General features: G+C 38.5%; 3 protein-coding genes across 3 annotated transcripts; 1 reads left to right on the top strand and 2 right to left on the bottom strand.

Moving 5' to 3' along the window:
- Positions 1-2,114: 2,114 nt before the first annotated feature.
- LOC110869749 lies at positions 2,115-6,955 on the bottom strand. The gene is made up of 3 exons (XM_022118974.1): positions 6,621-6,955; positions 5,674-6,107; positions 2,115-2,239 (listed from the first exon to the last, which is right to left on the bottom strand). Exons 1-3 carry the CDS (start codon positions 6,953-6,955, stop codon positions 2,115-2,117), a joined length of 894 nt encoding a protein of 297 aa, XP_021974666.1.
- Positions 6,956-40,044: 33,089 nt separating this feature from the next.
- LOC110872428 lies at positions 40,045-43,648 on the top strand. Its single transcript, XM_022121220.2, has 8 exons — positions 40,045-40,255; positions 40,335-40,408; positions 40,553-40,594; positions 40,895-40,936; positions 42,179-42,262; positions 42,366-42,453; positions 42,731-42,828; positions 43,516-43,648. The coding sequence occupies exons 1-8, from the start codon at positions 40,102-40,104 to the stop codon at positions 43,534-43,536; spliced, it is 603 nt and encodes a 200-aa protein (XP_021976912.1). The 5' UTR covers positions 40,045-40,101; the 3' UTR covers positions 43,537-43,648.
- Positions 43,649-44,281: 633 nt separating this feature from the next.
- On the bottom strand, positions 44,282-46,698 carry LOC110872430. The gene is made up of 5 exons (XM_022121221.2): positions 46,604-46,698; positions 45,392-45,695; positions 45,030-45,123; positions 44,773-44,839; positions 44,282-44,629 (listed from the first exon to the last, which is right to left on the bottom strand). Exons 2-5 carry the CDS (start codon positions 45,564-45,566, stop codon positions 44,576-44,578), a joined length of 390 nt encoding a protein of 129 aa, XP_021976913.1. The 5' UTR covers positions 45,567-45,695; positions 46,604-46,698; the 3' UTR covers positions 44,282-44,575.
- Between the last annotated feature and the right edge of the window lie 25,391 nt (positions 46,699-72,089).

Below are 72,089 nucleotides of genomic sequence, written 5' to 3'. Positions count from 1 at the left end.
TAAGGTTCGACCCGTTTCGGCCAATTTATGGAAACTTGTTACATAAACCGAACCGAACGCGAAATAAGCGTAACGGGTATCCGTAAAAGCCATATACAGGTTTCCTAGGTTAATATGCTTCAAATATGTTGTAACATCAGTAGGATGTCTTTCATTATGCCCGAGACGAATTTAAACACAAACTATGCCCCGTAGGGGTAGTTTGGTCATTTTAAAGGTTGTAAAAGAGTTTAGATGTTTAACTGAGTTACAGGTCTGATGTAAACAGTAAACATACTCAATTTAATATGTTATATCAGTATACTAAAGCATGTATGTGAAACTTATCATTTTTAACCAAACTAGGCCCCGTAGGGGTATTTTGGTAATTTCACATAAGCCGAAAAGTTCAAAACTGAAGTCTGAGTTTATCAACCTTTGCTTACTGTTAAAATATTATAATTTGCCTCTTATATCAGTAGGTATCAACCCGGGTATGTCCAATATGATTTTAGAACATACTATGCGTTAAAAACGCTAATTAAGGCGATTAAGGCCATTTCCGGGTTCGATACTTAAATCTGATATTTTTATTTTTCCAGAAGGCTTAAAATAATTTATTTATCATATGTGATCAGTAGCAAAAGGTTTGGAGTCGTTTAGATATGTAAAACTCATTTTATGGCCCGTAAGGCAAAACCGACAATTACCGGATTAAGCCTGCGTCTATGAGTTATGCTCAGCCTAAAATTGATTAAAAATCCTTAAAATTCCCAAAATAATATATTACATCACTGGGTATTAAGTTTGATACCAAAAAGTAGGCTTAACTAGGCTATACGCTAATTACGCCGTTTTATTAACATAAAGCATTAGTTTTGCGATAATGAGCATAACTCTTAATCTACAAGTCAAACTGACGTCAAACTTTGCATACATGTATATATATCAGTAACTAAGGTTTCTACACTTTTACATTTTCATAATTCACGTTTTAAGGTAATAAGGGCATAACGGTCAACATATGAGCAATTAACGGAAACATGCATATTAATTGGATAACTAATGAACCAAGGTGTATAATTACAGAGGGTTGTTCTAACATGTAACCTAGTCCAATTAAATCTCTGAGGCATTTCTAAAACATGCCTAAACGGGTCAGAACTGAAAGTCAAAGTGAAAGTCAAACTATGTGACTTTCGGTTCCGAACCGGGTCTAAACAGGAATTTGTCGGGTTGAACATGTTTAGACATGTTCTTACACTTATTACTAAGTTATAACAATGATCCAACAGGTTGTATATGATCTACAATGTTAATTATGCATAAATGGCATTTTAGACTTCCTGTTGACTTTTTAAGTAAAGGTTTGACCCGACTTTTGACCTGGTTAGAGTGATGATCAGGGGAAACCCTTTTGAGGTTTTATTACCCACATAAATACCATCTTATATCTCCTTTTAATTCGAGATATTACTGAGCCATTATTAACTAATCTCGAAGTCAAACCGTAGTTATGACGGTTTGACTTTTAGCTAAAATACTAAGCTAAACTTAATTAGAAGGGGTCAAGCATACTTACTAGTGTTTAATGGTTGATTAGGAAGCTTGGGGTCTGCTTGGAAGCTCCACACTTGATCAGAATTGTGTTGAGGCAAAGGGTGATCAAAGTGTTGCACCTTGGGAGCTTTATATAGTGATCCAAGACACCACAACATGTTGACAAATGAGTCTAGGACTAACCACAACATTCCCACAGGTGTCCTACATGCTTAGGGGTTGTTTAGGGGCCAAGGGAAATGAGGAAAAATCGGATAAAATTCAAAATTCGCGTTTAAACAGCAAAACAACAAATTTCTGTCGCTGGCACCCCCCTTACGGACCGTAAGGGGTGGCTTACGGTCCGTAAGCCTATGGTCAGAAGCCCAAACTTTTGTTCTTTGGTGTTTTGAAAGGGCACTTGCTTGTTTCGAATTTGGAACATGTTTTTACCAGGTTGGGGCCTCTATAATGTGTCTCAATAGTTACATACACTACCCTTATACTATGCTTTGCTTGGATCCATCTTAAAAGTACCGAAAATTAAGGGTTACCGTAGGAATTTTATTGTAGGAATCCACCAATTGATTCGTGAATCATTCATTGCTATAATTCACTGAACTTGAACATGCACAAGGTGTTTTTAATATGATTTGAGTCTTGGGATTCATAATGAGGTCGTTCAGAGGTGCAAAAGTTAACATGACGACACTCTCAAATCCTGTCAATCGTTTTTAATAAATCCGAGTTTATAACGCTTTTCGTCTTGCTTGGCACGTGTCGTTATTTTATTTAACACGAATTTTCGAGGTGTTACATCCTCACCCCCTTAAAATAAATCTCGACCCGAGATTTACTGAAATAAATAAGGGTACTTTTCTTTCATGGTGGATTCAACTTCCCACGTATATTCGGGACCTCTACGGGCATCCCATTTGACCTTTACAATAGGTACATGCTTCCTACGAAGCTTCTTAACCTGTCGATCTTCAATCGACAATGGTGTTTCCATAAATTTCAAGCTCTCGTCAATGTGCACATCTGTGTGTGGTATAACCAGTGATTCGTCAGCGAAACACTTTTTCAGATTGCAGATGTGGAACACATTGTGAATTCCACTGAGCTCTTCAGGTAAGTTTAGCTTATAGGCAACTGACCCGACACGTTCGATAACCTCGAAAGGTCCTATGTATCTCGGGCTTAGCTTGCCTTTCTTACCAAACCGCATCACTCCCTTCCAGGGTGACACTTTAAGTAGGACTTTGTCACCTACTTCGAAGTGAAATTCCTTACGCTTTGGATCAGCGTAACTCTTCTGCCTATCCCGGGCAGCTTTGAGACGGTCACGGATCTGGACAATCTTATCTGTTGTTTCGAACACTATCTCTGGTCCCGATAACTGGACATCTCCAACTTCCGCCCAACATACTGGCGATCTACACTTTCTACCATATAATGCCTCAAAAGGCGCAGCCTTAATGCTGGTGTGGTAGCTATTGTTGTAGGAGAATTCGATCAATGGTAAGTTCTTATCCCAACTACCACCCAAATCGATTGCACATGCACGTAGCATATCTTCCAATGTTTGAATAGTACGCTCACTCTGACCGTCAGTCTGGGGATGATAAGCCGTACTAAAATTTAAACGTGTGCCCAAAGATTGTTGGAAACTTTTCCAAAAATGCGATGTGTATCTAGTATCTCTGTCGGAGATAATAGATACAGGTACGCCATGCAGGGCTACAATCTTATCAACGTACAGTTGGGCTAACATATCGGAGCTATAAGTCTCCTTGATGGGTAAGAAATGTGCTGACTTAGTCAGTCTATCAACTATAACCCATATCGCATCATTTCCTTTCCTTGTCTTGGGTAACTTGGTGATAAAATCCATAGTTACGCACTCCCACTTCCACTCGGGAAGTTCAGGCTGTTGTAGCAAGCCTGATGGCTTTTGATGCTCAGCTTTGACTTGCGCACAAGTCAAGCATTTGGCTACATAGGCGGCTACAGACTTTTTCAAACCTATCCACCAATAATTTGCCTTCAGATCTTGGTACATCTTATCAGCTCCAGGATGAACGGAGTATTTAGAACTGTGGGCTTCCTGGAGGATAACCTCACGAAGTCCCCCATAAATTGGAACCCATATTCGTCCATTCAATCTTAAAATTCCGTCATTGCTAAGAGTTAACTGCTCCTCAGTTACTCCTAACTTTTCATTAGGATAGTTAGCTTCCAACACAGCTTCCTTCTGTGCAGCTAACAATCTTTCCATCAAATTATTCTTTATCTCCATGCGCTTGGCATTGATTCGGATAGGTTTCATCCTTTCCTTTCGACTCAAGGCATCAGCGACTACATTCGCCTTGCCGGGATGGTACTTGATTTCACAATCATAGTCATTCAAGGTCTCCATCCAACGGCGTTGCCTCATGTTTAATTCTTTCTGATTAAACAGGTGTTGGAGGCTCTTGTGATCAGAATAGATCACAAACTTGATTCCATAAAGATAATGCCTCCACAGTTTTAGTGCGAACACAACGGCACCCAATTCCAAGTCATGGGTGGTGTAATTCTTTTCGTGCACCTTTAACTGTCGTGATGCATAGGCAATAACCTTGCCCTTCTGCATAAGCACACACCCCATGCCGGTGTGTGAAGCATCGCAGTAAACTACGAATTCTTCGGTGCCTTCAGGTAGTGTAAGCACAGGAGCGTTGCTCAACTTTTGTTTCAAAACATCGAAGGACTCTTACTGCTTAGGGCCCCAAACGAACTTTACTTTCTTCTTGGTCAAGGAAGTTAGAGGTGCAGCAATCCTTGAAAAATTTTCAATGAAACGCCTGTAATATCCTGCCACTCCCAGGAAGCTACGAATCTCCGTAGGCGTCTTTGGCTCTTGCCAATTCATAACAGCTTCTACTTTAGCGGGATCCACTTGGATACCACGCTCACTGACCACATGTCCAAGAAATTGGACCTCTCGAAGCCAAAATTCACATTTGGAGAATTTGGCATAGAGCTTCTCTTGGTGTAAAAGTTTGAGAATACAACGAAGGTGTTTCTCATGGTCAGCTTGGTTCTTAGAATAAATAAGAATGTCGTCGATGAAAACGATGACAAATTTATCCAAGTATGGCTTGCAGACGCGATTCATGAGATCCATGAACGCGGCTGGTGCATTAGTGAGCCCAAAAGGCATCACCAGGAACTCGTAGTGACCGTAACGAGTCCTAAATGCAATCTTGTGAACGTCTTCATCTTTTACCTTCAACTGATGGTAGCCTGACCTCAAATCAATCTTCGAAAAGTAACTTGCCCCTTGAAGCTGATCGAACAAATCGTCGATTCTGGGCAAAGGATACCTATTCTTGATCGTGACTTTATTAAGCTCGCGATAGTCGATGCACAGACGCATCGACCCATCCTTCTTCTTGACAAACAAGATTGGCGCTCCCCAAGGAGATGAACTAGGTCTAATGAAGCCTTTAGCCAGCAATTCATCTAGCTGCGTCCGCAACTCCTTCATTTCTGTGGGTGCCAATCTGTATGGTGCTCTTGCAACAGGTGCCGCTCCGGGAATGATGTCGATCCTGAATTCGACTTGTCTATCTGGTGGTAGACCAGGTAGATCTTTAGGAAACACTTCTGGGTATTCAGAAATGACAGGGATGTCTTCTATCTTTGGTTTAGGCTCATCAATAATCACTTGCGCCATGTAAATGACACACCCCTTCCTCAAACACTTGGAAGCCTTGAGCATAGTCGCTTGCTCAGGTAGTCCATACTGGGTATCTCCCCGAATGGTTAGTGATTCACCAGACGGAGTCTTTATCAATATTTGTTTCATGTTACAGACGATTTGGGCCTGGTTATGAGATAACCAGTCCATACCCAGAACTATGTCAAAACCAGCCAACTTAAAAGGAAGTAGAGACAGAGGAAAAGAATGGTTCTTAATGGTTATAACACATCCATCTAACACAGTAGAGACGGTTTCTAGGGTACCATCTGCTAACTCTACCTCATAGTTTGCGTCTAAGGTTTTGACGGGTAAATTCAACACTTTACAAAACTTATGATCTACGAAAGACTTATCTGCGCCTGAATCAAAAAGTATTCTTGCAAAGACATCATTTACAAGGAAAGTACCTGTTATGACATTATCGTCCTGCACAGCCTCTTTCGCGTCCATTCTGAAGACTCTGGCATTAGTCTTCTTAGCCTCCTCAGGCTTCTTGTTGTACTTTGGGCAGTTGGTCTTGATGTGCCCCTTTTCATTGCAACGGTAGCACGTTGCGTCTTTTATCTTTTTGCAATCCAGGGTTTTGTGATCCGTGGACTTGAAAATTCCACAAGCAAAGGGTTTTGACTGAGTCTGAGAGTTTGACTCCAGTCTGCACCTTCCATAGTGCTGCTTCTTGCAAATTTTACACTTGGGCTTTTCACCAGAATTATGCCCATCCTTCCTCGACTCCGATCCTTTCTTGCTGTCACCGCTCCCACGGTGCTTCTTGTTCGACTTCCGCGAACCATCATCTTCACGCTTCCTTTTCTCGGCCTCCTTATTCCTCAGCGATCTCTGCCTGACCGCATCCAGAGTGAGGGATAAGGAAATGTCAGCTACAGACCTGAAGGTAGCTGGCCGAGAAGCCTTTACGCTTGCCTTGATTTCCGGGGCTAAACCCCCGATAAAGCGAGCGATTCTTTTTGGCTCCGGGGTTACCAGGTAAGGAACCAACCGGGATAGCGTATTGAAGCTTGTCAGGTAAGCTTGACAGTCTAGGTTCGTCATCACCAACGATAGAAAGTCAGATTCTATCTTCTCCACCTCATGTTAAGGGCAGTAGTTATCCTTGATTAGGGCGACAAATTGATCCCACGACATATTATACAATGGGATTTTTCCGGTGGCCTCAATCAGAGATCTCCACCATGCTAACGCTTCACCCTTGAAGGATTGTGATACAAACTTAACTACATCCCTTTCAGCGCACCCGCTGATATCTACCACCGTGTCCATCTCTTCCAGCCAAGTCATACAGTCGACGGCCCCCTTTTCCCCAGTAAAATCCCTGGGCTTGCAAGACACGAAGTACTTATAGGTGCAACCTTTGTTACGGGGTTCTTGATGCAGTACTAATTGTTGAGATGGGACACTTTGATGGTTGGTGGACTGACGGTCATCACCATCTTTCTTGGGTTCATTCTTTTTGGGAGGAGGCTTGCTATGAGCCTCAGAATGTGTCTTGGGCTTTGAATGTGGTGCAGAGTGGGTCCTACTTCGAGTACCACTGTATTCTTCATATTGCCTTTCCAAAGCCTCTGTAACAGCGCCGTCTATGATCGCTTTTAATTCAGCACCAGTTAACGTAATCTGGTCGTTCTCATTTTGCTCCACTGGATGGCTATTTATTTCATTTGAGTCAGCCATTTGAATTGAACTGCTGTAGAAAACAAGGACAATATTTTATTTGGGAGTTTTTAAGGAATTACCCCTTAGGGTAACTCGTTAACCATGGTAATCAGAGACCATACTTGGTTAACTTATTAATCGTATTAATTTAGGATTTCAATTAAAATTTATCCTAATTATAAACAATAACAATATATATTAGCACATAAGGCTTAGTCACATGGACAATTTGAATTATAAGCTATGATTTCAGAGAATCAAGACTTTTAAGGTTTGAACCAAGTTCATTACCCTTATCAGACAGGGAGTCATAGCTACCTCTGCCTTATGGCTCATATGAAAGTGAGCTGGGCCCGTAGGCATCATATTACCACGTATGGTAAAATATGACCATCTTAGTTGATGATCTCAACCCATGATTCAGAGATCATATAATTGGGTTTGGAATCTTCTAGAGAATCCTTATACTTATAAGAATGACATGTGACTTTAACAAATCACTTCTGCCAGGAGTGTTAACATGTTTTAAGATGTTAACAGGGATTTGAATCTTTTAAACAGGTCTTACCATCTTGGCCCGGGCTTATATTTGACACGAGGCTAGGTTTCACACTTTAAGACTCTTAATTACATAATTATATAGGCAGATTAATTTAAAAGGAATGATCTTAATTTATTTCATCTATAAATTATTTATGCACAAAATGGCAACATGAAATTTATAAAACAAACATTCCATTAATTTTACATAGGTTACATGTTGCCCTAAACGGGTCTTTTCAAACAACCATTACCCACGTAGGGGTTTTAAACAGGTACTTGCCCACGCAGGGGCTTTAAGTAAACAAACTAGTCCACGCAGGGACCTTAAACATCATACCCACGCAGGGGTTTAATTAGCACACGTACCCACGCAGGGGTTTAAAAACGTACCCATGCAGGGGTTTATTAACAAAACATACCCACGCAGGGGTTTATTAACAAGCTTGCCCACGCAGGGGTTTATACTACAAGACTGGCCCACGCAGGGGCTCAACAATACTTGGAAGGATTCAGTGGTCCTTCTTGCTCTTTCCTTTGATCAAGCTTGTCAATCCTTGGAAGAATGTTTGTCGCTCCCTTCGCTCCCTGTGAAATTCTCGCTCTACATAGTCCAACCTTTGAAGAATTTCTTCACGCTCAGGCGGAGAGAACCTTGGTGGTTGCGATTGTGTTCGTATAATAGGTCTTGCAGGTATCGGGTATCCATGAGTTGGGTACCCTACTCCCCATGGGTCTCTATATGGTCCTTGGGTGTTATAGTTAGCCGCCACCACGTACGGATCGGCTTCGGCGTAGTTGTAGTTGGTGTGCACTGGCTGCTCAAACGGGTTATACGCCATGGAACCCGTGTATGCCGGAATTGGGTTATCAAAACCCAAAGGCGGTGGTTGTGGTGCAACTGGGTGTGAAGGCCCACCCATTTGTGGATCTTCTTGATGTGGCGGGTAGTGGCTGCCACTTGATTTGACCGGAGAACTAAAATGAAAGTCTCCTGTTCGTACTGATATGCGCGCTCCGGTTCTCCTACGCCTTGGTGGTTGCGGGGGTGCCGGTTGAACTGGTGGTGGAGGAGGTGGTGGCGTGACTGCCACGAACCTTGGATCCTCAGAGGGATCTTGTTGCTGTTGTTGCTGCTGCTGAGGTGACGCATGGCGAGGAGGCGTAAAGTACCATTCGTGCGTGGTAAACATTGCTTGAAAGCTATCTGGACCAACATAGGGTGATCCGTGGAAGGAAGACCCATCCGAGATCTCTATCGGGTGGTTTGGTGTGCCACTGGCAGGCTCGACAGGGTCCGTATCCTCGTCCATGTCGTCCGCATGATCTCCAGAGAAATGATCTTCTGGACCTAATGGGTTAAAATTCCCTGGTTCTTGCAGGAAGTTTGCCGGGTTAAACCGGCCCCTAAAAACTGGTGTAGGGTCACCGAAGGAGTTGTGCGATAAGGATCGCTGTAATGGTATGTATGAAGGTTGAGGGTTGTGGGGCTCATAATCTGGTTGTGGCCCATAAGGGTTAGGAGGTGTTGAACTGTGTGAGACCGATCGTCTAGCCGGCTCGAAGAGGTTCCTCCGATTCTGCTGGGGATCGTCACTCTCCGTGGTAGATGGAGCTCGCGCGTTCGAAGGTCCAGCTTCATTATTATTGGGGGTGGTGATTGGCCCCTTGCCTCTTCCTCTTCTCCTGAAGAATCTTGGCGGCATTTTGTTAATTCCTGTCAATATGGCATGAGATAACAAAACAAAACATAGGAAAAATAAAGGATAATACAAATAAAGTGGGATTTGTCCTATGTTGTAGGTCTAGACTCGAAGTTTAGAATTGTGCAATTGTGTAACTGAGATTAAACACAAAAAGGGCTAGTGTTTAATTCACTCAGTGTTGGCTCTGATACCAACATGTCTGTCACGACCCCCGACCCCATCTGGCCGGAATCGGTGCCGCGAGCAGTCTAGTGTTACCGGTGATTATTTTGAAAAACATTGCAGCGGAAATTTCATCAGGACCGTGAGTTAGGAAAATATCAGAGTTGAGAAACACCGGATTTTATTTAAATAGATGAAATAAATTCCATGTTTTATAAAGGTAGCTTTTAATAAAATAATATTTCTTAAGTGATTTAATTAATAAAATAAGCCACTTCTTGAAGTCTTTTAGTGCCGGATCCAATCCTTACTCCAATCTACTGTAATTACCTGAAACGCGTTTTAAAAAGGTTTTGTCAGCGGAGAAATACTGAGTGAATCATTCTATTTACTAAAACGACACTTTTGTTATAATTCACAGTATTAAGAGTTTTTACATATGTTTATTATCAACCAACTTTCAAGAATAGGTATTTGTCACACGACCAGCTCTGTGACTGTGGTCATATCACCATTGGCTGTCCCAATGAGTGACGTATATCACTTATTTTTAGGCTCGCCCACCTAATGTGATTTAAAACAATAGTAATGTGCACAATACCCCACATACCGGCTGTAATTTGGTGATTACATAAACTTAATCACTGTAATTATAATTCTGAAAATAATTAGGAGTATTGTAAAACATTTGATAAAAAGATAATGACTCACTTTATAATCATGCAGATTCATACAGCCAAAGTTTAGTCTATAGATAAGCCTTGATATATTGCAGATTTATACAGGCAGAGCCTAGCCTATTGATTTAGCCTTGTAACCTAGTGCATACGAACTAGGTAGGTAACTTAATAAAACAATTACGATAACTCACGAGATCAAATTCTCACAACGAATGACAAAGTGCGATACTTAAACATCCATCGAATTAATGACGAACGACAAAGTATAACCCTAATGTGGGCGGCACTTAAACATCCATTGGATATATTGATCGGTCGGAAAATGAATCGCAATAGCGATCGAGTTAATACCCTGTATCGTAGCAGCACCCCCTCTACTAATTAGTGATTTTGTGAGTGTTTTGACTATAACTCGACGTGCAGATTGAATTTGATCGTCGTAATAAAACCAGAAATCAAGTGCCACTGCCCTCTATTTATACACGAATTTGATCTGGCTTACGGACCGTAAGCCTTATACCTTACGGTCCGTAAGGGACACGAAAGGGTTATAGGCTGGCCATGTGTGTTTCTAGCCCAGCTGAGTCGATGGAATAATTAAATTTGATTTTGCCAACGAGTTATATGGATGACCATCAAGTAGGGAATACCCCCCTTGAGTTTTAGGGGCCCTGATCCTGATTCTGATTGCTATGAAAATTTTAGGAGTTGTGTAGGATTAGTTGGGTGTTTCAACTATGGTTCCCTATTGGGTAAATAAAATAATAGGCATGACTTTTGATGAAAGTTGTTTACAAAATAGAAATAATAAATAATAAATAATAGTTTTGGGGTAAATCACAAAAAGAGAATAAAATGATGAGAAAAGAGAATGGACCCACTTTGTAACTTTAGGGTTCAACTTGAAAACCTCCTGGTATAAATTTTGGGTATAACTTTTGGGCTATTAAAAATATATAATGCACTCGTGTTAAGTATAGTACCCCTAATTCAACCTTGTCCCGAAGTCCCGAGATAGAATCCAAACAAACTTAGTCGGGCAGAGCCTTGACATGCGTTATGGGATTCAGATCAATCGGAAAGGGTAGCGGTGATCGGGAGTTACAATACTTAAAACGAGGCATAGCTTTATTATTTATTATAGTATAAATAATAATAAATATATATATATATATATATATATATCAAGATGTAGACGAGAGAAGAAGTGAAGTGAATAGGTTTCAATTGAAAATAGTTTGGCTTATTTATAGCTGAGTTGTTCATTGCTGTTCACGAAAAGGAGTTCATCCTAATCTTAAAGGACACGTGCATGTTATATCTTGATTTCATATGAGAAATCAATTCTCATGATACACGTAGATACCAACATCAAATGTGGTTATTTATGATTTTAATATTTATATATATTCTAATTAATTTAACTGCTTTATTTATTTAGCGTGTATAACGTTCTATAAAATAATAAATATGTCTTTAGAATGAGAATATTTTTTATCTACATTTGGGTCTAAGTTTTATTAAAAATAGAGTAGGTTCAAGTAATGTTATTTTTAGTTATTAGACGGTCATCAAGCCCGTCTAGGTACTTCATTTTCCTAACATTTGACTTACCTGTAATCTACCCGTCTAATAATATAAGTTTTATAAACTTTTATTTTTATTAGAAATATCACCCATATACAGGCCAATAATATTTCAACCAACTTTATAAAATAGTGTTTAAAATTATTTGGGTTGAATATTTATATTTAAAAATAAACTAGTTACTAGTTGCTAGTGATTAATAAAGTTAACCAAACCTTATAATTTATATGATAAAACTTGGTATGTTACATCCTCCCCACCTTGTTTTAAATCTCGTCCTCGAGATTTGGGTTACGATATTCCTTTTAGATTTATGTCATATTTTAGTAAATAAAAACAATTTTTAATATTAATGACACATAATTTAAAGTATCAAAGTTTGTGAAATACGAGTTGTACCATAAGTAGGATTTAATGGTTTAACTGAATTAGTTCAAGAAATCGATGATAAACGAATGAGATGAAATGATATAATTTTCCAAAGTGACTAGGTTCAAGCCAAAAGATATATGAAAAAAAATGAATGTGAAAGATTTTTAGAATCTATAAAATTATTTGTCAAAAGAAAGCTTTACTTTGATTGGCAACTGAGGAAGACTTAGAATTGACGGGTTCCAAATGAAATAAAAGTATGAAAAATGATTTGTCAAATATTGAATTTATGATATGAGATAATCAATGCACTGAAGTGAGTAAATTGCAAAGATACACGAAAAGAAAATAGAGTTAGTGTATTATTGTTTAGAGTTCCAAGTTGTTTTGGTATGACTAACCATTATAGTATATTTGTAAAGTAAATATATATTATTTGTGTTCTTGTTTGAACCGTACCATACATATCAAATATAAATATTATATAATATATATTATTTGTTATACACATTTTTACTATATGTAAATGGTTACCACTTTGAAATATTATTTTAGTATTTTATTATACTATGTAAAATAACTTATATTTATTATGTAATATAGATTACAAAATACTATAGTGAAGTTATTATATTTACAAAATATTTTAGTATTATGATTTTGTAAAAGAATCACTATTATTTATAACGTTTAAATGAAAGTTGTGAATAAAAGGGGTAAAAGTATTTATAAAATATTTTATATAACACTGGGTTAATTCCATGTGATTACTTATTTTGAAACCATATAGCGTTGTAAAATGTAGTTACAAATGTTGTGGTGACTCTTCTTTATGTATTACAATGTTCTTTTAACCCAATGTAGTCACTGACTACTATATTATTCTTATATGGTTATTTTCTTGCTATAGTGTTATAGTACATAGTTACCACAAAATATGTGATACGTAATTATTTATATAATTTTGTTCGTTCCTCTAATTCTTGTATTGTTTTATGAAAATATGTTTTCTCTTTACAGTACAAAGTATATATACATATATATATATATATTTGTATATAATTAAAATTTACTAAATAAGTATGATGACTTACTTTATATATATTAAATAGTTATTATCATGGTTGGATATTGGTTAGTGCTGCCTTGTTTAAGCATAGGTGGCCAGTCCATGCCTAACTAAGGCTAGGCTATTCAATACATGCCCCTGATAATAACTCTAGTATTTAAAAATAATACTAGCACTTCTGTTATTTATTACTAATAATAAAAATAAATAACTTAAATATAAACTTAAATGAGAGTATATCTCAATATAATTTATATATATATATAATATAAATTCTTTACCTCAATGGTTTAATAAAATTCATTAACTCAATATCAAAGAGTCACTGTTTTATAATAATGCTATTAATAGTGCAAAAAGTGAAATGATATTTGAGTTTTAATAAATCGGAATGAAGCCCTCCAGTGGACTTCATGAAGCAAATGAATCATACTCGCAACAAACAGAGCATGCGTAACGTGTGGATTTACCAAGAATTGAAATAGATCAATATTTGCTGCTATGAAAGAAATCCTCATGATATGATGATTATTAGAGGAAGTAGAATTTGCGAAAGTCAACTTATTTATATGTAGAAGTCAGAATTTCAACGAAAAGAAATATAAACTTTATCTGGAATGTTTATTAAGTGACATTACCAGAAAATGTTGAATAAAATGAAAATGAAATAGGGGATTTGCAAAGGTATATGACTTCTTTTGTAGTGCTAATAATTATGACTCTGATTAGACTGTGCACCGATAATTGTGAAATATTGTTCCAACGTACCTTAGCGATATTCAGATCGTTTGTAGGATTGTGTGGCAAAGTACTTCTTATTGATTAGTAGTTCTTCTACTGACGGAATTAGTATTGGTGTTATTGTGCCCAATTTATATTTTCCGAAGGTCTTGCCTTAGAAAGTCGTGTGTGTTAAACTTCAACGTCTGTGGACATATAATTTTAAGTTTCATATGTTTTCTTGCGTACCAACAAAATTTTACATGCTTCTTATTTGAGTTTATAATTATGGCGTTAATAATTTATGGTAACGCATTGGTAATTATATTTTTGATGGTGTCCCAACCTAATGGGTTTCCATTGTTTATATTGTTACACGAACTACGAGACAAATGATCAAACGAAATAATGTTTGATATCGGAAAAGAAATCTAGACACATATTCTTGTGTTTTACTCCTAATAGACTTTTGGAATTTCTTATAGATATACATATCTATATAATTTCACATGCTGTAATATACATACCTTCTATAAGATCAATGTATTTAGCAGATTCATATTTCCAAAAACAAGTCAAATATCTGGTCATGATTTTATTTAGGGAAATCTTGTCACTGATTTGACATTTTATTTACCCCGTCTTATCCGATTCGTGCCGGAGAGGTAACTTCAGTATATCCAGACAAGCTGGAGAGTTTGATACTCTATACCCAGTTTTGCCGGAGAAAATTTTCTATTTCCCATAAATAGTATCTTTTTTTAAGATTTTTAAAAGTGCCTCTTTTATTAGGACTTTTATCCAGAATCGAGGAAATTTGTATTTCCCTAACATCTCTTTATTCTAGACCAAGTAATATCAATAAACAAGAATAAATAGTAATTAAATGCTATTGCCTGCTAATCGTCATTCTTATGGCATACCAATATTCATTACATTATACTTATATAAGTAATTTTATCTTGAAGCTTATATTAAGGCAAAATTCTTAAGTTCAAGTCTAAATATCATCCGGAGTGCTATCAGATAACCTTAAGTTTCTAATTCTCCGTTTCACTTAGGTATTATTATTACACCTAATTGCGTAAACCAGTGGCTTAGCTTATACTAAGGCATCTTTTCTTATGTTCAAGTCTAAATGCTATCAGATGTGCTACCAGTTAATAGCAATCTCCTAACTCTTTTACTTAAGCTTAAGTATTGTTATCACAACACTTATAGGCTTAAAGTAGTGGCTTAGCTCTGATACCACCTTTTACTGTCACGACCCCCGACCCCATCTGGCCGGAATCGGTGCCGCGAGCAGTCCAGTGGTACCGGTGATTATTTTGAAAAACATTGCAGCGGAAATTTCATCAGGACCGTGAGTTAGGAAAATATCAGAGTTGAGAAACACCGGATTTTATTTAAATAGATGAAATAAATTCCATGTTTTATAAAGGTAGCTTTTAATAAAATAATATTTCTTAAGTGATTTAATTAATAAAATAAGCCACTTCTTGAAGTCTTTTAGTGCCGGATCCAATCCTTACTCCAATCTACTGTAATACCTGAAACGCGTTTTAAAAAGGTTTTGTCAGCGGGGAAATACTGGGTGAATCATTCTATTTACTAAAACGACACTTTTGTTATAATTCACAGTATTAAGAGTTTTTACATATGTTTATTATCAACCAACTTTCAAGAATAGGTATTTGTCACACGACCAGCTCTGTGACTGTGGTCATATCACCATTGGCTGTCCCAATGAGTGACGTATATCACTTATTTTTAGGCTCGCCCACCTAATGTGATTTAAAACAATAGTAATGTGCACAATACCCCACATACCGGCTGTAATTTGGTGATTACATAAACTTAATCACTGTAATTATAATTCTGAAAATAATTAGGAGTATTGTAAAACATTTGATAAAAAGAGAATGACTCACTTTATAATCATGCAGATTCATACAGCCAAAGTTTAGTCTATAGATAGGCCTTGATATATTGCAGATTTATACAGACAGAGCCTAGCCTATTGATTTAGCCTTGTAACCTAGTGCATACGAACTAGGTAGGTAACTTAATACAACAATTACGATAACTCACGAGATCAAATTCTCACAACGAATGACAAAGTGCGATACTTAAACATCCATCGAATTAACGACGAACGACAAAGTATAACCCTAATGTGGGCGGCACTTAAACATCCATTGGATATATTGATCGGTCGGAAAATGAATCGTAATAGCGATCGAGTTAATACCCTGTATCGTAGCAGCACCCCCTCTACTAATTAGTGATTTTGTGAGTGTTTTGACTATAACTCGACGTGCAGATTGAATTTGATCGTCGTAATAAAACCAGAAATCAAGTGCCACTGCCCTCTATTTATACACGAATTTGATCTGGCTTACGGACCGTAAGCCTTATACCTTACGGTCCGTAAGGGACACGAAAGGGTTATAGGCTGGCCACGTGTGTTTCTAGCCCAGCTGAGTCGATGGAATAATTAAATTTGATTTTGCCAACGAGTTATATGGATAACCGTCAAGTAGGGAATACCCCCCTTGAGTTTTAGGGACCCTGATCCTGATTCTGATTGCTATGAAAATTTTAGGAGTTATGCAGGATTAGTTGGGTGTTTCAACTATGGTTCCCTATTGGGTAAATAAAATAATAGGCATGACTTTTGATGAAAGTTGTTTACAAAATAGAAATAATAAATAATAAATAATAGTTTTGGGGTAAATCACAAAAAGAGAATAAAATGATGAGAAAAGAGAATGGACCCACTTTGTAACTTTAGGGTTCAACTAGAAAACCTCCTGGTATAACTTTTGGGCTATTAAAAATATATAATGCACTCGTGTTAAGTATAGTACCCCTAATTCAACCTTGTCCCGAAGTCCCGAGATAGAATCCAAACGAACTTAGTCGGGCAGAGCCTTGACATGCGTTATGGGATTCAGATCAATCGGAAAGGATAGCGGTGATCGAGAGTTACAATACTTAAAACGAGGCATAGCTTTATTATTTATTATAGTGTAAATAATAATAAATATATATATATCAAGATGTAGACGAGAGAAGAAGTGAAGTGAACAGGTTTCAATTGAAAATAGTTTGGCTTATTTATAGCTGAGTTGTTCATTGCTGTTCACGAAAAGGAATTCATCCTAATCTTAAAGGACACGTGCGTGTTATATCTTGATTTCATATATGAGAAATCAATTCTCATGATACACGTAGATACCAACATCAAATGTGGTTATTTATGATTTTAATATTTATATATATTCTAATTAATTTAATTGCTTTATTTATTTAGCGTGTATAACGTTCTATAAAATAATAAATATGTCTTTAGAATGAGAATATTTTTTGTCTACATTTGGGTCTAAGTTTTATTAAAAATAGAGTAGGTTCAAGTAATGTTATTTTTAGTTATTAGACGGTCATCAAGCCCGTCTAGGTACTTTATTTTCCTAACATTTGACTTACCTGTAATCTACCCGTCTAATAATATAAGTTTTATAAACTTTTATTTTTATTAGAAATATCACCCATATACAGACCAATAATATTTCAACCAACTTTATAAAATAGTGTTTAAAATTATTTGGGTTGAATATTTATATTTAAAAATAAACTAGTTACTAGTTGCTAGTGATTAATAAAGTTAACCAAACTTTATAATTTATATGATAAAACTTGGTATGTTACACTGTCACACCCCAATTTCCACGTGTCACCGGTGGGGGAGTATCGTGACGTGGTTGGCAACGTAATAGTCAAACAACACAACATAATAATGCACAGCGGAAGCAATTTAAAATGTGATACAACCGAATTTATTTGTTGTAATTAAAGTCACAATATCTGGATGTTTATCCACAGTAGGATCGAAACAAAATCATATCTATGGTTCAACAGACTTCAGGCATCTTAAGTTTGCAAGACTTCTACTGATGCTTAGGAGAAATCCCAGCCCATTTCGCTTAGTACCTGCATTTAATCTTTTTGGGAAAATACGTCAGTTTACACTGGTAAATACAATCAACTGACTCATTTTGTAAAATGATTGAAAATTGGTTTGGATGCACGTGGCATAAACATTTTTGCTTAACTTGGGAGAATTATTTAATATTATAATCTTGTGAACGAATTACATGTTACTTATGCGTTCAGTAGCCCGGATCTTGTCCGGGTTAAAGATCAATAGACACACCACATCATAGAGTTATACACGGACGGTGTACGCCTACACCCCGTGCTCAGGTCGTGGCCATCTCGTAAGATGATGCCAAGGATATCCGGGACATGGTCATTAACCCCCTAAAGGCTGTAAAGTAAACAAGACTGTTTAAACGAGCCGATCAAATTATTCAACTACCCACTTTAACGGTGGAGATTTGATGCCCGATCAAGCGGTATGCTATATACCGTAACCCAAGCCCGTATAGGGAAAATAAGTTAAAAGTATTTACCTGATGCAAGTATTAATCTCAATAAGCAAAATGCATGTAGCTTTTACTGGTTCTCCTAATCTGGAACGAAGGTTTATAATAACCTATTAGAATGCTAACGGGTCTTTTATTAAGCTTAAGCTTAGACCGGCTAGTTTCAAGATACGGTTCGTACGCACGATTAAGCGAAGACCGGACAGAATGTGATTCAGACCCGACAAGTTTGAAGACTTGTTTAATATGGGTTTATTATTCACATTCTGGATTTTGAGATAAAACCGTTAAGGTTCGACCCGTTTCGGCCAATTTATGGAAACTTGTTACATAAACCGAACCGAACGCGAAATAAGCATAACGGGTATCCGTAAGAGCCATATACAGGTTTCCTAGGTTAATATGCTTCAAATATGTTGTAACATCAGTAGGATGTCTTTCATTATGCCCGAGACGAATTTAAACACAAACTATGCCCCGTAGGGGTAGTTTGGTCATTTTAAAGGCTGTAAAAGAGTTTAGATGTTTAACTGAGTTACAGGTCTGATGTAAACAGTAAACATACTCAATTTAATATTTTATATCAGTAGACTAAAGTATGTATGTGAAACTTATCATTTTTAACCAAACTAGGCCCCGTAGGGGTATTTTGGTAATTTCACATAAGCCGAAAAGTTCAAAACTGAAGTCTGAGTTTATCAACCTTTGCTTACTGTTAAAATATTATAATTTGCCTCTTATATCAGTAGGTATCAACCCGGGTATGTCCAATATGATTTTAGAACATACTATGCGTTAAAAACGCTAATTAAGGCGATTAAGGCCATTTCCGGGTTCGATACTTAAATCTGATATTTTTATTTTTCCAGAAGGCTTAAAATAATTTATTTATCATATGTGATCAGTAGCAAAAGGTTTGGAGTCGTTTAGTGTGACACTTCGGATTTTTCCGGGAAACCTTTCGATGTAACTTACATGTATAGATATGTTAGTAAATGAAAATTTGAACTATTGTGTTACATGTATGTGTGTATATGTATTTGTGATATATATGTGTATATATATAGGAGCCGAAACCACAACTAAACCCGAGACCCGACTCGAGACTTAGGCCGGTTTGGGCCTTGTGACCGAGAAACCCAATCCGGAATCCCCCTAGCCCAACTCGGAACATTATATAAACCAACCCACCCCTCCCTTAACCATTTTTACAACACTCATCACACTCTCCCTCATTCACTCTCTTCTTCACTAAACCCTAAAACCCTAAGTTTCTAGCAACCAAAATCATCTCCCCATTCCTTCATATCTCTCGGATCAAGTGAGCTATCAACAAGGAAGATCGGCCGAACCAAGAGACCACCCGAACACCCCTTTTCTCTCAACCCCGAGTAACCGGTTAGTGTTTTTATGTTCATGATTGTTGGTGATTGCTATGGTCTTATGCTTGTTGATGTGATTAGAGGTTTTAGTATGAATATTAGGCTTGTATGTTCATAAATATGCTAAGGAAGGTGGTTACTTGATGATGTTTGTTGTGAATGTTTATGATGTTTGTTGTTATGATATCCGGTTTGTGGTTTGTTATGGTTTTGGTTAAATGTTTCGGACCATGATAGGAAGTGTTATATTGTTTAAGTTGATGGGTTTTGCTATCCGATGATGTTAAAAGATTTATGCTTGATTGTTAGTTAATGTTCATGATTGTTGCTGTTAAAATGCATGTTTGGGTTTAATCTTGTTTATGATTTTGTCCGAAAAATAAGTAGGAGTTTTAAACAGGATTTTGGGTTGTTTATGAATGAAATTTGAATATGGCTGATGAACATAGGATGAACAGCTTGAATGTTGCTAAAATGTTTTGAATCTGCTAATTTTGATCTAAAATGTGCACAAAACCGACCAAGAAACATGTTTAGTGGCATAGTACAACATTTACATGAAATAGCAATTCCATTGGGTCGTACACTGCAGGTTCTAGAAGTTTGCCATGCACGTTATCACGGTTGCGAGTCGTAACCTTTGGTTGCTACTCGAAACCACGCATGACTAGTCGAAACCTCCCAGTTGCGAGTCGCAATCAGCACGCATCAAACCTGGTTGCGAGTCGCAACCACACCTGCTAAGTCGCAATCTCCGGTTACGAGTCGTAACTAAAACGTGACGGACCGAGACCGCAGTTACGAGTCGCAACCTCGGTTGCGAGTCGCAACCACCTTAGTTTCGACTGGGCTGTTTTGTGTATTGGGCTTTGACTGTTTTGCTGTTTTGGGCCTTAACTGTTGGGCTGTCAATTGTTTGGGCTGTTTACTGATCTGCTACTGTTTACATGTTACTGCATGTATACCTGTTACTGTAGTGTTTGCATTTATGTTAAGTGTGTTTTTATACGTATTTACTTGTACCCAACTTGACCCATACTTGGTAACCATGCTAGGACGTGGTGACCAACATACCTAACCAAGTAACGTATCATACCGAGCAACCCAAGGTGAGTTCACAACTTAAAAGCATGCGTCCCGGTGGTTTGGGACACGAGACTAAAACAACCCTATCCCCTTGTAAAGGGGATACCGTCTACATTCCTTCCCTAGTTATTGGGAACAAACTTACTTTATCTTCCCTTGTATTGGGAAACCCTTTTAGTTAATTACTGTTTATACGGATTGCAACTAATGGCACTAAACGCAACTCTATCATTCAAGTCCCTACTACATAATACCGATTAGTCGCCGGTGCCAGGCGAACGGGTTATTAGTTGATAGCGCTATTTAGGTTTTACCAGCCTCACACCGTGCCATGGTATGGGATCGGTCGTGAACTAATGTACTCAGGCATTCGTCAATGATGATAGAACATTGACATCGGGGCATCCTGCGGAAACGCAAACGGTTACCTAGTGTTCGGTATTGGAAAAACAATTTAGTCGCTAACTTTTGGGGTAGCTCCCCATGGCATGTATAAACGGATAAATTAACTGGTGAAACAAATTTTTTTGGTAATTAAAACTGGACAACTAGTGAACTCACTCAGCATTATTGTTGACCCCTTTACTGCATGCTTTGCAGGTGGCCAGTGACTGGAGCAGCTACTTGGGATGTGTAGTGGTCGTCTGCCCGTGTGTTGGGCATTTACTATGCTTACTTAACAAACGTTGTTTAAAACTGTTAATTATGTTTCCGCTACATTTACTCTGAACTTAAAACTTCGAACACCGAACTTGATATTTGCTAATCTTATGGTTAGTAAGTATTACTTTTGTTATTAATCTGAGTTGTCAGTATAATTGGTGGCTGGATCCTGGTCAGTCACGCCCTCGAAGCGGGTGTCATCCGCGGGTGGAATTTGGGGGTGTGACAGATTGGTATCAGAGCCATTGGTTATAGTGAACTTGGTTTTAAAAAGGGGAAAAATCTTTTTGAGAAAAACCAGACTATAACCCGTGACTCGTGACGACACTACACTCCAAGTACAAGGCTCGACATATCCGACCTCATAGCTCGGACCCATAGTTACTTGCTTACTTGTCTTATGCTTTCTGCTTTACTATACGTACTAGTTTGCCTGATTAGATAGATACATCTTCTCTCTTCTATCTTATTCTCGCTATCACACACTCATACTATGTTTTCTGGTTATGAAGACAATGAGTGGACGCGGACGAGGAAACGTCAACATGACTCAGGCTCAGTTCACTAACCTGCTCAACACTGTGGCTGCAGCTTTCGCAGCTCACCCTATAGGTAAACTCGATGTTTTAGGATGTTTAGGTCCTACCGCCACATCGTCTTTTTCACCTCTAAACCTATTTCGCTTCACTCCTCACAACAGGTCAGCCTGCACCTGTGCAACCACGTGTCTGTACCTTCAAGACCTTTATGGATTGCAAGCCTCTTCCGTTCAATGGCACGGAGGGTGCCATAGGCCTTCTGCACTGGATTGAGAAGGTCGAAGCTGTTTTTGCTGTCTGTGAATGCCCAACTGCTAATTGGGTGAAGTTTGCTACTGGTACTCTAGAGGGAAGCGCACTTTCATGGTGGAAGGCGCAAATTCAAATGCTTGGTTTGGAGACTGCAAACGCTACTGCGTGGGAAGATTTCAAGGATATGATCAAGGAAGAGTACTGTCACAGGGATGACATCCACAAGCTGGAGAATGAGTACTATGAACTCAAGATGGTTGGGTCTGAGATTGAGACCTACACCAAGCTGTCCAACGACTATGCTGCTCTCTGTCCGAACTTGTCTCGACCCATGTACCGAAGGATTGAGCTGTACATCAAGGGTCTGGCTCCAGAAATCCGAAGCCATGTAACTTCAGCCAACCACACTACCATTCAGCCGATCGTTCGACTTGCTCACAAACTCACTGATCAGGCTGTGGAAGAGGGCAGGTTGCCCAAAAGGATCAGTGCTGTGGAAGGAACTTCTAGTGATGGCAAACGAAAGTGGGAAGGAAATCAGGGCAAAGATGCTAACCCTACTCAAGCCCCAGCACAGCAAAGGAAAACTGACAACAACAAAGGCACTCAGCAACAGGGTGGCTACCGGGGAAGCTACCCTAAGTGCAACAAGTGTAACAGGCACCACAATGGGGCATGCAACAAGGGTCAGTGTCAGCGATGCCACAAGATGGGGCACGAAGCAAAGGATTGTAGAAGTCAGTTCCCGGCAAGGCAGAATCAGCAACAACCCCAACAGCAACAGCAGCAGGGAAACAACCGGGCATGTTTTAAATGCGGGGCAACAGGGCACATGCGTAAGGATTGCCCTGAACTGAATCAGAATCGCAACAACAATCAGGGAGCTGGGAACAATGAGCAGAACAACAATGCTGGAAATGCAAGGGGCAGAGCTTTCGTGATTGGAGCTGGAGAGGCAAGGAACGATCCCAACGTCGTGGCGGGTAAGTTCCTACTTGATGATCGTTATGTTTCTGTGTTATTTGATTCCGGTGCCGATGCCAGTTATGTATCCCTTCGCATTAGTAAGAAACTTAAGCACTCGCCCGCATTATTAAGTTCTAAGCACATCGTCGAGATAGCTAATGGTAAGAACATCGAGGCCACGCACGTGATCCACGACTGCACCCTAGAATTGTCTGGCAATACGTTTAGTATCGATCTTTTCCCTGTTAAACTTGGAAGCTTCGACGTCGTCGTTGGTATGGATTGGTTATCCAAACATCGCGCTGAGATCCTCTGTCAAGAGAAAGCAGTTCGTATACCTCGCCGTTCTGGTCAACCCCTCATCGTCAAAGGCAACAAAGGTGGAGAAGTCACAGGCATTATCTCGCTTTTAAAAGCCCAGAAGTGTTTGCAAAAAGGGCACACCGCTATCTTAGCACTTGTCACCAACACCCACGAAAAGGAAAAGAGGATTGAAGATTTTCCTGTAGTACGCGACTATCCCGAGGTATTTCCTGAGGAACTACCTGGACTCCCTCCCCACCGTCAGGTCGAATTCCAAATCGAGCTAGCTCCCGGAGCCGCACCCATAGCTCGTGCACCGTACCGTTTAGCCCCTGCAGAACTGAAGGAACTCTCGACGCAACTACAAGAGCTATTGGATAAAGGATTTATCCGTCCCAGCTCATCACCCTGGGGAGCACCAGTACTTTTTGTCAAGAAGAAGGATGGCACATTCCGAATGTGCATCGACTACCGTGAGTTGAACAAGGTTACCATCAAGAATCGTTACCCTCTCCCGCGCATCGACGACCTATTCGATCAGTTGCAAGGATCGAGCTACTATTCAAAGATTGACCTGCGATCAGGCTATCATCAGCTGAGAGTTCGTAATGAAGACATCTCCAAGACTGCATTCAGGACTCGTTATGGTCACTATGAATTCCTCGTTATGCCTTTTGGAATGACTAACGCACCTGCAGTGTTCATGGATCTTATGAACCGCGTATGTAAGCCCTACCTCGACAAATTCGTGATCGTGTTTATCGATGACATTCTGATTTATTCGAAAAGTCAAGAGGAGCATGAACAGCACCTACGTCTCATTCTGGAACTCCTTCGCAACGAGCAACTGTACGCCAAATTCTCTAAATGTGACTTCTGGCTTCGAGAAGTCCATTTCCTCGGCCATGTAGTTAATAAGGACGGAATTCACGTCGACCCAGCCAAGATCGAATCGATAAAGAACTGGCCTACACCTAAGACTCCCACTGAAGTTCGCCAATTCTTGGGATTGGCAGGCTACTACCGCAGATTCATTCAGGGATTCTCAAAGATTGCACAACCCCTCACTACACTCACTCAGAAAGGCGTCGCCTACAAGTGGAATGAAGCGCAGGAATCTGCTTTTCAGAGGCTTAAGGATAACCTCTGTAGCGCTCCTATTCTCTCGCTACCTGAAGGTACTGACGACTTTGTGGTTTACTGCGATGCGTCTATTCATGGGCTCGGTTGCGTGTTAATGCAACGCGAGAAAGTTATTGCCTACGCCTCACGACAACTCAAGACGCATGAAAGGAACTACACGACGCATGACTTGGAACTGGGAGCAGTGATCTTTGCTCTTAAGATATGGAGACATTACCTGTACGGTACCAAGTGCACTATTTACACCGATCACAGGAGTCTCGAGCATATCTTTAGGCAAAAGGAATTGAACATGAGACAACGTCGATGGGTCGAACTCTTGAATGACTATGAATGCGCCATCAAGTATCATCCGGGCAAGGCCAATGTCGTGGCAGACGCCCTCAGTCGAAAGGACACTATACCAAGGCGCGTGCGAGCATTGCAACTTACCATCCAGTCTAACCTTCCTACCCAGATCCGAAATGCCCAAGTTGAAGCATTGAAGCCGGAAAACATCAGGGCTGAGTCTCTGCGAGGGTCGAGGCAGCAACTAGAACAGAAAGAAGATGGTGCTTACTATGTAACAGGGCGTATCTGGGTTCCACTCTATGGAGATTTACGTGAACTCGTGATGGATGAAGCCCACAAGTCCCGCTACTCAGTACATCCTGGTTCGGACAAGATGTACCATGATTTGAAGACGACATACTGGTGGCCTGGTATGAAGGCCCACATAGCAACATACGTCAGCAAATGCTTGACTTGCGCGAGAGTCAAGACAGAATACCAGAAGCCGGCAGGCCTACTCCAACAACCAGAAATCCCGAAATGGAAATGGGAGCAAATTTCCATGGATTTTGTTACAGGGCTACCTAGGTCTCAACGCGGAAATGATGCTATTTGGGTAATAGTGGATCGATTGACTAAGTCCGCGCACTTTCTGGCTATTAAGGAAACAGACAAGTTTTCTACCTTGGCAGAGATTTACTTAAAGGAAGTAGTTTCGAGACATGGAGTGCCAACCTCGATTATTTCCGACCGAGACGCTCGATTTACTTCGGAACTGTGGCAAGCTATGCACAAATGCTTTGGCTCACGTTTGGACATGAGCACTGCTTATCACCCGCAAACGGATGGACAGTCCGAACGTACCATCCAAACTCTAGAAGACATGCTTAGAGCGTGTGTGATCGATTTTGGCAAGAATTGGGAGAAGCATCTACCGCTAGTAGAGTTCTCTTACAACAACAGCTACCACACCAGTATTCAGGCAGCACCTTTTGAGGCATTGTACGGTCGTAAATGCCGGTCACCTCTCTGCTGGGCAGAAATCGGTGATAGTCAAATCACGGGCCCAGAGATGGTGGTAGAAACAACGGAAAAGATTGCCCAGATCAGACAACGCATGGCGGCAGCTCGTGACCGTCAGAAGAGTTACGCTGATAAGCGTAGGAAACCTCTAGAATTCCAGGTCGGTGACCGGGTTCTACTTAAAGTCTCACCCTGGAAGGGTGTGGTTCGCTTTGGTAAACGGGGCAAGCTTAATCCGCGTTATATCGGACCATTCGAAATTACCGAGAAGATCGGTAAGGTCGCTTATAGATTGAACCTGCCTGAAGAATTGAGTGCGGTACACAACGTTTTTCACGTATCCAACCTGAAGAAGTGTTTGTCGGATGAAACACTTGTAATTCCTTTTAAGGAACTAACGATTGACGAACAGCTACACTTTACTGAGGAACCGATTGAGATCACTGATCGGGAGATCAAAATCCTCAAACGTAGCCAGATACCTCTTGTACGAGTCCGTTGGAACTCGCGACGTGGCCCAGAGTATACCTGGGAGCGGGAAGACCAGATGAAGCACAAGTATCCCCAGCTGTTCCCTAACGACAACCCCAGCACTGAAGCTACGAACGAATTTCGGGACGAAATTCCAAACTAACGGGGGGATGATGTGACACCCCGTTGAAACGCTTTCACTTACACTAGCTTGACAGTGGCTGCCTTAACTTTCGGGACGAAAGTTCCTAAAACTTGGGGATAATGTGACACTTCGGATTTTTCCGGGAAACCTTTCGATGTAACTTACATGTATAGATATGTTAGTAAATGAAAATTTGAACTATTGTGTTACATGTATGTGTGTATATGTATTTGTGATATATATGTGTATATATATAGGAGCCGAAACCACAACTAAACCCGAGACCCGACTCGAGACTTAGGCCGGTTTGGGCCTTGTGACCGAGAAACCCAATCCGGAATCCCCCTAGCCCAACTCGGAACATTATATAAACCAACCCACCCCTCCCTTAACCATTTTTACAACACTCATCACACTCTCCCTCATTCACTCTCTTCTTCACTAAACCCTAAAACCCTAAGTTTCTAGCAACCAAAATCATCTCCCCATTCCTTCATATCTCTCGGATCAAGTGAGCTATCAACAAGGAAGATCGGCCGAACCAAGAGACCACCCGAACACCCCTTTTCTCTCAACCCCGAGTAACCGGTTAGTGTTTTTATGTTCATGATTGTTGGTGATTGCTATGGTCTTATGCTTGTTGATGTGATTAGAGGTTTTAGTATGAATATTAGGCTTGTATGTTCATAAATATGCTAAGGAAGGTGGTTACTTGATGATGTTTGTTGTGAATGTTTATGATGTTTGTTGTTATGATATCCGGTTTGTGGTTTGTTATGGTTTTGGTTAAATGTTTCGGACCATGATAGGAAGTGTTATATTGTTTAAGTTGATGGGTTTTGCTATCCGATGATGTTAAAAGATTTATGCTTGATTGTTAGTTAATGTTCATGATTGTTGCTGTTAAAATGCATGTTTGGGTTTAATCTTGTTTATGATTTTGTCCGAAAAATAAGTAGGAGTTTTAAACAGGATTTTGGGTTGTTTATGAATGAAATTTGAATATGGCTGATGAACATAGGATGAACAGCTTGAATGTTGCTAAAATGTTTTGAATCTGCTGATTTTGATCTAAAATGTGCACAAAACCGACCAAGAAACATGTTTAGTGGCATAGTACAACATTTACATGAAATAGCAATTCCATTGGGTCGTACACTGCAGGTTCTAGAAGTTTGCCATGCACGTTATCACGGTTGCGAGTCGTAACCTTTGGTTGCTACTCGAAACCACGCATGACTAGTCGAAACCTCCCAGTTGCGAGTCGCAATCAGCACGCATCAAACCTGGTTGCGAGTCGCAACCACACCTGCTAAGTCGCAATCTCCTGTTACGAGTCGTAACTAAAACGTGACGGACCGAGACCGCAGTTACGAGTCGCAACCTCGGTTGCGAGTCGCAACCACCTTAGTTTCGACTGGGCTGTTTTGTGTATTGGGCTTTGACTGTTTTGCTGTTTTGGGCCTTAACTGTTGGGCTGTCAATTGTTTGGGCTGTTTACTGATCTGCTACTGTTTACATGTTACTGCATGTATACCTGTTACTGTAGTGTTTGCATTTATGTTAAGTGTGTTTTTATACGTATTTACTTGTACCCAACTTGACCCATACTTGGTAACCATGCTAGGACGTGGTGACCAACATACCTAACCAAGTAACGTATCATACCGAGCAACCCAAGGTGAGTTCACAACTTAAAAGCATGCGTCCCGGTGGTTTGGGACACGAGACTAAAACAACCCTATCCCCTTGTAAAGGGGATACCGTCTACATTCCTTCCCTAGTTATTGGGAACAAACTTACTTTATCTTCCCTTGTATTGGGAAACCCTTTTAGTTAATTACTGTTTATACGGATTGCAACTAATGGCACTAAACGCAACTCTATCATTCAAGTCCCTACTACATAATACCGATTAGTCGCCGGTGCCAGGCGAACGGGTTATTAGTTGATAGCGCTATTTAGGTTTTACCAGCCTCACACCGTGCCATGGTATGGGATCGGTCGTGAACTAATGTACTCAGGCATTCGTCAATGATGATAGAACATTGACATCGGGGCATCCTGCGGAAACGCAAACGGTTACCTAGTGTTCGGTATTGGAAAAACAATTTAGTCGCTAACTTTTGGGGTAGCTCCCCATGGCATGTATAAACGGATAAATTAACTGGTGAAACAAATTTTTTTGGTAATTAAAACTGGACAACTAGTGAACTCACTCAGCATTATTGTTGACCCCTTTACTGCATGCTTTGCAGGTGGCCAGTGACTGGAGCAGCTACTTGGGATGTGTAGTGGTCGTCTGCCCGTGTGTTGGGCATTTACTATGCTTACTTAACAAACGTTGTTTAAAACTGTTAATTATGCTTCCGCTACATTTACTCTGAACTTAAAACTTCGAACACTGAACTTGATATTTGCTAATCTTATGGTTAGTAAGTATTACTTTTGTTATTAATCTGAGTTGTCAGTATAATTGGTGGCTGGATCCTGGTCAGTCACGCCCTCGAAGCGGGTGTCATCCGCGGGTGGAATTTGGGGGTGTGACATTTAGATATGTAAAACTCATTTTATGGCCCGTAAGGCAAAACCGACAATTACCGGATTAAGCCTGCGTCTATGAGTTATGCTCAGCCTAAAATTGATTAAAAATCCTTAAAATTCCCAAAATAATATATTACATCAGTGGGTATTAAGTTTGATACCAAAAAGTAGGCTTAACTAGGCTATACGCTAATTACGCCGTTTTATTAACATAAAGCATTAGTTTTGCGATAATGAGCATAACTCTTAATCTACAAGTCAAACTGACGTCAAACTTTGCATACAAGTATATATATCAGTAACTAAGGTTTCTACACTTTTACATTTTCATAATTCACGTTTTAAGGTAATAAGGGCATAACGGTCAACATATGAGCAATTAACGGAAACATGCATATTAATTGGATAACTAATGAACCAAGGTGTATAATTACAGAGGGTTGTTCTAACATGTAACCTAGTCCAATAAAAGCTCTGAGGCATTTCTAAAACATGCCTAAACGGGTCAGAACTGAAAGTCAAAGTGAAAGTCAAACTATGTGACTTTCGGTTCCGAACCGGGTCTAAACAGGAATTTGTCGGGTTGAACATGTTTAGACATGTTCTTACACTTATTACTAAGTTATAACAATGATCCAACAGGTTGTATATGATCTACAATGTTAATTATGCATAAATGGCATTTTAGACTTCCTGTTGACTTTTTAAGTAAAGGTTTGACCCGACTTTTGACCTGGTTAGAGTGATGATCAGGGGAAACCCTTTTGAGGTTTTATTACCCACATAAATACCATCTTATATCTCCTTTTAATTCGAGATATTACTGAGCCATTATTAACTAATCTCGAAGTCAAACCGTAGTTACGACGGTTTGACTTTTAGCTAAAATACTAAGCTAAACTTAATTAGAAGGGGTCAAGCATACTTACTAGTGTTTAATGGTTGATTAGGAAGCTTGGGGTCTGCTTGGAAGCTCCACACTTGATCAGAATTGTGTTGAGGCAAAGGGTGATCTAAGTGTTGCACCTTGGGAGCTTTATATAGTGATCCAAGACACCACAACATGTTGACAAATGAGTCTAGGACTAACCACAACATTCCCACAGGTGTCCTACATGCTTAGGGGTTGTTTAGGGGCCAAGGGAAATGAGGAAAAATCGGATAAAATTCAAAATTCGCGTTTAAACAGCAAAACAACAAATTTCTGTCGCTGGCACCCCCCTTACGGACCGTAAGGGGTGGCTTACAGTCCGTAAGCCTATGGTCAGAAGCCCAAACTTTTGTTCTTTGGGGTTTTGAAAGGGCACTTGCTTGTTTCGAATTTGGAACATGTTTTTACCAGGTTGGGGCCTCTATAATGTGTCTCAATAGTTACATACACTACCCTTATACTATGCTTTGCTTGGATCCATCTTAAAAGTACCGAAAATTAAGGGTTACCGTAGGAATTTTATTGTAGGAATCCACCAATTGATTCGTGAATCATTCATTGCTATAATTCACTGAACTTGAACATGCACAAGGTGTTTTTAATATGATTTGAGTCTTGGGATTCATAATGAGGTCGTTCAGAGGTGCAAAAGTTAACATGACGACACTCTCAAATCCTGTCAATCGTTTTTAATAAATCCGAGTTTATAACGCTTTTCGTCTTGCTTGGCACGTGTCGTTATTTTATTTAACACGAATTTTCGAGGTGTTACAGGTTTCCTAAGTTAATATTCTCCAAAGAGGTTGTGGTATCAGTATGATACCTTCCATTATGCCCATAACGAGTTTAATCCCAATATACGCCCCGTAGGGGTATTTTGGTCATGTTAAAGATTATAAAAGAGATTTCCTGGTTATACAGGAAATCTGAGTTTTCTGATCAGGTTATAAAGTTCAAAATTCTTTATTTAATATATGAAATCAATAGCAATTGGATTTGGGTCAAAATACCATGTAGAACTCATTTTAGGTCCGAAAAGGGTATATTTGGTATTTACCGAATCATGGTCATAACCGTAGGTTATGAGCAGGTTAAAAATAATTAAAAATCTTTAAAAATCTCAAAATATTATATTACGTCAGTGTGTAAAAGGTTTGGTGTCGAAATTTGGTTTTAGGTAGGCTTTATGCTAATTGCGCCGTTTAATTACAAAAGTTTTCTTAATTGCGCTATTTAGCATAACTCCTATTCTAGACCTCGGGTTGACATGAAATTTTAGGGACATGTTTAGAAATCAGTAACTAAGGTTATTGTCCTTTCACATATCCAAAATTCTCGTTTTAAGATCAAAAGGGCATTATGGTCAACTTTAAGCATATAACGGAAATGTGCAAACGACTCGGACAAACAACGAACCAGCCACAGAGGGTTATACCACCATGTAACCTGGTCCTAAGGCATATCTAAAACATACCAAATCGGGTCAGGACTGAAGTCAAAGCAACAGTCAAAGTTTTGCGACTTTCGGTTCCGAACCGGGTCAAAACAGTAAATGGTCGGATTAAACAAGCTTAGACCAGTTATAATACTTACTATCAAGTTATATGAGTGATAAAACAGGTTACATACCATCTACATTGTTAATTATGCATTAAATCGAAAATTAGCATTCTGTTGACTTTTTCTAAGCAACTTTGACCCGACATTTGGACTAGTTAGAGTGGGAATCAGAGGGAGCCCTTTTTAAGGGTTTAATGCCCACATAATTACCAACATATAACTACTTTGATTCGACTAATCACTGGACCATTTGTGATTAATCGCTAAGTCAATCGTTAATTACGACGGATTGACTTTTAAGCTAAAACTAATCAAAAACTTAACTAAGAAGGGTTAAGCACACTTACTGAAGTCTAGTACACGACCAGAGATGCTAAGAGAGGATTCTTGAGCTCCAGAAATGATCAAGAATGCTGAATGAAGGTGTGGTTACAATGGTTGAACATGAGGGCCTTTTATAGTGATCTTGGAAGCTTAGGATCATTACAACTAGGTCTACAATGGATCCCAGATCACCAACAAGTTTCCCTGAGTCCTAGGGGTCGTTTAGAGGGCGCCCATGCTGATAATAATGGCTTCTAAGTCGGTTAAAACACCAAACAGTGCTTCTGTCCGCATTTTCTGTATCTGGGCCTTTGACGCGGCCCGCGTAAGGTTCTTCTAACATTTACGCGGCCCGTCTGAATCTCTTTGACAGAACCCATATCTTTCTACTGTCCACGCGGCCCGCGTAAGACTCTTGACAACCTTTACGCGGCCTGCCTGAGACCTGCTGTAAGATTTTTCAAATCTTTTACATTTATTGCAGTTGGCTCTTGGTTTTACGGAGGGGTAACTTTGCATTTTGGACCTTTCTTATTTACGTATAAGGGCCTCGTAACTTTTACCCATCTTATTAATCCTTGGTTAGTTTGTTACTACCCGAAAAGTCATAACTTTCAATGTTTGACGCTTTTAACCCCTCACGAACGAATTCGATCATAACTTTCTCATTTTATAACGGAACTTGATGAAATTTATATCGTGCATTCTAGCGAGCATATTTTACCTTTACAAAGCCTCGGGTTTGTTAAAGGGTCACTTAGAGGTACAACTTAAACATGTTGACGCATTTAACCCCTGTAGTTTGTAATTTCTCACTTCCTTCTACATTTCGTTCCGTATGATCCATGATTCATTCGTTTGAAGGTACGAGTATCGTGTAGGGTTACTGTAAAGTATATTTATCCCTTGTTGACATTTTGAACTCTTGAATTCACATACTTTCTATGTTTGTCAACTTTAGTCCCTCTGAAGTATTTATTACCACGTGCAAACTTATGACACGTGTCATTACATTATAGGATGCAAAAATTTCGAGGTGTTACATCCTCACCCCCTTAAAAGAAATCTCGACCTCGATATTTACTGAAACAAATGAGGGTACTTTTCTTTCATCGTGGACTCTACCTCCCACGTGTACTCGGGACCTCTACGGGCATCCCCTTTAACCTTTACAATCGGTATATACTTCCTTCGAAGCTTCTTAACCTATCGATCCTCAATTGACACAGGTTTTTCAACAAACTTCAAGCTTTCATCGACGTGCACATCTGTATGCGGTATAACTAGTGATTCGTCAGCGAAACACTTCTTTAGGTTGCAGATGTGGAAAACATTATGAATACTACTGAGCTCTTCCGGTAAGTTTAATTTATAGGCAACCGATCCGACACGTTCGATTATCTCGAAGGGTCCAATGTATCTCGGGCTTAACTTGCCTTTCTTACCAAATCGCATCACTCCCTTCCAGGGTGATACTTTAAGCAATACCTTGCGAAGTTAAAAGGTTTACGCTTCAAATCTGCGTAGCTTTTCTGCCTATCTCGGGCAGCTTTCAAACGGTCACGAATTTGGACAATCTTGTCCGTCGTTTCAAATATTATTTCAGGTCCTGTCATCTGGACATCTCCAACTTCCGCCCAACAAACGGGCGTTCTATACTTTCTACCATACAAGGCTTCGAAAGGAGCAGCTTTAATGCTCGTATGGTAGCTATTGTTATATGAGAACTCGACTAATGGTAGGTGGTTATCCCAACTACCACCTAAATCAATCACACATGCACGAAGCATGTCTTCCAACGTTTGGATTGTACGCTCACTCTGTCCGTCCGTCTGAGGATGGTAAGCCGTACTGAAGTTTAAGCGCGAACCCAACGATTGTTGGAAACTTCTCCAAAAATGTGACGTATGTCTGGTATCTCTATCAGAGATAATAGACACAGGCATGCCATGTAGAGATACAATCTTATCTACGTATAATTGGGCTAACATATCGGAGCTATAGGTCTCCTTAATGGGTAGGAAATGTGCTGACTTAGTCAACCTATCAACTATTACCCATATTGTATCATTTCCTTTCCTTGTCTTCGGCAACTTGGTAATAAAGTCCATCGTCACCATTTCCCACTTCCACTCGGGAAGTTCGGGTTGCTGCAGCAAACCTGACGGTTTTTGATGCTCAGCTTTGACTTGCGCACAAGTCAAACATTTCGCTACATAGGTGGCTATAGACTTCTTCAAGCCTATCCACCAGAAGTTTGCTTTCAAATCCTGGTACATTTTGTCAGCTCCAGGGTGAACGGAGTATTTGGAACTGTGGGCTTCCTGGAGGATAACATCTCGTAGTCCTCCATAAACTGGAACCTATATTCGTCCATTTAACCTTAAAATTCCGTCCTTGTCATAGGATAACTGTTCTTCAGTTACCCCTAACTTTTCATTAGGATAGTTAGCTTCTAGCACAGCTTCCTTCTGTGCAGCTAACAACCTTTCATTCAAATTGTTCTTTATCTCAATGCTCTTGGCATTGATTCTAATAGGCTTCACCCTTTCCTTCCGACTCAGGGCATCGGCGACTACATTCGCCTTGCCAGGATGATATCTTATTTCACAATCATAATCATTTAAAGTCTCCATCCACCGTCGTTGCCTCATGTTCAAATCCTTTTGATTGAACAGGTGCTGGAGGCTCTTGTGATCAGAATAGATCATGAATTTGATACCATACAAATAGTGTCTCCAAAGCTTCAGTGCAAATACAACGGCACCCAACTCCAAGTCATGGGTGGTGTAATTCTTTTCATGCACTTTCAACTGACGTGAAGCATAGGCAATAACCTGGACTTGCTGCATAAGCACACAACCCATCCCGGTGTGTGATGCATCACAGTATACTACAAACTCTTCCATTCCGTCCGGCAATGTCAACACAGGTGCATTGCTTAGCTTCTGCTTAAGGATATCGAAGGACTCTTGCTGCTTAGGACCCCAGTTAAACTTAACATTCTTTCTAGTCAAAGAAGTTAGGGGTGCAGCAATCCTTGAAAAGTTCTCAATAAAGCGTCTGTAATAATCTGCTAATCCTAAGAAGCTACGAATTTCTGTTGGCGTCTTCGGCTCTTTCCAATTCATGACAGCTTCCACCTTAGCGGGATCCACTTGAATACCACGCTCGCTAACCATATGTCCAAGGAATTGGACTTCTCGAAGCCAGAATTCACATTTAGAGAATTTGACGTAAAGCTTTTCTTGTTGTAGTAGTGAAAGAATACATCGAAGATGCGTCTCATGATCAGCTTGGTTCTTTGAGTAAATCAGAATGTCGTCAATGAAGACGATAACGAATTTATCCAAGTATGGTTTGCAGACACGGTTCATGAGATCCATGAATGCTGCTGGTGCATTAGTGAGCCCGAAAGGCATCACTAGGAACTCGTAGTGGCCATAACGAGTCCTAAATGCAGTTTTATGCACATCTTCATCTCTAACCTTTAGCTGGTGATAACCTGACCTCAGATCGATCTTAGAGAAGTAGCTTGCTCCTTGAAGTTGGTCGAACAGATCGTCGATCCTGGGTAATGGATATCTATTCTTGATAGTAACCTTGTTCAACTCGCGGTAATCGATGCACATACGCATCGATCCATCTTTCTTTTTGACAAATAAGATTGGTGCTCCCCAAGGAGACGAACTAGGTCTAATGAAACCTTTGGCTAGCAACTCATCCAGTTGTGTTCTTAATTCTTTCATCTCGGTTGGTGCCAATCTGTAGGGCGCTCTAGCAACAGGTGCTGCCCCTGGAATAATGTCGATTCTGAACTCCACTTGCCTATCTGGGGGTAACCCAGGTAGTTCTTCGGGAAAAACTTCAGGGTATTCTGAAATAACAGGGATATCTTCAATCTTGGGTTTTGGCTCATCAATAGTTACTTGTGCCATGTAGATGACACAACCTTTCTTCAGACACTGAGAGGCCTTGAGCATACATACTTGCTCCGGTAGTCCATACCGGGTATCTCCCTGAACTGTAAGCGACTCCCCAGACGGAGTCTTGATCACCACTTGCTTCTTATTACAAACAATCTGGGGCTGATTTTGAGATAACCAGTCCATACCCAAAACTATGTCGAAACCGGCTAACTTCAAATGAAGTAGGGACAACGGAAAAGAATGGTCCTTAATGGATATGAAACATCCCTCTAGAATGGTTGAGGCGGTTTCTAAGGTGCCATCAGCTAATTCCACCTCATATTTCACACTTAAGGCCTTAACAGGTAAATTCAGCAATTTGCAAAACTTATTGTCTACAAATGATTTATCAGCTCATGAATCAAATAGTACTCTTGCATAGACATCATTTATGAGAAAGGTACATGTGATCACGTTATCATCCTGCACTGCTTCCTTTGCATCCATCCTGAAGACTCTAGCATTAGTCTTCTTTCCTTCATCCGCTTTCTTGGCATACTTTGGGCAGTTTGTTTTAATGTGCCCCTTCTCATTGCAATTGTAACACATTGCGTCCTTCAGTTTCTTGCACTCCAGGGTCTTATGTTCCGTGGATTTGCAAATCCCACAACGTCCCGCCTGAGACTGGGATTTGGAGTCAAGTCTGCATTTCCCATAATGGTATTTCTGGCAAGTCTTACACTTGGGCTTATCCCCAGACTGATGCCCTTCCTTCCTTGAACCAGATCCCTTCCTGTGGTCGTTGTTCCCACGGTGCTTCTTGTTCGATCGACGCGAGTTGTCGTCGTCATCATGCTTTCTCTTCTCGGCATCCTTGTTCCTCAGCGATCTTAGCCTGATCGCATCCAGCGTGAGGGATAAGGATATATCAGCTACTGACCTGAATGTAGCTGGCCGAGAGGCTTTCACACTAGCCTTGATTTCTGGGGCCAAACCCCCAATGAAACGCGCGATCCTCTTGGGTTCCGGGGTCACTAGGTATGGAACCAATCTGGACAAGGTGTTGAAACTTGTGAGGTACGTCTGGCAATCCAGGTTCTTCATGACCAGAGATAGAAAATCAGACTCTATCTTTTCAACCTCGTGCTGAGGGCAGTAATTTTCTTTGATAAGAGCAACAAATTGCTCCCAAGACATGTTGTACAAAGCAACTTTTCCAGAGGTTTGGATCAATGACCTCCACCAGGCCAAGGCCTCACCCTTGAATGATTGTGAGACAAACTTCACAACATCCTTTTCAGCACACCCGCTGATATCAACCACCGTGTCCATCTCATCTAACCATGTCATGCAGTCTACCGCTCCTTTCTCCCCTGTAAAATCCCGGGGCTTGCATGAAACGAAGTACTTGTAGGAGCAACCCTTATCACGGGGTCCTTGGTTCATCACGACCCTTTGAGACGGAACACTATGGTGGTTCGAAGAGTGACGATCATCATCATCTTTCTTTGGTTCTTCCTTCTTGGAGGGAGGCTTGCTATGTGCCTCGGAATGAGACTTGGGCTTTGAATGCGGTGCGGATCGGGTCCTACTCCGAGTCCCGCTCGACTCACTGTATTGCCTATCCAAGGCTTTCGTAACAGCGTTGTCAATCAACGCTTGCAGTTCCGCACCCGCTATATTAATACGAACTTCATTCTCATTCTCTTTTGGATGGCTATTTATTTCATCCGAGTCAGCCATTTTATCTTGAACTGCTACATAAGATAATGACAAAAGTTTTATTTGGGAGTTTATTATGGAATTGTCTTTTTTGGCAATTCATTAACCATGGTAAACATAGACCATATTTGGTTAATTTGTTACTCACATTTATTTAGGATTTTAATATAACTTATCCTAATTATAAACATGCTTTCTCTTCTCGGCATCCTTGTTCCTCAGCGATCTTAGCCTGATCGCATCCAGCGTGAAGGATAAGGATATATCAGCTACTGACCTGAATGTAGCTGGCCGAGAGGCTTTCACACTAGCCTTGATTTCTAGGGCCAAACCCCCAATGAAACGCGCGATCCTCTTGGGTTCCGGGGTCACTAGGTATGGAACCAATCTGGACAGGGTGTTGAAACTTGTGAGGTACGCCTGGCATTTTTCAAACGCGTGATCCGCCTGAGACCTGCTATAAGATTTTTCAAATCTTTTACATTTATTGCAGTTGGCTCTTGGTTTTACGGAGGGGTAACTTTGCATTTTGGACCTTTCTTATTTACGTATAAGGGCCTCGTAACTTTTACCCATCTTATTAATCCTTGGTTAGTTTGTTACTACCCGAAAAGTCATAACTTTCAATGTTTGACGCTTTTAACCCCTCGCGAACGAATTCGATCATAACTTTCTCATTTTATAACGGAAGTTGATGAAATTTATATCGTGCATTCTAGCGAGCATATTTTACCGTTACCAAGGTTCGGGTTTGTTAAAGGGTCACTCAGAGGTACAACTTAAACATGTTGACGCATTTAACCCCTGTAGTTTGTAATTTCTCACTTCTTTCTACATTTCGTTCCGTATGATCCATGATTCATTCGTTTGAAGGTACGAGCATCGTGTAGGGTTACTGTAAAGTATATTTATCCCTTGTTGACATTTTCAACTCTTGAATTCACATACTTTCTATGTTTGTCAACTTTAGTCCCTCTGAAGTATTTATTACCACGTGCACACTTATGACACGTGTCATTACATTATAGGACGCAAAAAATTCGAGGTGTTACATTGATCTCCTGGCAGAAGCCAGATTGATTGATTGTAAACCAGCAGATACTCCAATGGTGGTGAACCACAACCTTCACATGGAACTGAATGGAGAGCTTGCAGACAAAGAAAGGTATCAACAACTCGTAGGCAAGTTAATTTATCTCTCTCACACTCGCCCAGATATAGCTTATGCTGTTGGAGTGGTAAATCAGTTCATGCACCAACCACAAATTGCCCACATGGAAGCAGCTCAGAGAATTTTAAGGTATCTCAAGGGGACCGCAGGCCATGGAGTGTGGTTTAAAACAAATGGACATTTAAATGTTGAACTCTACACTGATGCAAACCGGGCAGGAGATAAGGGAAACTGAAGGTCAACATCAGGATACTTCTCCTTGGTCGGTGGAAACCTTGTTACCTAGAGGAGTAAGAAGCAGAAGGTGGTCGCTCTGTCGAGTGCAGAAGCGGAATTTAGAGGTATAGCTCGAGGGTTAAGCGAGGTTCTTTGGATCAGGAAACTACTGGAAGACATTGGTTTTTCCCAAAGGGCACCCAATAAAGTTATGTGTGACAATAAGGCTGCAATACAGATCTCAGAAAATCCAGTTCAACATGATCGAACAAAACACGTGGAGGTAGATCGACATTTCATCAAGGAGAAACTGGAGGAAAGAGTCATGGAGCTCCCATATGTACCGTCAAAAGACCAACTTGCAGATATTCTTACAAAAGCCGTCAACGGAAACGCGTTCAGTAGCTGCTTGAGCAAGTTAAGTATTGGTGACCCCACTACTCAACTTGAGGGGGAGTGTCAGAAAAGAGAATAATTTAGGGATTAGTCGAGATTGAGCGACATCATCTCCCAAATTAGAAGATCCGCCAGCTCATTGCCAGCCTATGTTCCAGCCAAAATTTTATTACGTTTCCTTTTTCTCCATCTTGTAATTGTGTATAAATTATGTTCGTTTCTCCAGTGTAAGGATCACAAAAGCAATATCACAATACAATTAAGCCTACTTTATTTCTTTACCTCTTTACCTGTCGAGAGTTACGAGTCACAAAAGTTATGTTGTGTGACGGTATCGCTTCGGTAGGTGTAGTGAAAATAACAAGACCAAAATTGTATCAAATCAAAAAGCGCAAAAATGAATATTGTATCGATAGCTAGGTACCAATATTGATCGAGTGGTATCGGCTTAATAAAAAAATATTTGTACTACAAGGCATAAATTGTAATTACAAATCACAATGATTTTATATGTAAGCTAAAAATTAAAGTTGTGATATGTTAACAAAATAACGAAATATGTTTTAATATGGTAAAAAATAAAAACTATAAAATCAAACACCATAATACGAATATCGACCGATGGTGTTCATTAGGTATCAGTTAGATTCGTTACGATACCCGTACTTAGTACTCCAGAGCATACGACAAAAAAAAATACAAATACAATGTTTAATTCATGATCAAGTATTTGACACCTAAAACAAAATTGGAGGATCAAAGGTGAATTTCTTTAAAACAAATTCCACCATAAACACAAAGCCAGAAACAGAGGATAACAAAGATACATAAACAAACAGTCAGTCCTCTTATCTTCATATCTTTCATGGCTTCTTCAACCTTTATAACAAGGGTCTCTACTTATTCTCAACGCCACAATCGCTCAAACCCATTTCTACCTGTAAATGTTTTCCACTTTTCATCACCATTTCAGACCCGAATCCGACCCACCCACCTGCTCCTCAAAGCAGCCCCTGAAGGTATTATTATGTTGTTTAATTGTATTTAGTATTATGGCTGTTTGGTGATCACTTGTTTTGCTTTTAATGTGTTGTATAGAAACTCCTGCTGAGTTGGTGGAAGATTCAAAGTTTGTTCCTCTAAATCCTGATGATCCTACATTTGGTCCACCAGTAAGTTGTGGTTAGTTCTTTATCAGTTATGATCATAACAATATTTGAATCAACTTTAAATAACATATAGATGTTTGGTATAATGTCATTACATATGATGCTTGGATCCAGTAATGTAATAAGCGGGTACCCGTCTATCTGCAGGCTTTGTTACTGGTCGGTTTTCAAGTCGACGAGGCTGCGAAGGTAACTTTTCAATCGTGTTTTATCGTTTATGTAGAATATTTCATCTAGGTTGAATCCAACATTTATCTGGCCTCGCTGATTAGCAGGGTATTAGTGTAGCCCGTGAGTTTTCCCTAAGGGTTATCATGGTAAAAAAAATAAATAAATAAATAAATAAAAACTAACTATACTAGTTTATTCAAGATTTGACTATTTGACTAGGTACTTATCAGTAGAAACATCAATCTTTTTCACTTCCTGTCGATGTAACTAATTAAGTTCGGTTGTCCAAATTGTTGATAACACATTTCGTTGTTGCAGATACAGGAGTTTTTAAAAGAGTTGGATGGTGAATTCTTAGAGGTATTTTTGCCATACACCAAAGTTTTAAATCACTTCAAGCTATAGTCTAAGGGGGCGTTTGGTTCGCATAATCATTTGGAATTGGAATTGGAATTTGTATAGGAATTTGAATTTGAAGGGATTGAATTTGGAATTAAACATTCCAATTGGAATTGCAATTGGAAATTGTTGGAATTGGAATCCCAATTCCATTTTTGTTGTGTATGGTTATCAAATGAATTGGAATCCATCACCCCGGCACCCACAACCACCAGTTCGTGTCGAAACGGTTCGTTTCGAAACGGTACGGGTCAAAACGGTTCGATTCGAAACGGTACGTGTCGAAACGGTTCGATTCGAAACGGTACGGGTCAAAACGGCTCGCGTCGAAACGGTACGTGTCGAAACGGTTCGCGTCGAAACGGTACGTGTCGAAACGGTTCGATTCGAAACGGTACGGGTCGAAACGGTACGGGTCGAAACGGTACATGTCGAAACGGTACGGGTTGAAGCAGTACGGGTCGAACCTGTACGGGTCGAAACGGTTCGCGTCGAAACGGTTCGATTCGAAACATTACGGGTCGATACGGTACGGGTCTAAACGGTTCTATTCGAAACGGTACGGGTCGAAACAGTCCGGATCAAAACGGTACGGGTTAAAATGGTGCGAGTCGAAACGATCGAAGATTCCAATGAATTTACTTTAATTCCTTCACATATAGGAAGGATTTTGAATTCCTTTAGTTAAAGGAATTTGAATGAATTCATGCCTAATTCCGATTCCAATTCCATTGTCAACTAAACACATGAAAATTGGAATTGGGATTCCAATTTCATCAAATTCTATGAACCAAACATCTTAAGAGATGGAATTCAAATTCCAATTCCATTGAATTCCTGCAAACCAAACGTCCCCTAAAAGTTAAACATGATCATGTGGCCCCATTTCTGTAAAGGATCCATTTTTAGTTAAAAAGTTTTAAACTTTATCGTTGAAACTTTGTTCGAATCCCACAGCGTCTCGTCCACAAGAGATATATGGGGTCATAGGAACGTCAAGCCTCAAATACCACCAGCCTGTGTTGACATTTTCATTATGGGTGATAGGATAAGTATACATGTAAGAATAGGTTATTAGTGTAGCTAATTAGACATTTAGAAGTCAAATGTTTGACCTTTTTCTTTGAGATAGAGAGAATTCGGATTATTTGTTAGTCCGATTCACGAGTGGTCGATGAATACTGAAAATTTTGTGTATGTTAGGTTATCTTTTGCACTGAAGACATGATGGCTGGCTCTCTTTGGGAAGCAATAAATACCAAACAACCCAACCTCCATGCTTCAAAGGTTTGTCTCCTACTCATTATATAAGAAATTGTTGTTGTAAATGACATGGTTTCACTGTGAGGCTGCTTATGTTATTTGGGTCACAAATCTATGTCGTTTCCAGATCGCAGGATCGCTACCGAGGATCTGCTTTTTATCTGGTCTTACAGGCGAGGAGATGATGATGTTCATCGACGCTTTTCCAGAATCTGGTAACTTTTATTTTGTTAACACGTCATGTAATTCCTGAATTCATAATAAGAGTCTTGGTATGACTTTTGAGGTCAAACAAAATGCCATTTGACTTCTTTTACCAGACCTATATTTAATAGGAAATCTGCTACAACTAAGTGTTGATATACCATTTCAGAACGCATATAGATATAGCTGTCAAGATTTGCCTATACTGTCAAACAATTTTGGTACAGTTTCAGTCGAATATTGTTCGGTTTGACCCCATAAGTCAAACTGTATTCTACATGTACACAGGATTAGCAGGAGCAGTGTTTGCAGCTGTTGTACCAAACAGTGCTGATAAACCATTACAAGAGGTGATTGAAGAGATCATGGGAGATCATGAGATGATGGTATGTAAATTTTTATTATTTATACCCCTTATTTCGTTAATCACGCGATCAAATCTTGAATTTCATACCATTTTATATAGGGGAAAGTTCTTGTACAAATAATCTTAACATACTAAACATACAAATTGAAGGAAAACTCAAAAAGACAAGGTGGCATTTTTGTAATTATCAATAACTATCAAAGTTACTCTACAAATATACCTAAAAAACCTAAACCCCCCCCCCACCCACCCACCCAAGCTAAAATGCTAAAAACTAAACCCCCAAAAAACCTAAAAAAATCCAAAAAAATATAAAAAAAAAACACAAAATTATTTTATTTTATTTTTTTAACATTTTTTATTAAAAAATCGCTACTTTTAGTAGCATTTTTTTTTGCTAACAAAATATAGCGATTTTTTTATAAAAAAATATTTTAAAAAAAATTGTGTTTTTTAGGTATTTTTGGTTGAGTTCACATTTGTATAGTAACTTTGATAGTTGGTGGTAATTACAAAAATGCCACATTGTCTTTTTGAGTTTTCCTTCAATTTGTATGTTTAGTATGTTAAGATTATTTGTATTTGATCTTTTGCCATTTTATATAAACTAGAAGTCACAAACTGAAAAATTGAACAAAGAAAAGAAACATAATCATACAGAAAGCTTGTGATTTAGGCGTTCTAATTCATTTGTTGTGTCATGCAGAAATCGCGAGAATCAAGCTAGATCAAACTTCACTTCAGTATTTAGCAAGATTATTAAATTCACAATGTATCATATACTATTATGTAATAAACGCCGAATTAGACGTCAATGAAACACAAAAGCATGTTTATCATTCGTGTTAGTCACTATCATCACCGAATCCGGTCCAGTCGTGAAAACACTGGTATCACCCCAACTATTTGGAACAATTTAGCCCTTAAGACAACAATCTTTCACAAAAGTTTATATGGATATAAATTCTGCCACAAAAGTTTATTAAAATTGCATATTGACAGCAATATAATTCACGAGCTATACCTATATAATAGGGAGGGTTATCTTAAAAACGCTAAATATTGCGATAACCGTGAGAACGAATGAAAAAACCATTCAAAATCATTTTTTAAATACAAACCTCACTATAATTAAAATGCAATGCAAATGACAAATTTACACATGTGTAATAATTTATTTATAAATAAAAAAAATTAATTTGAATTGTTTTTTTTTACCAAGTTCTCACGAAATATATGCGCTCTCAAGATCCCCCCCCCCCCCCAACCTATAATCTTCATCATATAAGTAATAAGTTTATAGTTATAGTTATAAGATACTCGACTTTATAATCGCAAATCTATCTATACTCGTATCAATTTTGGTCTGGTTATACTACATAAACCATGAGCTACGACGAGTACAAAATGTAGATATACTTGACGATGTGACCTCCACAAGAATAGAAATAAGACGAACCGATCCATATGAGTTTCATGGGCAAATAAGTAGCATAAACACAAAAAAAGATTACTAGAAAATAGAAATACATGAAATCTAGTTACAAGGCTACCACTTGGTCTTTTACAAGCTACTAGAAAGCCATACTTATGCTACCATGTTACAACTTACCAGAAAACATATAATCAACAGATAGATAAACAATGCGCGTCCAACCCGAGTTTATTAATAAATTAACAACCAGCGCAATCGGCTAAAAAATCAGACTGTATGTGTGAGCTGTAGTGTAATTCTTCTACTGCAACAATGGATTCTGATTGATCATCTAATCATACAAACCTTCATCAAGCCATATGTCAACTAAGAAGTCTACCATCTCCTGTCAAAATCATCAAGTATACGTTCAAAATGCGTATTTGGTTTGGTCAACTCAAACGTTGACTTTTAAATGCTTTTGGTATTAGAAGCACACGGCACGAGTTTGTTTATTGTGCCAACGTATGAAGGAAAGGAAATACTTACGGGCAAAGGGATTGGCTCCGGAAAGTGGTCGTTATTTGAGAGCAGATCCTCATAAGTAGTTGACCAGCTGCAATACAAAATTCAAAATTTTGAGGTCAAACAAACTAGCATGTTGACTTTTTTAAGGGTCAAGTGAATAAGCATGCAACTCTGGATAAATAATTCGAATTTCAACTCAAGATGCTAGTATTAATTTTTAAACATGAACATATCAATTTCTAAGTTGAAAATTTGTAAAAGTCAAAAGTAAACCGGACCTTATGACTGGATCTTCTGGCGTTCTTCCTCTTCGGGATCTTTGAGATTGATCTCCGACCCATTTTCTTCTGCTCTCGTTCCAAGCAATTGCGCCTACAAAACAAGTTGTACGCATATAAACTTTTCGTTGGCATTTAATCAATCTACATTGATGATTGAGTTTCTCAAATATGCAAGGGCGTAGCTTTGTGGGGGCGGGAGGGGAGGCCGAACCCCTGAACTTTTCGCTCGTTAGTGGAGAGTATGTAGTTTTCGTATGGAAATTTTTGGGTATATACGTTTTTGACCCCCCGGTCGGAAAACTCAAGCTTTGCCACTGCAAATATGTGTACTTATGTTGACAAAATTATATAAAACTCACCATGGTTAATAAATACAGTGGTGTTACCACCATTGTTGTCAGGATGCTTTCTTGCTTCTTTTGCAGGTGAAGACAGTTCTAAGGGCCGTTTCTCATTGACCCGTGAATTTCCAGTGTTGACTTCCACCATCATGATATTATTGGCTCGCGAACTTGTTGTGTCGATTTCCATCATGTTTACAACTCAAATATATGTTCTTCTACAGAAAAATGCTCAATTTTTTGGAAAATTGCATGTTATTTGAGTACTAGTCAGGATTGCATTTCTTATTTACGCACGGTTTTCTTCGTGCACACCTAAAATCTGCACAAGGAATATAAAAACTAAAGAACATCAACAAAATAAGACAGGACACACATTCAGATCTTTATTCTTGTTGTGTTATACCTCTTTGGTCATGTCGGAACAACTTAACACATAGCTATGAGATATGCGAATCTTTACTCGCGTGTCTACTTTTACTCGCCTTAATCCTAAATATTTTCATTCTATACATGAACAACAATACATATGCGATATGCGTCGCGTGTCACATTAACATCAGTTTAGGTCATCACTGATCCGAAAAAGTCTGACACGCGAGTAAAAGTAGATCCACTATTCTCGGTCGCGTTTTTCATTACTAAATGATTGATTTGTTAATTTTGTTTCTGAAAAGATTATAACAAACTCACAAAAATAGCTACTTTCATGATTTTCTCATCAAAGATCCTTTTTAAGGGGCTAATCAATATTCATAACTCAAAAATCCCAAATCAACCAACATTCATAACTCAACAACCCTAAAGATCTCACAGATTGAACAATCTACCATGTTTATAACCATGAAACATTGAAACCCATCTAAGATCTCATATTTGATATAATACCCTTTTGCAATTTTTTTAACATTTATCTAGAAATGTTTGTTTTAAGATCTAGAAATACAAATCCATTGACATCAAGAACATAAATGATACATTGTCATTGTTCAAAATTAAATATAAAATAAAACAGTAAATCTCATAGACCACTGATTCATAGATCAAACCCTCTAGTTGATTTTCATAACAAGTGAAACATGAGCAATCATATTAAATAAAACCAAATAATTATATTATAACTATTTAATAAAAAAACAAAAAGAAAACAAATAAAAAGAAAAAGAAAATAAATAAATAAATTAAAAAAAAAAAAGTAAATAGAGAGAGAGAGAGAAAGTAGGTATGTACCTTTGCTGAAATTGCCCGGATAGCGAAAAGAAAGAAAGGATTTTCGTGAGACACGAGGGGTTTATATAGACACTTTTTTTTGTCAATTTTTGTTTTATTTTTAATTCATGTAATTATTATATATATTTTTTTGACGTTTTTCTTGCTGAATACGTCTTTATCAATCTATGGTCTGTTTCCAGGCCCCTTGTTTCTTCACGAGTGGATCTTGTCTAGATATCTTTAACTTGCTCTAAGTTTAACATACGAAATGACGAAAGTACCCTTGGGTTTAACCTTTGAGGGTTTGGGTAGGTGAGGTCAATTTGGGCATTTTAAGTCCCGTGGAAAATGACTGGTTTTGTCATTTTTTATTTTTTTACATTTTCTCTACTCAAAGTTAAAATATGATAAATTTTGTAATATTTTATTGGTGGGGTAATTACTAAAATACAAGTTGCATCAATTATTTTCATTTTTTTTAATTTGGCATACAGCGAATAATTTATAGTGACGTCACGTGTATAATTATTGAATACTTCAATTATTTACATTACTTTTCTTCATTTACGCACGTTTTGTAAGTTTTATTTTAAGGTATTTTCTTGACAAATGTAATATCTTTCTTCAACTAGTTCAAAAAAAAAAGTAAATAAATAAAGATATTTTGTTGGGAGTGTTGTAAACCTCAAGTTTAGTCTGTTTAGATAATAAATCTAGCAGGTTACGTCGGATACCAGGCAAAATCGGATCCAGTCTTAACGAGTTTAACTCAAATTGAGATGGATGAATATGTATCACTTTGGTTTGAGTCAGGAAGTTTGACCAATTTCAGAAAAAAAAATCTCAAAACTGATTCACCTGCTATATTTTTTATGTCAACTAGTGGACACGGGTGGAGGTATGTTGGTGACGACGACATCAGTGGTGGTAGCGGTGGTGAGGTGGCGATGACGGTGGTGGCACGATGACTGTTGGTGGAGGTGAGAGCGGCAATAGGTTGTAGTGTCGATGTTGATGGTGGTCCTGGAGGTGACGGGAGCAACGATGTGTGGTGGTGTCGACGACAGTGTTGATCATAGGTGGTTCTGATTTATTTAGACATGTCTTAAGTTAGCAAGTTTTAAAAGTGATCCGTTCAACTCGGTTCTAATTTACTCAACTGAACCCATATACAAAAAACAATCACGCAATTCAAACCATAATCCAATATTAGTTGTTCATTCTTAATATTAAAATTTAATTAATCTAAACACATGTTATTAATTATAAATAAAAGAGACTTCCCTGTATTAAATTGTCTAATTTGCATCCTGATACAAACTATAAAGATAGGTTATAAGAGTATTTTCATTGGAGATGTTTGTAGTTGGTGTGGTGTCTATGTGGAGGATGAATAGAAACGGTAAATTCGGGCGAGCATAGATGGGAAGTGTGAGAAAAGAGAGGAGAGAAATTAAAAGATGGATGAGAGAGCAAGGAGGAAATCGTGAGTTGGCTTGTAGGTTTGGCATTCGTCCCCATACACTTTTGTGGATGTTCCAAGGTCCTTGATCTGAGGAGAATCCAAATCTCAATATGATCGGCGCATCATTTCATCCATGAGAAAGAGCAAGGTTTTCCAAATTTCTTAGCCGATATTGGGACGTCTTTGCTTGGTCATATAATGATATGACCTCTTTGACGATTGGTTTTGTCTACAAGGATTTTGGATTTGTTCATAATGATCAAATTATATCTGACTTTGTTTCCACTTTTCTAGTCATTCTGGATACAATTTTAAAATATTGGATTTTTCGTTATTTAAATTTTGTATCTCTGTCGCTTGTAGTGATTTACCATTCAATGAATGAATGACTGAAAGTGTTCTACCTAATCCAGTTATCATGTTTCTTACTTTGCACTTTGCAAAGTATCTACTCTATGCATATTGATGTTGCTTTATGGTGTTGATTATGTTGGTTTGTCATAAAACATATTCTTGATACAACACATGACACGGTATAGACAATGTTGTATCGTGAACTAGGAGGACACACTCGATAAGGGCCTTAAATGAATAATTATGTAACAAATATGATAGATAACAAGATTGTTAAAACAACAAACACTATGATGGATGCGTTCTAAGATAAATATTGCATACATACTCATAGGAGTATGTGGTAACCATGATTAAATACACATTCGATTCACAATGAAAGAATACTCTGTCGACATCCACACTTCAATTGCTAATAGCGATAATGACTACTTTTGTGCTAGGTTACTTTGTTGGATGCATGTGCGGGCCTAGGTTTTAAGGACCACACCGGTAAAAAAAATTATTTGTCATATTTATATATGACATTTGAGTGTCACAATCTATATTTAAACGATGACACATATAAGAAAGTTATCCATCATGATTTGACACAATTAGTACTCGTGTAAGGGTTAGTCAATCATACATGTTACTAGAACTGTGGGTGTTTACACCTACTCCATTACATATTTTCTATTATTTTACATTTACATTAATTCTAGTCTAGCCTGGCCGCAAACATGTATTTGTATTAAAATAAATTAAATGAGTTGTAATTCTGTAAGTATTATATTTGTTTTAGAATTTATATACTATGAATTAGTAACATGTTTGTACAACATGTGTTTGTACATTGTGCTTTTTGGTTAGTTTGTGTTGTTTGGGCTTGTAAGTTTGGCTTTGTTTATTATAAGATGGTTTGGTATTTAATCCTTTGTGGAGGGTTTGTGGTTTCATTTGTACGCCTGACCCTCCCTCTCCTCTGTCTGTTTCTCTCTCTTCGGCAGTCAGCTATCGTATAACCGCTGTGTTTTCGCCCCCGCTTTCTGCTTTTGCGGTCTTTCTTATCACCGGTATGCGTTGGTTTCATGGTGGATTTAATAGTTTGTGTTGTTTTTTTGGGTCTGCGATGTTTGTTTCTTTAGTGGTTGTGGGTTTTCCAGTCGTCGGAGCTTTGTATTTCGCATTTGTTCAACGCTTTTTGTTTCTTTTTTGGCTTGCATGTGGGTTTCATTGATTGCGAATTCTAATCAGAATCTTTGGCTGCCTTTGTTGGTTGTAGGTTTGAGTAATGGTTTTTCTTGTTGTTTTACTTTTGTCAGTGTTGGTTGAGTTTGTATGTGAGTGTTTATGAGCTAGTTGTTGTTGATGAGGATGATTTTTTTACTTCATCCGACGCTAAATGTGACCCTTGTTTGACTACGGTTTAGTCTATTTATGAGTTGTTGTTCATGGATTTTATAACTAGTTCTTTTATCAAGTGTTTGTATCTATGATGATGGTGCATGTTTCATCATCGGAGACCTATTTCGTGATAATCGGTTTTCTATTTATGATGAAGATGATATCCTTGTCATTTGAGAGTGTCGTTGTGATGGCACTTTGGTTTGGGCTTGGCGCTTTGTTGCATTGGCTAAAGTTTCGGCACTTTGGTTGATGTTGCATATGGTTGTTGTAACCTTGGCTTTGGGGGTTTTTCAGAAAAAATTGATTTTTTTACTTTTCACCCAAAAGTATTTCATAAATTACTTTTAACCCAAAACTATTTGTTTTTTTACGTTTAACGCAAAACTTTTTATCTTTGCACTTTCACCACCAGCAGATTGGAAATCAGACTGACTCATAGCAAATGAATCAGAGACATCAAGCTGTAAAAAATTCGAAATCATAAGACACTTTGTATAAGCCTCATTTAAAGGAATAAACAAGTGAAAATATTTTAATATAACAATCCCTTACTTGATCAATTTTCCATTTTTTGTTTAGCTCATCCAATATGTCAACATCATTGGTAACAACTGATATTCCATAATTCTCAACAACACTGACAATATTAAAGTCTGTTACTCTAATCACGAAAGCACACTTGAGGTTAACCAACGTCTCAAATTCAACAGGATATTCAGATATTCTCTGGGAACCTCACTTGTCTTGAGTATATATATTGACAATATCTCATGTGTGGTCAGAATCTATATATAAAAATCTAATTTAATTAACTATAACATACTATTATATTTACCTCGTCCTGAATTTATAAAAGTTCATTTGCAGTTTTCCCAACAAACTTCAACGCCTCATGACCAAACAATATAAGTGTCACCATACCGGTTGAATCTTGAACCCGAATTGGTATTTTAAACCTTAAAAGCGTATTTACGTAGTTAAGAAACATAGACAAATAGATAATACAAACAACGTTACTTGTTGAATCAACAATAATAGAATTATGAATAACAGATACTTAACCTGGACAATGGGAAAACATCTTTTCCTTAACAATCCTTGTTCGAACATTGATACACCTTCTCATCTCTAACATCACTTGTTCCATCCTTCTTATCAAAAACTTTTGCTCAACTTTGGACTTGCAATTGTTACACCCATCATAATACCACATCTTATCAGAAACGATTGCTACAATAATTCCAACAATAACAACTTTTTTTGGTTGTTTAAATAATTAAAGAAATGAAAGCTTATTAAAATTTTGTTAGTAGTTAAAATATAAAATATAAAATGTTTTAAAGAACCTATATGATTGAGCCAAGATAAGCAATTGGTGAAAAAACGTCATTGTTCAAAAATTTATCTTCAACAGAACATATCACATATGACCTAACATGGCTACTTGACTCGGTTGAAGCAGCAAGTTTTGCAAGAAACCTACAAAAATTTATTTGAGGAAACCATAATGTGAAATGAACAAAAATTTACAAAGAAAAAATATAGTTGATACAATTACAAAAATAAAAATAAATAATTTTTCTCACTTTTTCTTGAACGTTAGCATCTGATCAAAATTGTCGTTAATGAAAAGCCGTGAACCATCAAAATTATTAGAAATCCCCCATTTACCTATTTTTAGGTAACATAAATAAACAACAAATCATATATCAAAAACAGAAAAATTCTTGTATAAAAAATAACATATATATATATATATATATATATATATATATATATATATATATATGTATGTATTGTATAAAGTAAATCGTAGAATTAATAAGATACCTTTGTATGTCTTAACAGCACCAAAATGGACAGCAATGACAACATGCGCTTCACGATCTTTACTAACTATGTAAGAACACATGTCCTTAGCATAATCATCCTAAAGAGTTAAATCAACCTGAATATCTCTACAATAGCATATAAGAAAATAATTTAAGATTAACAACATTACTTAAAACATCATACTTCTTCATTTCTCCATGCTCCATGCTGAGGCCCGAGACGTTGCTTCTTTTCAACTATCCACCAGACTGATCTTGCGAAACTGCACTCGACCAAAACTTCTGCAACAAAGAAGTAGTTATATGAAAGATGGGATAAAACTTGAAGGAAGTGTCATTAACAAAATACAACTAAAGAAATGCTAATAGAAAAAATAAACGATGTATATTATGTAAAAAAGCAATTTGTAAAAATAAATCTTACCAAAAGGAACTTAGTTTGAATATATACCATTTGTCTTTTCTCGAGACGATATCAGAAGTGGCTTTAGTGTCCTAAAGCCAAGAGTGATACATATGACCAAGAATCAAATGGTGTTCATAAGCATACCTCTAAGAATGCTTCTCCATTCGTTTCTTCTCTATGGAAAATTTATAAGCTTACCGAAACACTATAAGTTTGCCTCTGGTCGTGTTCACTTGCAAAAAAGAATAAAAAAATAATAAAAAAAATACCTGACTGAACAAAAAAAACAAAAAAAAGTCCAGTTACAACATCCCATTTGCTTTCAAGAAAGATAAAAAAATAGATGAAAGATTTATATCCAAGTGATACCTCAACTGAATAATTTACTTAAAAGAAAGCAAAACATCTATTGCGAAAAAAAGGTAGCATCTTTTAATTAACGTAGAACTGAAAACCTAAACTCCAAACCTTTTTATTTCCAAACCCTTTTAATTCTAACCGAATTAAACATCTTGAACAACAAAAAAAAAAAAAAATAGAAGATTTACAATAATGATTGACTTCAAAATTTAAATTTAAAATAATGATTGACTTCAAAATTTAAATTTTAAATTCTGAAAATCAAATCACTAACATCCAATCCCGTAAATTAAGCAAATTTATGAGGAAAGTCTAACCTTGCCAAACAAAATTGCTCCACCATTTATTTATAGAAAGAGATACCTTAATTTAGGAAAACCATATAATACTAAAATTTAAGGAAATAACGAAATCTTTGATGGATTGTAGTTAATACATATTAAAACAATACAAAATTTATTAGAAACAACCCAAATATTCAAATTTTAAAAAAATATCATAGTTATACTCACCTCTTGCTCTTCGAGGAAGATTCAGACTCCTGCAGTTGAAAAAAATTTAGGGTTTATCATTAAAAAACAAAAACCAAATAGTAGAAATCAGTATGAACATCACTTTTGAAGACATCAAAGAATAGATCCATTCATAAACATTATAATCGGACAAACTTAAATTATCATCAACAACACAAAAAATACATATAAATGATCAAAAAATATTGCGATTTATAAGTAAGCAGGTATACATGGGATTTATTCTTCGGTATCAAAAATTTGTCCAGATCCATCTCAAAAAAAAAAAAGAACGGTTTCAAAAAATTTTTAAAAATATTTATTTTTAGAAACACAATCAATATTCCGGAAAAACATATCAGACACTAAAAATATACAAATTCTTTAATGGATTGATAATTAATACAATACAAAATTTATTACTAACAAAAATGACAGTAAAAAAACCGAGCATAAACGATGAAACCTAAAATTATAAGGGATCAAAAATTAGGAGAAAAAAACTATCAAAAGAAAATTACCTGTAACATGTTCGACGAAGATTGATAGTCCGACAGTGGCATAACATTTAGGGTTATTCATGAAAAAATTAAAACCAAACAAAAGAATCAGTAACAACATCACTCAATAAAGACATCAACAAAACATAATCCCCTCATAACATTCAAATCGGATAATGTAAATCATAAACAACACAAAAAATACAGGAAAATTCTTTAAAATTGAGATAAAATACTTAAAACACATAACTATCTAATATTGTTTACATACCTTCTCTATATGTCTAATGATCTACAAAAAAGAAGAACAACAACAAACATTACCAACTGCCGAAACGGTTTTCAACATAAAAAACTTAACTTTTCTTGAATAAATTGAAGATCGAACAACATAAACAAACAGTATTTAACCATCATCATGTAGTTTTACCTTAGATCTTTTTAAAGATTCTTGATTGAATATGCAGATCCAAGTCGGTAGGTAGAGAGAGATGGAGGTCAGCCATAAATAAATAGAAGTTTCATACCTATTTCAATTAAAAAACATTTTAGTAGCAGATGGAGGTCAAAAAAACAAAGAAACAACGATGGTGATTAAGTTTTAATCTTAAACCACATATAATCAACAAAGAAATTAAAGGGAAACTATAATGCAAAGATACTATTTTTTTTATTTCTAACCTGATGATAAATGTCAGGTCTGCACTCAGCAAGGTTTAGATTACTTTTCCCCAAAAAATTGGCATGCCATATAAATCTAGCCACATAAGAATGAAAGATATACAAAATTAACAATCGGAATCACAAATAATACTGAAATGATTTACTTATGGAATAAGAACCGGAAAGAATCGCCCTCTGATTACATGTGAACAATTATATAAACATTCATGTTACAAATGGGAAAGAACGATCAAATATATAACAAATTAACAATTGGAATAACAAATAATACTAACCTGATTTACACTTGGAATCAGAACAATAAAGGAATCGCCGATTATATGTGAAAAAACCACATAAAAACATTAATAATAAAGACGAGATAAACCAACAAAGATGGATGAAATTAACAATCAAAATAACATATATCAAAATGATTAATACATACCGATCGATTGTAGAGTTTGAATCGTAGAACAACAATGAAGAAGAAGGAGGAACATTTTGAATTGAATCGTAAGGAAGAAGGAGGAACATGGTGGCTGATACCTAGGGTTTAGAGAAATGAGGTTATGAAGTATTGTGGTTTGTTAAAAACAATATATAGGATCCGTTTTTACTTATGGGTCACCCAAATCTAGTTCGGATCCCGCGTGCAAAAAAAAGAGTTTGTATTTTAGAATGATTCCCTCCCAAAATCAAACTCCAATAAACAAATGGATGCCACATCATCAAAATGGCTTCACCATTCAAGGACACATAGCCCACATCATCTCATTTATTAATATATATAGATATGTGAAGAGGTATGTTTGGCATGAAGCTTTTATAAGCTTCAAGCTTTAAGCTTTTAAGAAAAAACTCATACTCAATAAAAAACTTTGCTTGGTTGAAGGAGCTTGAAGCTTTTAGGTTAGGAGTTTGAAGCTTTTGGTTGAACCCTCCTAGCGTTTAAAATGAGCTACAAGCTTTTTGGGAAAAAATGACAATTTTAACCTCCAAAGATAATGAACTTTTTAGTTATGTTTTTTTAGTTATGTACATTTTGGTCATTTTATACATTTTATTAAAAGCTCCAGCTACTCTGCCAAACACCTTAATATATCTAAAAAGCTACAGCCACCAGCTACCAACTATAGCTACAAGCTTTCAACCGCCAGTCACCAACTACTTTTGCCAAACATACCCTTGACCTTAACTGTATATGTTTGTGCCTCTAATGGTTCATTAACCTTAGTATGTATGTCACTCCAATTTATACAATTGAAGTTCATTGTCTACGATTTTGCAAACGTGAAGTTTATATACTTATTGATCAATTCCATACTTGTTATAATCATTTCAACTATGAAATGGTATAACTAAACTATGAGAATCCCTTTGATCAACCCAAATACCTAAGAGCGAAGTTGAAGTTTATTTAGTCAAATTTTAAACCAAACAAACCATTCATTATAAAATCCACCAAATTAAATTTGAACACTTTTCATCTCAATTTCAAAGCCCAGACACATTTAAGAAAATGTATTCGGTCATATGAAAATGAAACCACCTCTGGTTAATTTTATCAAAACTCTTCATTTTCACCAAAAAAAAATTCCAATTAAAGATTATTAACTTATTATAACTAACTTTCATGAACTAATAGTTGATTATAACATAAGTGATAAATTTTCCACTTCAGATCAAACCCACCAAGAGCTCATACAACCAATTTATAGGTTAGGCAACATAATAAAAATTAATGAATTGACAATTTCTATTCATCATATGTGAATGTGATGATTCTAAGCTTATGGATCTCACTTTAAAGTAAAATTGGGCTCATAAACCCACTATTAAGTAAAACTGGGCTCTCTCTCTTCTGTCATGTTATTTTAGGATTTCAACTAAAAGTAAAAAACGGGTTACAAGCCCAAACAATAAAAACTCTTAGGTAGCAATCTATTTAACCTCTCATAAGTTGTCATCACAAACCAAATGATATTCTTCAAGGGTTCAGCCCAACCAACTTCTAACTTCACAAAGTAGTATGGGCTTGGAAAATATGAAAGGTGATGAGTTCCCCTACCTACGTAGAGTTGATTTACCGGTTCGGTATCATCGGGTGGTGAGAGAGATGGAGTCAAGTTTGTTATAGTTTTAGATTTTAAACTAGGTTTATCATCGTCACCACATTGCGGCGAACTTCTTTTCTTATTTAGTCTGTGTTTATATGTATTTTGAAATCACTACAAGCGTGTTGGGCGCGGAACCGTTGACAAGAATAAAAAGAAAATGTAGAAAAAAACACTAAAAGATAATCGAAAGAAAATCAACCAAAAAAGTTGTATGATAATGATGTTCGTATGAAACCCATGGTCAGAGATGAGCAAATGGGACTGGGTACTGATACTGAATTTCCCGAACCGAAAGATCTTAAGTACCAATTCGGTACCGACTTTTGGCGTTCTTGGTACTGGTTCGCTACTGGTTTTTACCTTCATATACTGGTACCGTAACCGATAATTTCGGTAACAGTTGGACCGAGCTCATCCCTACCCCTGAAACTAAAAAAAAAATCATTAAAAGTTGAAGAAAATCAACAAAAAAAAAAAAAAATTGTACGATACCGTTGTTGTTCGTACGATATTCGTGATCAGAGATAAGCAAATGATAACAGTAGCATTTATCCCAACCTGTGATAAAAAATATCAAAAATAATAAAGAAGTAAAAGTAAAAGTGTTAAAAAAAACTATATATATTATTATAATAATAAAGTACTATTCTTTAGCTTTGTTTTTTAATATATATATAGTGAAAGTGTAAAATACAATATCCCTTAACGTACAATACGTACGATATTCTGAAATCACACGTTATAAAAAGCATGTTCGAAATCGCATGTTGGTATTTTTGATGAAATCGCATGTTTTTTTTTTTGTAACAATTTCGTATGTTGGTAAATATGATGAAATCGCATGTTGGTATATAAAGCAATTTCGTATGTTGGGTTTTCAGCACAAATCGCATGTTTAAAAGTAAATTTGCACCAGATCGGACGACTGAGATGATCATGTACATATTTTACAATAAGGGCTATTGTACGTTAACCTAACCCTATATATATAATTATGACATTGTCTATTTTTTATTTGAGAAAAATGCCTGGATAGTCCCTATGGTTTGTCCTTTTTTCACCTTTAGTCCCTAACTTTCCAAAATTACCTCTATAGTCCCCAACTTTTCAATTTTCGTTCCCAGATAGTCCCTGAGACGGATGGGGGTTACTTTTTGATGTTAAGTGGGTGTGAAATGACCAAAGTGCCCTCACTATTAAAAAACTAAAACATTACAAAAATCTAATTTCTTATTATTTAAAATTACAAATGGGCCCTACCCTTCTATCTTCTTTATCATAACCCCTGTATCTTCTTCTTCAAGTCCCTCAACCCTTTCTTCTTCATATCTCCCAACCCCCCCAACGGCCCAATCCACTCTACCCCAAATTCCCACAATTTTTCACTTATTCAACCCCACCCCTTTCTTCTCCACCAAAAAAAAAAACTTACAGGTTTTTGAGGTGAAAAATCCGAAGAATTAGTATTACGACGTCGTACGACAAACTGTCCGGTCAAAACACGACTGCTAAAACTGTGTGCTGAAGAACCACTGCGTGGAAGAATTGAACGAGAAACTGTACTACTGCTGGTTGTACACGTGTGGGCCAAATTCATCATCATCATCCTCGTGTTGTTGTTGGTGGTGGTGGTGGTCCGGAAGATGAGTGCACGAGCCCTGATGCACCTTGTGGCCATGGTTGATTGCATGTTTGGTTCAATTTAGTTTTGGATGGTGGTAGTGAAGATTGGACCAAGGGCGGCGGTGCGGTGGTCGCCGGAAAATCGTGGTGGCGGCAGTTTGGGTGGAGAAGAAAGGGGTGGGGTTGAATAAGTGAAAAATTGTGGGAATTTGGGGTAGAGTGGGTTGAGGGGTTGGGAGATATGAAGAAGAAAGGGTTGAGGGACATGACGAAGAAGATAGAGGGGATATGACGAAGAAGATAGAAGGGTGGGGCGCATTTGTAATTTTAAATAATAAGAAATTAGATTTTTGTAATGTTTTAGTTTTTTAATAGTGAGGGAACTTTGGTCATTTCACACTCACTTAACATCAAAAACTAACCCCCATCCGTCTCAGGGTGTTGGGATTGAACCCTATCAGAGAAACAGATAATGAGAGCCAAAACCGGTTCACAACAGTGGATTCATCATAAGCAGCTGTTTGCATTAGACTTTCCCCTTGAAAGTGATTATAACATCTGATGGGCCTCATCCACTGTTCGTATACTACAACTGCTGTCCATTAAAGTTCTGCCTGTGTACAACAACTGCTGAAGACAAAGTGCTGCACCTTAATCTACTGCCCTAAGTTAAGTGCTGCTAAAGACCAAAGCCCTGCTTGGAATAAAGCAGTGGATTGAAGAAACAGTTATTTACTTTGTCTATTGTAATAGTATCAGTGTCTAGCTAGCAGTAGTTATATGTATCAGTGGTTACAGGTTGTTAGGTTGTTAGACGTCACTTTCATGGTGACGTCAGCTTAGATGCTTCAGTGGTTTGATTTGCCTATAAATGGAACAATACCCTGTACTGTTACATTTGATTCGACTGAGTGAGTTCTTCTCCTCTGATCCAATCCTTTCATCTTGTGCAATCAACCTTGGAGCATCAGGTTGAGGGGGAGTTTAGTTTGTAAGCATGCTTTGTAACCTTTTGATTTGATTTGTAATCTTTCGACTTAATGAAAAGCATGTGTTTATCAAAACTATTTTCTCTTTGATTGTGTTTACAAAGTTTGTTTTCATTTCCGCTGCATTTAATCTCAATTCATATTTATTGATTTGTTCAAATCAAACAAACAAACACAATCATGAGAGCCCTAGATCCTAACACAGGGATTATCCGGGAACGAAAATTGAAAAGTTGGGGACTATAGAGGTAATATTAGAAAGTTAGGGACTAAAGGTGAAAAAATGACAAACCACAGGGACTATTCGGGCATTTTTCTAATTTTATTTTTAAATTTAAACTAGTATGACCACTAGACCAATAAGGCGATCAACACATAAAGTAGTTTTATTATTGTTTTGATTTTGCTATATAGTTTTAGATTTTAAAATAATTACAACATCATCTTTTTTTTTTTAATTTAAACTCGTATAACCATTAGACCAATAACAATAAGGCGATCAATTCAATAACTAGTTTAGTTACGGAAACATGGAGAATCATATAGAAATATTTCCTTATTTTCAACTAAGTTGAATCTTTGTTCGTGCCTACCGAATTGTTGCTTCCCCATCTTCAATTTCAACCAGCTTGAATATTTGTTTGTGCCACGCAACTATATCTTCTTCCACATATAGAGTTTGTTTTTATTTTTGTTTTTGTTTAAGTTTCATCTGAGAATTTTATTTACCATGATTCCAAATATATTTAAATATTGTAGTATATCTTATTCGATATTGTATGACCAATATCAAATTAACAAGGCATCCTAACTTGTGTGTAGCATGACGAATATACTTTTGTTCATGGGTCAAATTAATAATAAAACTTTTGTTTTGTATGTTACTCTTTTCTAATGATCGAATACTTCTTACTTAATGATGCTCAAAGAACAAGAGGCCGAAGTCAAATTGAACGCCAAAACCATGGCGTATCACGTTACCCAAAAGAAAAGAATCATCCTGTAGTCTTCTTAGTCTTCGCATAAGCGCCAAACTTTGAAGTTTCATTTAACCTCGTTTGATTCTTAACATGACAACAACAAAGATACTCTGTGATGTCACCATGAAAAGTCAGGATTTCATCATATTCGAATTAAAGGATTGGTATACATTATCCTCACTCTCTCCTTAAGAGGTTAGATTCCGTTTGCACTTATGTTGATGCTTGTCTTTTTCAATATTTGGCACTCGTTAAATGTTTGGTAATGCGATAATTATTGATTACCCAAAATAGGAGATCATATCTGCCGTGTTTGAACATCGTTGGATATATTTGATCATTCATATCACATGTTCAATAAAAAAAGGTAGCCACTATGTACAAAAATAACCATATTTCTTCATTGTTCATATAGTACATTTACGTCTTGAACTCTTTATCTAAAAATCACATAAACTGAATGAGAACAAATTTGTGCCACCAATTTTCCCATATTTACATATATTCGGATTGTTGTGTTGGAAAAATTGGTGAAAATAGCAATTTTCACAAATATAGGAAAATGATTTTTTCCTATTTTGGACTAAAAATTAATATAAGAAACAGACGTCTCTTTATATATTTATTTGTGGATTTATCTTCTATGTTGGAAGAGTTTCGCAACGAACTAAACCACGTCCAAAACGGAGCTAAGATAAATGAGATATCGCTGCTCAAAGTTGGGTGTTTGAAACATTGAATGCTAAAACAAAAGGTAAAGTTGCACCTTGTCCCACATAGGATGAGAGATGAAACTTAAATGGGTATTTAAGTAGGAACTCTCCATCCTTATTGTTTCATGGAAGCACACACTAAGTGTACTCGGGAAGTGTGCCCTTACTTGCACTCCCATACACGCGCGTGGCGTGGGCGATGATGCGCAATGTGGCGCTTTGATAGCGCACTTTGCATCGCCGCGAGCCGCTTGAGATCCGCCTTTATATTTTTGATCACGTGCGCGTGGTGGATCACAGGGGCTGCAAGGACCAAGCGGTTGAAGTGGCGTGCGGGTTCGAAGCGCGTGACGTGGCAGTCAGCGCGCGAGTACACGTGGCATGAATCCGCGCGCATGGTGCATGAGCCCTGATGTGACGTGCGCGGTATGTGGCGTGCTCGTATAGGCTCACATGTGGCGTGGCGCACGCGCGCATGGACCTGAGTCAATGTGGCGCACGCGTGCATGAGCGTGCAGACTTGCGCGCGCGCGCACCAGTGGGTCTTTGTAGGTCCACTTGGAGGATCAAGATTAAACCTACTTCCTTGTTTGTTAACACACCAACGAGTGCGGAATTCATGAAAGTATGCAAACCAAAGCAAAATGGAACAAACACAAAGTAACCAAAGATTCACAACTTTGATTAAGTGAAGAGAATCAGTATACACTTACACACAGTGTTTACAAGTGACGACGGGCCAATGGATTGCTCCATTTACCCGGTTTGGGCTGATGCCACAAAAGCCCAACACATGAGGCCCACGAATAAGTTTGCTTCTCCATTAAGGTTTTCCACATGAGAATATGAGTGGGAAGCACGAATTCAGAAAAATAAAAAAGAGCATTTAATGTCCGATGTAACCAGCATCTCGGCTGGCATGGTACACTTCCAGCCGTAAGCATTAAATGAGACTATCATCCTGCCGCTAGGGTTCAGACACGTGTCTGAGCCCCCCAAAGATTACCAGAAGCCGTTGGATCATGTCAACTAATATCTCACATGCAAGATAAGGTTACTCGCTTATATAAGAAGAGGAAAACAGTAACAAGAGGTATAAACACATTTAACACACTCTCATTTACTCTCCCCGCATTATCTCCGAACAACATTCTCACATATTAGCCACATTCAGGCATTTATTAGATTCACACCTTAAAGGAACTATTCCGGTGATCATAATCATCGGAATAACTCCTCCTCATTCTCCGGGAAGTTTACTTACTCTCACGCCGGAGCTTGGTCACGGATCCCCCCCGGGGTCCTCCGTGGAGAGGCTAACGGTTTGTTCTTTTGCAGTAACGAAGACAAAGGTCTCTTGACGTCAGCGAAGATCCATTCAACGGCATCCGGGATTTGGGTATTCGACATTGGCGCCATCCGTGGGACACCAGCCTGACCGGTGCTTCAACATCAAACTCCGACGTTAAGAGCAGCCTGTCTCACAAACAGCAACATGGCAACCCCACCCAGCTCACGTACCATTCAGACGGTACAGAATGACCGTGATCAGGTCACAATAGAAGATATAACTCATGAAGAAGGCAACGAGAATCAAGTGGAAAACCCAGAAAGAATGGAACATATCACTCCGAATTTTGTGGCCATGCACAGAGAAAAGCTAACAAAGTACCTCGAAGATTTGGAGAGGCAAGAAAAGCTTGACAGCCTTAGGGCTAGACTTTCCTTTGATACGCCTTCCAACCAGGAAGGGACAGACCTTCAAAACAAAGGCAGTAGTGGTGACCCGCTAGAGACGTTCGTGACAACCCTCCAACAAATGTCCTTAGAGGAAAAAGAGGAGCTCATCACAGGAAAAATATCAAAAGGAAAGGAAAAAGGCAAGGATACTCAAAATGACGATGGCTTGGATCAACCCTATCTGCCCAGGGACTTGGCTAAAGTCTCAAAGTTCACTCGGAGGATTGCGGAAGCACCGATGCCCCCTAAAACAAAGCTACCTCCAAATTTTGATCGCTATGATGGGACAAGAGACCCTGAAGATCATCTCCATGCCTTTAGGGGAGCAGGACAACTTGGGCGATGGCCCATGCCAGTTTGGTGCCACATGTTTGTACAAACTTTGACAGAGGGAGCCCGACTCTGGTTTGACAGCCTCCCTCCAGGAGGAATTGACAGTTACGAAGAGCTAAGCGAGAAGTTCCTCAGGAACTTTGGTCAACAAAGAAAGGTGGTCAAGAATCCAAACGAAATTCTGCACATAAGGCAAAGAGACAACGAACGGATAGACCAATACATGGAGAGGTTTGTCAAGGAGAGTATGAACATCAAGGATGTCCCGGAAGTCATGAAAATCAGCAGTTTCATAAACGGGCTAAAGCACGCACAGTTATGTGAAAAACTGGGGGAGGAATTCCCCCACTCGTTTGACAACCTCATGGACAGGGTCAGAGCCTTCGTTAGGGGAAAAGACACAGTCAGCAAAGCTAAGGAGACGGATGTCACACCCCGAAGGGTCACACCAACCACAAAACCTCCTGACAAAGGTACACCTTACTCTAGAAAACCTGCTTTTGATAGAATGTTGCACGACAGGGCAAGACCCTCCTATTCCCCATACAGACCTCGGGGAAGAGGCCCTCCTCCTTACTCTGACAATTTCACCCCTCTCACCAAAACCCCGAGCGAGATACTGACCACTGAGAGGGTGAAGGACTCCTTTCCAAGACCACCACCCATAAAACTTGGACCAAAGGCACAGCCAAACGAGTATTGTGAGTTCCACAAAGGGTTGGTCATAAAACTGATGACTGCATGTACCTGAAGAGAGAGATAGAGGCCGCAGTGAAAACGGGAAGACTGGCCCATTTGGTGAAGGAAATCAAGGAGGGAGGAGGGGATCGCAAGGGAAGAAATGCAAGGGAGCCTGGGAGGACAGATGTGGACATGATTAGAAGAAGGAACGAATTCGATACCACCCGAAGTGTAAAGGCCAGAATCCTGGGCTCCCTGGACTGCATGAGAGCTCCCATTCTCATGCCACACCTGGAGGAAAACGAAGTGCAACGGCTCCCCTCAACATCTCGGCCATAATAGCTGGTCATAAGGTGTCCCGGATACATGTGGATGGGGGATCTGGGGTCGAAGTAATATACGAGCATTGTTTCCTCAGATTTAACAGAGATGTAAGAGATCGGCTTGAGGAAGACCCTATCCCTTTGGTAGGGTTCAACAACATTATATCACACCCCTTGGGAAAAATCAGACTCCCATTCACAGTTGGGGTAGGGGATCGCGTCCGAACCATAAACCTGACTTTCACAGTGGTCCGGGCACCCTCAAAATATAATGCAATCTTAGGAAGACCCGGAATTGGGGATTTGTAGGCACAAGCATCCACCCCACATGGAGCCTTAGTATTTCAGACACCAAAGGGCTTAGCCTAGGTGAAATCCGCATATGAGGTAGTCTCTTCTGTGTCCGAGGAGAAAGCACCCGGGAAACCCCGAAGGGAGGGGGTGGAAGAATGGGTCCTTTGTGACAGGTTCCCAGAGCAGACGATCAAAGTGGGAAGTCACTTAAGCGACAAATGCAAGAGCGCCCTTAAAGAGTTGCTCCACCTCAACATAGATGTATTCACGTTCCAGCACAGGGATATGACAGGGATCCCCAGGAGCCTAACTGAACACCGGCTCAACACTTACACCTGGGCAAAGCCAGTTAAACAAAAGAAGCGGAGCATGGGCCCCAGTAAAAGGAGGGCCGTTTGCGAAGAGACCAAAAAATTGCTCAAAGCAGGAATAGTTAGGGAAGTATAGTACCCGTCCTGGGTCGCAAACCCAGTTATGGTTCAAAAGAAAGATGGAGGATGGAGGATGTGTATTGACTTTCAAGATCTAAACAAAGCATGTCCCAAGGACTGCTACCCCCTCCCGGAAATAGATGTGCAAGTAGACTCTTTGTCTCAATACCCCCTGAAGTGCTTTTTGGATGCTTATAAAGGATACCACCAGATTCAAATGTTGATTGAAGATGAGGAGAAGACCGCCTTCATCACAGACGAAGGGACGTTTTGTTATACCAAAATGCCCTTCGGGCTCAAGAACGCGGGTGCAACTTATCAGAGATTCATGAATGCCCTCTTCAGGGAACAACGGGGACGAAACCTGGAGGTATATGTAGACGATATTGTTATCAAGAGTTTGACCGAAGTGGCTATGATAGACGACATAGCCGAGACGATTCGAACCATGCAAGCCGTAAATATGAAATTGAACCCTGGGAAGTGCTGTTTTGGGGTAGAGGAAGGGAAATTCCTGGGGGTAGTGGTCACCAAAGGCGGAATCAAAGCCAACCCTGAGAAAACCCAAGCCGTGGCAGAAATGAGATCTCCCAGGTCCTTAAAAGATATCCAGCAGCTGAACGGAAGACTAATCGCGCTGAACCGCTTTCTATCGAAAGTGGCCGACAGGACCCTCCCCTTCCTGAAGGTGCTGAAGGATTGCCTTCAAACAAACAAATTCAAATGGACCTCTGAAGCGGAAGCTGCTTTCCAAGAAATGAAGAACTATATCTGCCAACTCCCAACCCTAGCCACCCCAGTACCTGGGGAACACCTGCTCCTGTATTTGTCAGCCTCAAAGACAACCATAAGCGCAGTCATGATGGTGGAACGGGAGGGAAAACAAATACCAATATACTTCATCAGTAGAACGCTTAAAGGTCCTGAGGAGCGTTACATGCCTCTGGAAAAGTTAGCATTAACCCTTGTTTTCGCATCCCGAAGACTCTGGAGGTACTTCCAGGGACACAAGATCACTTTAATGACAGATCAGCCCCTCCAAAAGGTGCTCAAGAGGCCGGAGCTGTCCGGACGACTGGCTAAGTGGGCCGTAGAACTGGGAGAACACTCCCTGGAATTCAAACCCAGAACAGGCATAAAAGGACAAATACTGGCCGACTTCTTAGCAGAGGTTCCGGAGGATGAAGAGAAAGAACTCCAAAAATGGGAAGCCTTGGAAAGAAAAGAGAAAGAGGAGGAAGACAAGGCTGTATAGAAGATATTCACAGATGGAGCCTCCAGTGAGGAAGGAAGTGGAGCAGGCATTACCTTGATAAGTCCTGAGGGGGTTGAGTTGACCTACGCCATAAGATTAGATTTCGAAAATACCAACAATACCGCAGAATATGAAGCCCTTTTAGCAGGGATGAGGTTGGCAAAGAAAATGAAAGCAAGGCATGTGGAGGCTAGCACCGATTCGCAGCTGGTGGTCAAGCAATATCAAGGAGAGTACGAGGCAAAAGATAGCACTATGGCCCAATACGTGGCAAAAGTAAAAGAAATGGCCGAAGTGTTCAAAACTTTCAAGCTAGAATACATCCCCCACGGGAGAAACAGAAAGTCCGACGCCCTTAGCAAACTAGCCTCAGTAGCATTTGACCACCTAGCAAGAGAAGTCAAAGTGGAAGTCCTGACCTCCCCCTCTCTCGGTGCAGAAGAGGTAGCTGCAGTCGAAAATGCATAAGAAACATGGATGACACCAATTGTAAAGTTCCTCAGAGACGGAACCCTGTCTGAGGGAGAGTGGGCTGCCAGAAAGGTAAGGGTCAAGGCCCTGCAATATGAATTGATTGATGGGGAGCTGTATCGAAGATCATACCTGGGCCCCTCCTTAAAGTGTGTTGACATGGAAGAAGCTGAGTATGTGACTAGGGAAATGCACGAAGGGATTTGTGGAATGCTTTCGGGGCCAAGGACGGTAGTAGCAAAGGCAATGAATGCGGGGTTCTATTGGCCTCGAATGTACGAAACAGCTTCCGAGGAAATCAAGAAATGTGACAACTGCCAGGTACATGCACCTATGACTGTCACACCCCAACCGATGGCGGAAACATCGGGATGAGACGAACAAATTGCTCAAAACATCATAACACTACATGTGACAATATAATTAAATTTCATTTATTAAAATTGCAAAGTTTCATACATTGTCATAAAAGGAAATAACAACATTAAGCATAGTTTATTTCAAAAGTGGGTTTCTAGGCCATCCTATTCATTTCTTCAAATCTTGACTTCCTCATCCTGCAGTATGCATTTAAAATAAAGTCAACAAAACATGTTGGCGAGTATACAAGTTTGAATATAGTATAATATGTTTGAAATAGTTTAACATGCTCAAATCCACGTGACTACATGAGTTCATATTAACAGTTATACTCGTAACGATGAAATCTATGTGTTTAAACCAAAGTTTAACGCAATTAACATAGCCTAACCCTAGAAGGGTGGTAAATGAGTAACATAGAATAAACCTAACAATACCCATAATATTATGGGTAGGGCGTTTCTCAACCTACAGCGCTGCCATTGTTAGGGGAGGCTTACAAAGTTAATGAATACACAGTCATAAATGTTTAACAGTAGCATAACGTGATTAACATGAGTCAAATAGATTCACATGAAATGTGGATTGAGGGTGCAAAAATGTTTAACATAGTGTGTTTGATATAGAAATGCATACAGCACCCAAAATGTGATAAAATAGAAAATGGGTCATGTATACTCACCTTAGGTTGCGTTGCGTTTTTCTTGGAAAAGGTTAAAACAAGAAATTGCCCAAGAGAATGTGCACAAGAGATTTACCCTATTAATTTTGAGGATTATTAAATATTGGGAATTTAGAGATTATTTAAATAACAAGGCACTTATAAAATAATATTAACATTTCTAAAACAATAATCATATGTCTCATTTTTTTATATTTTGTATTTAATGAAATACATGTCAATTTATTTATAAATAAGTGAGTAAAAATAAATACTGATTTTTACATACTATTAAAATAATGTTTCTGATTTTACCAAAGTATTATAAATATTATTACTAAAATTCTAGATTATATAAATAATAATTCCTGATTATTATGTATTTAAAAATAATAATTCTGATATATATAAAGTAATAATTCTGATTTAAAATAATAAATCTGATTATTATATATAAAATAATAATTCTAAAATAGTAAATCTGTTTATTATATAATAATTCTGATTTAGATAAAATAATACATCTGATTATATAAAATAATACATCTGAATAAATAAAGAATAATAATTCGGATTTAAATAATAATTTAAATAATAATTCTGTCAATTAATTCTGATTTTATATGAAAATTCTGAAAATCTAAAAATAATCTGATTATTTTGTTGTAAAATTCTGATTATTAAAAAGAAATAGGAAATAAATTTCTGTTATAAAAATCTGATTTAAAAATATTTATACATCTGATTAATAATATTAATAATAATTCTGATTAATTATGAAATAAAATTCTGATTATTTAAATAAGAATAATAGTTCTGTTATAAAAATTTTGATATATATATATATAAAATAAAAGTTCTGGTTATTATTAATACTATAAAATAATCTGATAAAATAATAACCTGATAAATTCTGATTATATATAAAAAAAAATATAAATAACAATAAAAGCAGTAATAAAATAACTAAAGATTGGCCGGAGAAGGTACCGGTGGTCGACGGTTGGCAGACGGCGAACGTGCGGTGGCGGCTAGCGGTGAACTTCCGGCGATGGTGGTGGCTCCGGTGGTGGTGCAGGTTTCTGGAGAAGATGTGAACGAAGGCGTGAGTCGGTTTCGGTTTGCTTCGGTGATCGGGTGTGAAGGGCCAAAGATGTTGAGGGTCGGTTAGTTTATAAAGGGAAAGCAGGTTTCGGTTACGGATCATGAACAGGCTTCGATTTTCCGGTAATCAACCCAAAGATCGAAGAAGACGATTCAGTTTGGCGGTTTTATTTAAATTTAGCGAAGTTAATTAGATGTTAAAAGAAATTAAATTACGATATAGAACGGATGTGGCATGCCCGACCGAGTGGTTAGTATGCGTGTGTGTGAGGCGAGAGACCCGGGTTCGAACCGCACAAGGGCCGGTTCTCACCCAGGAGACCCCCTTTTTGCCATTAGTTAGTCTGACTAACTGGGTTAGCCACTAACTGAGTTTTCTAACTCAGTTAGTGCTGCCCTTTGATAAAATTAACCCAGTTAGCTGATTTAACTGGGTTTTCACTAACTGAGTTAGTTTAACTAACCAAAACTAACAAAATCATTAAAAATTCAGTTTAAAATATTTATTTATTTAATTTTAATTATTAGTTTACTTATTTAAAATATTAATAAAATATTATAAAAATTGATTTAACCCAAGTTTTGATATTTTTACCGAATTAACATATAATTTCCCGATTTTTGTACGGTTTAGGGTAATCTCTTGGCAATGATGAATTTGAGAGCTGAGATTAAGATGTATTTTCACTGTTTTTACGTGTTTAACATAGTTTCAACATGTTTTTAATTGTTTTGACAATACATAGTATCCAAACACAAATATGAATAAAATAATGCACTTTCATTATGATTTCAAGTCTCGAGGTACAATTTGGGAATAAAACCAAATACCACAAAGGTACAACTTACAAAAATAGAAAGTACAAGTAGACTTGCCAAAAATGGAAAGATCGAAAATACGAGGTGTCACAGTCTCCCCTACTTTAGGAGATTTCGTCCTCGAAATCTTAAGAAGAAGACTGATCGAAGAGATGTGGATACTTTGCCATCATGTCACTTTTGAGTTCCCAAGTAAACTCAGCACCACGCTTGCCTTCCCATCGTACTTTTACAATGCGAATTTTGCTGCGTCTGAGCTGCTTGGTACCTTGATCCACAATTTCAACTGGTCTTTCCACGAAATGAAGCGTATCGTTGATTTGCAAGTCGTCGACTGGGACATGAAGTCCTTCATCAGCTAGACATTTCTTGAGATTTGAAACGTGAAATGTCGGATGAACATTACTCAGTTCCTGTGGTAGATCCAGCAAATACGCTACCTTGCCAACTCGTTCGAGGATTTTGAAAGGTCCAACGTAACGAGGGGCAAGTTTACCCTTTTTACCGAATCGAACAACCCCTTTCCATGGAGATACTTTAAGTAATACTTGATCCCCAACATTGAATTCCATGGGTTTGCGCCCTTTATCTGCGTAACTCTTTTGTCGATTCCTGGCCTTGAGTAAATTGTCACGGATTTGAAGAATCATGTCCGTGGTTTCTTGAATAAGCTCAGGACCAGTAAATTGCTTATCACCAATTTCGTGCCAACTGATTGGTGATCGACATTTTCGCCCATATAGCGCTTCGAATGGGGCCATTTGAATGCTGGAGTGATAGCTGTTATTGTACGAGAATTCGACCAGAGGCAAATGCACATCCCAACTACCACCAAAGTCAATGACACAGGATCGAAGCATATCTTCGAGAGTTTGAATGGTACGCTCAGTCTGTCCATCTGTTTGAGGATGGAAGGCTGTACTAAGATTTAAATGAGTACCCATGGCTGATTGAAAAGTTTGCCATAGGCGAGACGTGAAACGACCATCACGGTCTGAAATGATGTCACGAGGTATGCCATGACGACAGATGATTTCATCGGTATAGACTCGAGCAAGTTTTTCAACTTTGAAGTCTTCCCGAATAGGTAAGAAATGGGCTGACTTGGTCAAACGATCAACGATGACCCAAATACTATCATTACCAGATGAGGTTCGAGGAAGTTTAGTTATAAAGTCCATTGCAATACTATCCCACTTCCAAACAGGAATTTCTGGTTGTTCGAGCAAACCAGAGGGACGCTGATGCTCTGCTTTAACCTTCGAGCAGGTAAGACATTTTGATACATACAAGGCTATATCATTCTTCATACCAGGCCACCAATAAGATGTTCGAAGATCATGATACATCTTATCAGCACCAGGATGTATTGAGTATTTAGATTTATGAGCCTCGTTCATGATAAATTCACGAAGATTGTCGCGATTTGGTACCCAAATGCGATTAAGATAATATTGAAGTCCGTCTGATTTCGTCACAAGTTGATCCATAGAGGCACCACGGATTTCGACGAGCAGACTTCCTTCGTTAGCTGACGCAAACTTTGCCTCACGAATACAATTGTGAAGGTCACTTGACACTTGAAAACAACGCATACGATAGGAATGAGCCTTACGACTCAGGGCATCAGCTACGACATTCGCCTTTCCAGGATGGTAGCGAATCTCGCAGTCATAGTCGTTAAGTAATTCCACCCAACGTCGTTGACGCATATTTAGTTCTTTTTGATTGAAGATATGTTGTAGACTTTTGTGATCAGTGTATACAACACATTTCGTACCATATAGATAGTGACGCCATATTTTTAATGCGAAAACGACTGCACCAAGTTCAAGATCATGAGTGGTGTAATTTTTCTCATGAATCTTTAATTGGCAAGAAGCGTACGCAATGACCTTGCCTCGTTGCATAAGGACGCAACCAAGACCACGATTTGATGCATCGCAATATACTACGAAGTCATCATTTCCGTCAGGTAGGGTTAAGATAGGAGCATTGCAAAGCATGCCCTTGAGGGTTTGAAAAGCTTCTTCCTGCTCGTGACTCCAAACGAAAGGTTTTTCCTTTTGGGTCAACATAGTGAGAGGAACAGCTATCTTAGAAAAATTCGAGATGAATCGACGGTAGTAACCCGCCAATCCTAGGAATGAACGAATTTCTGATGGGTTTTTAGGTGCGATCCAACTTTTGACAGCTTCAATTTTAGCAGGGTCAACATGAATACCTTTTTCGCTAACGACATGTCCAAGGAATTGGACTTCCTTGATCCAGAATTCACACTTTGAGAACTTTGCGTATAAACGTTCACTTCGCAAAAGTTCGAGTATGAGACGTAAATGACGCTCGTGATCGACTCGAGATTTTGAATAAATTAGGATGTCATCAATGAAGACAATTACGAATCGATCTAGATAAGGTTTGCAAACACGATTCATCAAATCCATGAACACGGCGGGCGCGTTAGTCAGACCAAAAGGCATGACTACGAACTCGTAGTGTCCATAGCGTGTTCGAAATGCGGTTTTTGGGATATCCTCTTCGAGGACACGAAGTTGATGATAGCCAGATCGAAGATCGATCTTGGAGAAATAACTTGCACCTTGGAGTTGATCAAAGAGGTCGTCGATGCGAGGTAGTGGATATCGATTTTTGATAGTGAGCTTGTTGAGCTCTCGATAATCGATACACATTCGAAACGAACCATCTTTCTTTTTAACGAATAGAACAGGAGCACCCCAAGGAGAGGTACTGGGTCGAATGAAACCCTTGTCAAGAAGCTCCTGAAGTTGGCTGGAGAGCTCTTGCATCTCAGAGGGTGCAAGGCGATAGGGAGCTCGTGCAACAGGAGTTGCACCAGGCACAAGGTCGATACGAAAGTCAACTGATCGAGGAGGAGGAGGACCAGGTAAATCCTCAGGAAAAACTTCTGGGAATTCACGTACAACTGGAACATCGCTTACGCATTTTCCCTTGCCCTTTTCTTCCACTACGTGGGCTAAAAAGGCAAAGTACTTTTTACGTAAGTATCTATTCGCTTGTGTGCACGACATTAGCTTTAGACCATTGGAAGGTCGATCCCCATAAACATGTAGGGTATCGCCTGATGGAAGAGGCAAACGAACGTAT

This window comes from Helianthus annuus, chromosome 8 (assembly GCF_002127325.2).
Source record: "Helianthus annuus cultivar XRQ/B chromosome 8, HanXRQr2.0-SUNRISE, whole genome shotgun sequence".
NCBI classification, from domain to species: Eukaryota; Viridiplantae; Streptophyta; class Magnoliopsida; order Asterales; family Asteraceae; genus Helianthus; species Helianthus annuus.
The sequence above is the reverse complement of the archived record's forward strand: the minus strand, read 5'-3'. Positions and strand labels throughout refer to the sequence as shown.

Excerpts from the sequence above, each read along its gene's own strand:
- LOC110872428 (XM_022121220.2), top strand. The coding sequence starts at position 40,102 with ATGGCTTCTTCAACCTTTATAACAAGGGTCTCTACTTATTCTCAACGC. Across the intron at positions 42,263-42,365 it reads CCAACCTCCATGCTTCAAAG|ATCGCAGGATCGCTACCGAG; the intron begins GTTTGTCTCCTA and ends TGTCGTTTCCAG. Across the intron at positions 42,829-43,515 it reads TGGGAGATCATGAGATGATG|AAATCGCGAGAATCAAGCTA; the intron begins GTATGTAAATTT and ends TGTGTCATGCAG.
- LOC110869749 (XM_022118974.1), bottom strand. The coding sequence starts at position 6,955 with ATGGCTGACTCAAATGAAATAAATAGCCATCCAGTGGAGCAAAATGAG. Across the intron at positions 6,108-6,620 it reads AACAAAGGTTGCACCTATAA|GCAGAGATCGCTGAGGAATA; the intron begins GTACTTCGTGTC and ends GGATGCGGTCAG. Across the intron at positions 2,240-5,673 it reads GGACGATAATGTCATAACAG|GATTTGAGAGTGTCGTCATG; the intron begins GTACTTTCCTTG and ends AACGATTGACAG.
- LOC110872430 (XM_022121221.2), bottom strand. The coding sequence starts at position 45,566 with ATGATGGAAATCGACACAACAAGTTCGCGAGCCAATAATATCATGATG. Across the intron at positions 44,840-45,029 it reads CCAGAAGATCCAGTCATAAG|CTGGTCAACTACTTATGAGG; the intron begins GTCCGGTTTACT and ends TTTGTATTGCAG. Across the intron at positions 44,630-44,772 it reads CGGAGCCAATCCCTTTGCCC|GAGATGGTAGACTTCTTAGT; the intron begins GTAAGTATTTCC and ends TGATTTTGACAG.